The 72,089-nt window shown below is 44.8% G+C and overlaps 1 protein-coding gene across 1 annotated transcript; it reads left to right on the forward strand.

Moving 5' to 3' along the window:
• Positions 1 to 5,670: 5,670 nt before the first annotated feature.
• On the forward strand, positions 5,671 to 53,115 carry NFE2L3 (NFE2 like bZIP transcription factor 3). The gene is made up of 5 exons (XM_056519838.1): positions 5,671 to 6,513; positions 37,998 to 38,159; positions 39,509 to 39,589; positions 44,971 to 45,072; positions 46,989 to 53,115. Exons 1-5 carry the CDS (start codon positions 6,007 to 6,009, stop codon positions 48,222 to 48,224), a joined length of 2,088 nt encoding a protein of 695 aa, XP_056375813.1. The 5' UTR covers positions 5,671 to 6,006; the 3' UTR covers positions 48,225 to 53,115.
• The last annotated feature ends 18,974 nt before the right edge of the window (positions 53,116 to 72,089 follow it).

A 72,089-nucleotide genomic window follows, 5' to 3' on the forward strand; every position in this document is an offset into this window, starting at 1 on the left:
GTATGGTGTCCTCCTGTGTATGATGGAAGTAGTATTACAGTATGGTATCCTCCTGTGTATGATGGGAGTAGTAGTACAGTATGGTGTCCTCCTGTGTAGGATGGGAGTAATAATACAATATGGTGTCCTGTGTAGGATGGGAGTAATAATACAGTATGGTGTCCTCCTGTGTATGATGGAAGTAGTAGTACAGTATGGTATCCTCCTGTGTATGATGGAAGTAGTAGTACAATATGGTGTCCTCCTGTGTATGATGGGAGTTTTAGTGCAGTATGGTGTCCTCCTGTGTATGATGGGAGTAGTACCGTATGGTGTCCTCCTGTGTATGATGAGAGTAGTAGTACCGTATGGTGTCCTCCTGTGTATGATGGGAGTAATAATACAGTATGGTATCCTCCTGTGTATGATGGAAGTAGTAGTACAATATGGTGTCCTCCTGTGTATGATGGGAGTAGTAATACAGTATGGTGTCCTCCTGTGTAGGATGGGAGTAGTAATACAGTATGGTGTCCTCCTGTGTAGGATGGGAGTAGTAATACAGTATGGTGTCCTCCTGTGTATGATGGAAGTAGTAGTACAGTATGGTGTCCTCCTGTGTATGATGGGAGTAGTAGTACCGTATGGTGTCCTCCTGTGTAGGATGGGAGTAATACAGTATGGTGTCCTCCTGTGTATGATGGGAGTAATAATACAGTATGGTGTCCTCCTGTGTAGGATGGGAGTAATAATACAGTATGGTGTCCTTCTGTGTATGATGGGAGTAATAATACAGTATGGTGTCCTCCTGTGTATGATGGGAGTAGTAGTACAGTATGGTGTCCTCCTGTGTATGATGGGAGTAGTAATACAGTATGGTGTCCTCCTGTGTATGATGGGAGTAATAATACAGTATGGTGTCCTCCTGTGTATGATGGGAGTAATAATACAGTATGGTGTCCTCCTGTGTATGATGGGAGTAATAATACAGTATGGTGTCCTCCCTTGTATGATGGGAGTAATAGTGCAGTATGGTGTCCTCCCTTGTATGATGGGAGTAATACAGTATGGTGTCCTCCTGTGTAAGATGGGAGTTGTAGTGCAGTATGGTGTCCTCCTGAGTAGGATGGGAGTAGTACTGTATGGTGTCCTCCTGTGTATGATGGGAGTAGTAGTACAATATGGTGTCCTCCTGTGTATGATGGGAGTAGTAGTACAGTATGGTGTCCTCCTGTGTATGATGGGAGTAGTAGCACAGTATGGTGTCCTCCTGTGTATGATGGGAGTAGTAGTACAGTATGGTGTCCTCCTGTGTATGATGGGAGTAATAATACAGTATGGTGTCTTCCCTTGTATGATGGGAGTAGTAGTGCAGTATGGTGTCCTCCTGTGTATGATGGGAGTAGTAGTACAGTATGGTGTCCTCCTGTGTATGATGGGAGTAGTAGTACAGTATGGTGTCCTCCTGTGTATGATGGGAGTAATAATACAGTATGGTGTCCTCCCTTGTATGATGGGAGTGATAATACAGTATGGTGTCCTTCTGTGTATGATGGGAGTAATAATACAGTATGGTGTCCTCCCTTGTATGATGGGAGTAATAATACAGTATGGTGTCCTCCTGTGTATGATGGGAGTAATAATACAGTATGGTGTCCTCCCTTGTATGATGGGAGTAGTAGTACAGTATGGTGACCTCCTGTGTAGGATGGGAGTAATAATACAGTAAGGTGTCCTGTGTAGGATGGGAGTAATAATACAGTATGGTGTCCTCCTGTGTATGATGGAAGTAGTAGTACAGTATGGTATCCTCCTGTGTATGATGGAAGTAGTAGTACAATATGGTGTCCTCCTGTGTATGATGGGAGTTTTAGTGCAGTATGGTGTCCTCCTGTGTATGATGGGAGTAGTACCGTATGGTGTCCTCCTGTGTATGATGAGAGTAGTAGTACCGTATGGTGTCCTCCTGTGTATGATGGGAGTAATAATACAGTATGGTATCCTCCTGTGTATGATGGAAGTAGTAGTACAGTGTGGTGTCCTCCTGTGTATGATGGGAGTAGTAATACAGTATGGTGTCCTCCTGTGTATGATGGGAGTAGTAGTACAGTATGGTGTCCTCCTGTGTATGATGGGAGTAATAATACAGTATGGTGTCCTCCCTTGTATGATGGGAGTAATAATACAGTATGGTGTCCTCCTGTGTATGATGGGAGTAGTAGTACAGTATGGTGTCCTCCTGTGTATGATGGGAGTAATAATACAGTATGGTGTCCTCCCTTGTATGATGGGAGTAATAATACAGTATGGTGTCCTCCTGTGTATGATGGGAGTAATAATACAGTATGATGTCCTCCCGTGTATGATGGGAGTAATAATACAGTATGGTGTCCTCCTGTGTATGATGGGAGTAATAATACAGTATGGTGTCCTCCCTTGTATGATGGGAGTAATAGTGCAGTATGGTATCCTCCTGTGTAGGATGGGAGTAATAATACAGTATGGTGTCCTGTGTAGGATGGGAGTAATAATACAGTATGGTGTCCTCCTGTGTATGATGGAAGTAGTAGTACAGTATGGTATCCTCCTGTGTATGATGGGAGTAGTAGTACAGTATGGTGTCCTCCTGTGTAGGATGGGAGTAATAATACAATATGGTGTCCTGTGTAGGATGGGAGTAATAATACAGTATGGTGTCCTCCTGTGTATGATGGAAGTAGTAGTACAGTATGGTATCCTCCTGTGTATGATGGAAGTAGTAGTACAATATGGTGTCCTCCTGTGTATGATGGGAGTTTTAGTGCAGTATGGTGTCCTCCTGTGTATGATGGGAGTAGTACCGTATGGTGTCCTCCTGTGTATGATGAGAGTAGTAGTACCGTATGGTGTCCTCCTGTGTATGATGGGAGTAATAATACAGTATGGTATCCTCCTGTGTATGATGGAAGTAGTAGTACAATATGGTGTCCTCCTGTGTATTATGGGAGTAGTAATACAGTATGGTGTCCTCCTGTGTAGGATGGGAGTAGTAATACAGTATGGTGTCCTCCTGTGTAGGATGGGAGTAGTAATACAGTATGGTGTCCTCCTGTGTATGATGGAAGTAGTAGTACAGTATGGTGTCCTCCTGTGTATGATGGGAGTAGTAGTACCGTATGGTGTCCTCCTGTGTAGGATGGGAGTAATACAGTATGGTGTCCTCCTGTGTATGATGGGAGTAATAATACAGTATGGTGTCCTCCTGTGTAGGATGGGAGTAATAATACAGTATGGTGTCCTTCTGTGTATGATGGGAGTAATAATACAGTATGGTGTCCTCCTGTGTATGATGGGAGTAGTAGTACAGTATGGTGTCCTCCTGTGTATGATGGGAGTAGTAATACAGTATGGTGTCCTCCTGTGTATGATGGGAGTAATAATACAGTATGGTGTCCTCCTGTGTATGATGGGAGTAATAATACAGTATGGTGTCCTCCTGTGTATGATGGGAGTAATAATACAGTATGGTGTCCTCCCTTGTATGATGGGAGTAATAGTGCAGTATGGTGTCCTCCCTTGTATGATGGGAGTAATACAGTATGGTGTCCTCCTGTGTAAGATGGGAGTTGTAGTGCAGTATGGTGTCCTCCTGAGTAGGATGGGAGTAGTACTGTATGGTATCCTCCTGTGTATGATGGGAGTAGTAGTACAATATGGTGTCCTCCTGTGTATGATGGGAGTAGTAGTACAGTATGGTGTCCTCCTGTGTATGATGGGAGTAGTGGTACAGTATGGTGTCCTCCTGTGTATGATGGGAGTAGTAGTACAGTATGGTGTCCTCCTGTGTATGATGGGAGTAGTAGCACAGTATGGTGTCCTCCTGTGTATGATGGGAGTAGTAGTACAGTATGGTGTCCTCCTGTGTATGATGGGAGTAATAATACAGTATGGTGTCTTCCCTTGTATGATGGGAGTAGTAGTGCAGTATGGTGTCCTCCTGTGTATGATGGGAGTAGTAGTACAGTATGGTGTCCTCCTGTGTATGATGGGAGTAGTAGTACAGTATGGTGTCCTCCTGTGTATGATGGGAGTAATAATACAGTATGGTGTCCTCCCTTGTATGATGGGAGTGATAATACAGTATGGTGTCCTTCTGTGTATGATGGGAGTAATAATACAGTATGGTGTCCTCCCTTGTATGATGGGAGTAATAATACAGTATGGTGTCCTCCTGTGTATGATGGGAGTAATAATACAGTGAGGTGTCCTCCCTTGTATGATGGGAGTAATAGTGCAGTATGGTATCCTCCTGTGTAGGATGGGAGTAATAATACAGTATGGTGTCCTGTGTAGGATGGGAGTAATAATACAGTATGGTGTCCTCCTGTGTATGATGGAAGTAGTAGTACAGTATGGTATCCTCCTGTGTATGATGGGAGTAGTAGTACAGTATGGTGTCCTCCTGTGTAGGATGGGAGTAATAATACAGTATGGTGTCCTGTGTAGGATGGGAGTAATAATACAGTATGGTGTCCTCCTGTGTATGATGGAAGTAGTAGTACAGTATGGTATCCTCCTGTGTATGATGGAAGTAGTAGTACAATATGGTGTCCTCCTGTGTATGATGGGAGTTTTAGTGCAGTATGGTGTCCTCCTGTGTATGATGGGAGTAGTACCGTATGGTGTCCTCCTGTGTATGATGAGAGTAGTAGTACCGTATGGTGTCCTCCTGTGTATGATGGGAGTAATAATACAGTATGGTATCCTCCTGTGTATGATGGAAGTAGTAGTACAGTATGGTGTCCTCCTGTGTATGATGGGAGTAGTAATACAGTATGGTGTCCTCCTGTGTATGATGGGAGTAGTAGTACAGTATGGTGTCCTCCTGTGTATGATGGGAGTAATAATACAGTATGGTGTCCTCCCTTGTATGATGGGAGTAATAATACAGTATGGTGTCCTCCTGTGTATGATGGGAGTAGTAGTACAGTATGGTGTCCTCCTGTGTATGATGGGAGTAATAATACAGTATGGTGTCCTCCCTTGTATGATGGGAGTAATAATACAGTATGGTGTCCTCCTGTGTATGATGGGAGTAATAATACAGTATGATGTCCTCCCGTGTATGATGGGAGTAATAATACAGTATGGTGTCCTCCTGTGTATGATGGGAGTAATAATACAGTATGGTGTCCTCCCGTGTATGATGGGAGTAATAATACAGTATGGTATCCTCCTGTGTATGATGGGAGTAGTAGTACAGTATGGTGTCCTCCTGTGTATGATGGGAGTAATAATACAGTATGGTGTCCTCCTGTGTATGATGGGAGTAATAATACAGTATGGTGTCCTCCCGTGTATGATGGGAGTAATAGTGCAGTATGGTGTCCTCCTGTGTATGATGGGAGTAGTAGTACAGTATGGTGTCCTCCTGTGTATGATGGGAGTAATAATACAGTATGGTGTCCTCCCGTGTATGATGGGAGTAATAATACAGTATGGTGTCCTCCTGTGTATGATGGGAGTAGTAGTACAGTATGGTGTCCTCCTGTGTATGATGGGAGTAATAATACAGTATGGTGTCCTCCTGTGTATGATGGGAGTAATAATACAGTATGGTGTCCTCCCTTGTATGATGGGAGTAATAGTGCAGTACAGTAGGAGTAGTAGTGTGCTGCGTCCTCCCAGCACATGTGACAGCCTTCAGTCCATAGAGCAGTGTTCACACCTTCCTCATCCGCCGCCCTCTTCCTCAGCCCCTCCCCCGGGTCTGCCCACCGCCCTGCCGGCCTGCCTGTGGGGAGTGCAGCTATGCCCGGCATTGTCACAGGCTCCGTGCATTGATGCCTTTGTGTCTGGCAGCAGAGGGGCAGCCGGCGTGCTCTTTGTCTTCTTCCCGGTTTAGGGGCCACTCCGGCTGCTCCCCGCCGCCCATCTGATCCCCCGCCCGGTTATGCCCGCTGCCTGCCGCTTCCTGTGCCCACGGACCCTGGCAGCAGACTGATCGGTAGCCGGGAAGTTTCCTCGTCGTCTCGGCCCGGCGGGGATACAATGAAGGATCTGAAGAAGTATATGACAGAAGGTTTGCTGCAGTTCGCCATCCTACTGAGCCTGGCCGGGGTGCGGGTGGATCTGGACTCTTACCTGCCGCCCATCAGGGAGATCATCCTGGGCACCAGCTCTGCCTACTCTCAGATCCCCTTCCACAGTCTGAGGGACACTTGGGAGGGCTCCAGCCTGCACCCCAAGAGCCCGGACCTGGACTCCTTCTTCACTGCCCGGAGGCTGCTGGACGAGGTGAGGGCGCTGGGGGACACACGGGTGCCCAGGACGGAGGTCAGTGCCTGGCTGGTGCACACGGTGTCCGCGGATGATGCTGAGACTGGCACCAGTGTCCTGCTCACTGCGGGCTCCACTGAGGAGGATACCCCGAGCAACAATGAAGGCCCAGACCAACCACCTGCCGGGAGCAGCAGCCTACAGCCAAGCCATGCCACCCCCTCACAGCCACACATTGGCACAGGTGCCACCTCCACCCCTGGAGACTATACCAAAGAGGTAACTAAGGCAGGAGCCATTCATTTTATACCTTACATATCATAGCTGGGCGACATGTAGGATGGTCTGGTGCAACAGTAAAGGCTTTGTTCACACTCAGTAGTTTGGGCCTTGTTTGTCAACTGTAACGTCTATTTAAAAAAAAAAAAAAATCGTGAAAAATTGGGGGAACATAGCCTAAGGCCTGTTTCACCTAGGCAAAAGATGTGGCCATGTGACCACCCCGGCCCGACTACCTTTCTAATGACCTGACCTTTGGCTGTAATACGAATTCAAAAATGTATCCGTAATGTGCCGGTACGATGTACGTGGGACTGAGAGGAATTTTTTCACAGTTTTTCTGTTGTCTGAACAAGGTCATATCATGTGTCTCCTAATGACAGCGCCCCCCCCCCCCCAACCTGTTGCCCTCCAGCTGTCGGAAAAAGCTTGTGGTTGAGGACATGATGGGAGTTGTAGGTTTTTCAAATGCCGGAGAGCCACAGGTTGGGGGGAACACCGCCCTAAGTGAGTGATGCCATTTTTATATGGCTGGCATAGCCGGAGCGGGTAACCTGCCATAGCAGCCAATAATGTATTGTCACCTGAAGTTGTGACAAGTTGTTACATTGTATCAGTGCTCATCCTCGTTATTTAGTCACAGAACAAATATGGAGGCATCATGTGTGTTTCTGTAGCACCGAGCACCACGCCCTGCCCAGATTGTCCTGCGTTCTCTTTATTCTAATATATGGATGGCACACCACCCCACTCCTCCGACTCCTCAGACATCTCCCCTTTGTGTTCGGGGTTGTTGACCCAATAAGATCATAAGAAGAGGGTTTGTTTGTAAACAGGACCGGCCATTGTTACATTGTGGCTGGGCTGAGGGTGGATGCTGTTGGCTCATCCTGCCAGTCTGGGTGTAGATCTTTAGGTGAAGTAGAAGGTTCAGTTTTTCAAGGTGTTGCGTCACTTGCGAAACTTTAACATAACCTTACGAGAGATCTTTGGCACCACAATGAAGATTTCGGCTCTTAGCCTTCTGTTTCACAATAAGTCAGTTTCACTTCTTATGGGGGGGCAAACTCCAAGTACAGTAGAGGCATCTGCAGACTAAAGGCTTATGTGTCAGTGTTTTTTTAAAACAGTGTGCCTCCAGCTGTTGCAAAGCTACAACTCCCAGCATGCCCGGACAGCCAAAGGCTGTCCGGGCATGCTGGGAGTTGTAGTTTTGCAACAGCTGGAGGCACACTGTTTGGAAAACACTGCTGTAGGTGACACAGAGGTCAAAGTTGCACCAGGGCCCTGATGCCTGAGGGGGTCCAAGGCATCTCTGCCACCTACTAAACCACCTGTGTTATAAATGGAACAGGGTGAATTTGGCTCCTTGTTACTGATTTTGCACTTGTGCCCAGAAGATACAAATTACGCCCCTGGGGTTGACCATTGCCCACTCCAACCAACTACACAGGATGGTTTGATTGGCTGTTAAGCAGGATCGTATGTGCAAAGTTCTCCCCAAAGTTCATGAGGGGGCCCTACAGTGGGCCTTTTAGGGCCCATTAGATTAACAGTCTATGTACCGTATATACTCGAGTATTAGCCGTTCCAAATATAAGCCGAGGCCCCTAATTTCACCCCAAAAACCTAGGAAAAGTTATTGACTCAACTATAAGCCTAGGGTGGGAAATACATCATCCCCCCATGTCATCATCCCCCCCCCCCCCCTGTCATCATTCAGACCCCCGTCATTAACACCCGCGTCATCATCACCCCCTTCATCATCACCACCTGTCAATCCCTTCGTCATCATCCAGACCCCCCCTTTTGTTTTCTACTCACCTCCCCAGTTGTTGCTTTCTCGGTGGGAAGGAAGGGTGAGCTGGTCTGGGCCATCCATCTTTGGCCATCTATGCTGCAGGGACCGTCCGGTGGGGAGGGTTAGTCGTTCCGGGCTGTCCATCTTCACAGGGAGGCCCTCTTCTCCGCTTCAGGCCGGCCACGGACTAGTGCTGTTGCGTTGATGACAACGTGCAGGGACATCCGTGCGCAGCAGACGTCCGTGACGTCCCTGCAAATGAACGTCCCTGCGCGGTGGCGTCAATGCAGCGTCACTAGTTCGGGGCCGGCCCGGAGGGCCTCCCGGTGAAGATGGACAGCCCGGAACGACTGACCCTCCCCACCGAACGGTCCCTGCAGCATAGATGGGCGAAGATGGATGGCCTGGCCCATCCCCCACAGCTAAGCCAGAAGCGTTTTTTGTTCACTCGAGTATAAGCCGAGGGGGGGCATTTTCAGCACGAAAAATCATGCTGAAAAACTCGGCTTATACTTGAGTATATATGGTATATTTCATAAACATCCTTGTTTTTAAAGGCATGTTCACACAGGCAAAATCCACACTTAAAATTCCACCTTAAAATCCACATGGAGTTTTCATGTGGAACCTGGTACAATGCTGTTTTTCAAAAATTCACTTTTTTCCAAGATTTCCCAGAGATTTTTTTTTGCAAAACCGCATGGATGCTGATCAGGATATCGGCATACGGAAATCCATACGTGTTTCACCCATGTCAACATGGCCCTAAAAGTCATCTCTCTGCTGACCTTCAAAGGTGTCATCTGGGGACATTGGCTAAAATTCAGATATAAGGCCTCTATAGAGACCCTGTGGTTCTAGGTGGATTAGTAGGCACAGTCTGTGGGTGCCTCCCTACATACAAAGCATCTAGGGTAGAATAATGCCGTGGAACATGCCACCAGTTTTTCTCTGGAAGCATACAGAGGTAAAGTACGGCCCATATGTATGGCTGCTGTATTATGGAGCGTCTTGGTACCTTACTATCGATAAGAGAGGAGTACTACAAAAATGATCCATTCATATTATGGGGGATTTAGTTGACGTGCGATGCTTCTCCCCTACATCAGCAGGAGACAACCCTTGTAAATGGACTGCAACACAACGTATTCATATTTTCATTGAAATTCACCTTCTTATATGTGCCCACATAGTTATCAGGGAGAGTCGTATAGCATTGCATAACCAGGGTTTGAAGCATTTCTGTCATTTCAGGTGACTTTTTAGCTGCCAGGTGTGTGTACATGAGAAGTAGCGCTATTTCTGGCCATTATAGAACTTATATATGGCATTTTTTACCAGTTTTCCCTTTAGCAGGAGCATAGAGGACATTATAAAGCAGTGCTTAGCAGTGAATCAAGTCCTGGGTGAGATCTTATACTCACAGTAAGCTCATGTGTAGTCTCTGTGCAGTCGCTCTTCTTTTTGTCTCTCTTGACTCACTCCCCTTCCCATGTGCTTTTTTCCCCTCCTTCCATTGACTTGTATGGGCAGCCTGTAACCTGAAGTGTTTTTGGAAGATTTAAAGTCAGGCTATGTTTTTAACACATTTTTTTTTAGCATTTTAGGCTGGGTTCACACTACGATTGCACTGTAAGGCTGCCGGATCTGATTGGGGGGGAGCGAAAACCGGGCGCTCCCATATCCCAGCCGGACCCAGTCCGTATCTAATGCATTTCAATTAGCCAACCGGAGTGAAATGGTGACTCTGGTCGACACATTTTTGCCCCATATCCGGTTTTCTGACCGGACCTAAAACTGTGGTATGCCGCGCTTTTAGGTCCGGTCACAAAACCGGATATGGCGCAGAAATGTGCCGGCCGGAGTCACCGTTTCACTCCAGTCGGGTTATTGAAATGAATTAGATACGGGCTGGGTCCGGCTGGGATACGGGAGCGCCCGGGTTTTCGCTCCCACCCACCGGATCTGGCAGCCGTACAGTGCAATCGTAGTGTGAACCCACCATTACATGTGTTTTGGCCGTATGGTAAAATAATTTTGAAGTAAAATAGTGTCATTTTTATTAGATTTTGAAACAATTACTGCAAAAACACAATGGGGGAGATTTATCATAACCTGAACAGAGGAAAAGTTGCTGAGTTGCCCATAGCAACCAATCAGATAGCTTCTTTCATTTTTAACAAGGCCTCTGCAAAATGAAAGTAGAGATCTGATTGGTTGCTATGGGCAACTGGGCAACTTTTCCTTTGCACAGGTTTTGATAAATCTCCCCCAATGTGTAAACACAGCCGCAGGGGAGGTGAATAACTTTATATGCTGATCCTATAGAGCAGCAGTATAAAGATGGAGCCTGGTATATAGATGTGATTCTGGGTATATATGGGAGTTAACAGGAAGTCAGCTGACCAGGATAGACCATATCCTCTGACACATTTAAGGCCCCTTTCACACTACAGGTATCATCCTGCTTTTTTACTGCCGTTATTTTACAATAATGGATGGGAAAAAAAACTGATGGAATAACTGGTAATAACTGATGATAACTGATGACCACCATCCATTATTTTATTTTATTATTTTTTTTCTTACAAAACCCAATGTTATTCGTCCATTATTATCCGTTATCATCCGTTATTACCAGTTACATCCGTTTTTTTTTTTAAATCCGGTTTTTAACCCTTTTTTTTGTAAAGCTATACTGAGCATGCTCATTACACACGAGGCACCTTATTCCTCTTAAGTTACTTCTACAGAGAGTAGCTCTGTAATATAGCATGCGCTGTAGCATGCCACTCACTTTTTTCCAATTTTGTAAAATTGGAGGTACTAGATCAGTGTTAGCCAAGCAGGGTGCCTTCAGCTGTTGCAAAACTTCAACTCCCAGCATGCCCGGACAGCCTTTGGCTGTCCGGGCATGCTGGGAGTTGTAGTTTTGCAACAGCTGGAGGCACCCTGGTTGTGAACTACTATACTAGATGAACAAGATTATTTCTATGGGCATCATATTTGAAATCCTTGTGACATGGTCATATGCATGAGGCTTTAGGGCTCGTTCACAAGGACAGATCCGCAGCGTATTTTACGCTGCAGGTCCGCCGACGATGGATCCTACAGTGTGCCTTTAAAGAGGTACTCCGGTGGAAAACTTTTTTTTTTTTTTTTTTAAATCAACTGGTGCCAGAAAGTTAAACAGATTTGTGAATTACTATAAAAAAAATCTTAATCCTTCCAGTACTTATTAGCTGCTGAATACTACAGCGTAAATTCTTTTCTTTTTGAAACACAGAGCTCTCTGCTGACATCATGACCACAGTGCTCTCTGCTGACATCTCTGTCCATTTTAGGAACTGTCCAGAGCAGCATATGTTTGCTATGGGGATTTTCTCCTACTCTGGACAGTTCCTAAAATGGACAGAGATGTCAGCAGAGAGCACTGTGCTCATGATGTCAGCAGACAGCTCTGTGTTTCAAATGGAAAAGAATTTCCACTATAGTATTCAGCAGCTTATAAGTACTGGAAGGATTAAGATTTTTTAATAGAAATAATTTACAAATCTGTTTAACTTTCTGGCACCAGTTGATTTAAAAAAAAAAAAAAAAAAAAAAAGGTTTTCACTGGAGTATCCCATTAAGTGTGCCTGCTCAGAGTGGCAATCCGCCGCTACGAGCAGACACACTGCGATGTGCGATTCACCGCGAGCATGCGCAGTATACTAGCACAACTCGCGGCTGCTTGGCCTAGCTCAGGCAGCAGGGGGAGCATGTGTGCGAGTACACTGCACATGCGCGTGGCGGCTCGCACATCCCAGTGTGTGTCTGCTTGTAGCGGCAGAATGCCACAACGAGCAGGCACATCCATCGGGTCCATCGTTGGCGGATCCCCAGAGGTGCAACAGTTCCAGATACTCCAGAATGTTATTTTATGGGTAATGTAAGAACAGGAGAGCTGTTTATAGTCCCTTTAGTTTGGAAAGTTCACTAAATATTTGAAGTTCCAAGGTGTGAAAGAATTTTCTGTATCTTACTTCTCCGCTGACACTGAAGTCTAGGGAACTTCCACAAAAGGTAATCTGCTTTCCCTTTCAGTTCGTAAGGTGTGTAATAGTGAAAGTGATGGGAATCTCCTTTATACCTGTCATCACGTTTTACGCTTCCATCACCAGTATACATCACAATACGTTTTTAACAAGGTTTTCTAATATATACAGCGGCACAGCCATAGACCGCGCAGACCAGCCCCTACTCTGCTCCTAGACATCTTATCCCCTTTTCAAGAATAGAGGATAAGATGTCTAATCGCTGGGGGTCTGACCGCTAAGACCCCCCTGCAATCTCCGGCGCGGCACCCAGAAATCGGCTGCATGGAGTGAACTCAGTTCCGTGTCGGATGACGGGCGACCACAGCCATCATGCCCTCTCCATTGATGTCTATGGGAGGAGGCGTGACGGCTATGCACAAGCTGTCACGCCCCCTCCCATAGATATTAATGGAGGGGGGCGTTGTGTGATGTCATGAACACAGAAGCCCCAAGCTTTTGTGTTCAGAACGCTGCAATGCCGGCTCATAGATCATGGGGTGCCCAGCAGCTGGACCCCCGCGATCAGACATCTTATCCCCTATCCTGTAGATAGGGGATAAGATGTCTAGGGGCGGAGTACCCCTTTAACTAGTGAGTACTTTTGGTCTGTTTCATGAACATATAGGGTGAGGTTTATCAAAACCTGTCCAGAGGAAAAGTTGCCCAGTTGTCCATAGCAACCAATCAGATCGCTTCTTTCATTTTTAACAAGGCCTCTGCAGAATGAAAGAAGCGATCTGATTGGTTGCTATGGGCAACTGGGCAACTTTTCCTCTGCACAGGTTTTGATAAATCTACCCCATTGTTGTTTGTGGGACACAAAAGCGTACACTACTGTGGTAAAGGGTAGCAGGGAAAATATGTATAAAACATGTAATGCTAGACATTTTTAGTGTCACAATCACATAAATACATTTACCACATTTGAACCACCTTCCTTGTCTCAAAACATGACTGATTTTAGGAAAGGGTTGTATGAACAATCCTACGATCATTCGGATATCCCTTTTCACCCAACACTTAAGCTATTTAAAGCCTTTGTGAAAAGCGTCTATCTACAAGATCATTTACTATGGAGCAATAATAGGGTAATAAAGTCCTTATACTAACATGTTCTGACCTCTACAGGAGACAATTAGCAAGACCGCAGAATCAGACTACACACAGGGTTTCGTAGTCAGCAACTACTGCATTAAAGGGGTACTCTGGCCCTAAGACATCGTATCCCCTATCCAAAGGATAGGGGATAAGATGCCTGATTGCGGGGGTCCCGCCGCTGGGGACCCCCCAATCTTTCATGCAGCACCCCGCTATGACCAGCCTCCGGAGCGAACATCGCTCCGGGTCTGATGAATCACGATCAAGGGGCCAGAGTATTGTCACGTCACAGCTTTTTAGTTGGGTGTAAAAGTACCAAATACATGGACTTGGAGAATACATAGGGAAGAATTTAACAGCACCCAGTTTTTTGGCATATAAAAGTAGCAAATTTTTTAACAAGCCTCATTTTGCACAAAAATTAGCGACTTCCCGTTTTACGTCGCTACGCTGTCCTATCATCAAACTGATGTATAATGTACAATGTTCTTGCGGTAACATTAGCACAGCCTACCATGTCCTCCATATAGTCCCATTTATACGACATAATTTCTGACCGCTGCCCTACTGAATAATATGGATCTTCATCATGAGACAAATCATCGCGGAGCGGCCATTTTCATCAGCCTTGGTACCGTACACAATCAATAAAGCTACTGGAAACTGCTTTACAGAAAAGAGTTATTAATAACACAACTACGTATGGAAATATCCTGAACCTACTTTCAATGTGGCTGAGATACAGATTTACATCAAGTCACTAAATAATACAAGGGGAGTTGTTAGCTACCACTAGAGATGAGCGAATTTACAGTAAATTTGATTCGTCACAAACTTCTCGGCTCGGCAGTTGATGACTTTTCCTGCATAAATTAGTTCAGCTTTCCGGTGCTCCGGTGGGCTGGAAAAGGTGGATACATTCCTAGGAAAGAGTCTCCTAGGAATGTATCCACCTTTTCCAGCCAACGGGAGCACCTGAAAGCTGAACTAATTTATGCAGGATAAGCCATCAACTGCCGAGCCGAGAAGTTCGTGACGAATCGAATTTACTGTAAATTCGCTCATCTCTAGCTACCACTGTAAGGATAGGTTGCCACACAGTGTTTTTTGGGTGAAAAAAGTAGCATCTAAATTTCTGCTGTTTTGGGTTTAGGGTCAGATTTCCAAAATCGCTGCATGTAGAGACTATGGCGTTTTTCCTCATATAGAAGTCTATGGGAGGGGGGAAAAATGCCATCAAAAGTACCATGTGGGTTTAGCATTGGCTTTTTTTTTTTGTTTTGTTTTTTTCTCCCCAATTCTTCAATGGAAATCCTTAAATTACATGACGAAAGAATCACATGAGGAAATTGGAATGTTCAGGATAGTCATATGTCTATTCACCCCACCATGCTCATTCTACGGAGGCAGACAACAAATGGCAGGCGGCTACTTAACGTGTCGATACCAAGACCAGGAAGTGCTGCACAGCAGGACCGGGGTCTGTTGGAATTGCAGCTAAGAAGAGATCAAGGAAGGGGAGTACACTGTTTTTTTTCTTTTACACCTGCCTGAGCCCTTTTCATTGTAAAAAGTATTCCCACGACAACCCCTTTAAAGGGGTACTCCACTGGCCCAGGGTTCGGAACATTTAGTTGCGAATATTGCGTGTGGGCTGCGGGGGTCGTGACGTCATGACCCCGCCCTCTCAATGCAAGTCTATGGGAGGGGGCGTGGCGGCAGCCACGCCCCCTCCCATAGACTTGCATTGAGAGGGCACGGCGTGACCTCATGAGGGACATGGCAACCACGGCACGACCCCCGCAGCCCGCACCCAGCGTTCGGAACAAAATGTTCCTAACGCTGGGGCAGTGGAGTACCCCTTTAAGACTATACAGCATGTTATCCAATCTGCCAAACTGTATTTTCTCTAGTTCACCTGAGTTTAATGGCCCTGGGCTTTTTCTTTTTCTTTTTTCCATCTCATTTCTGAAAAATATTCTGCCAGAAATTCAAATAAACAGATCACTTTTAGACATGCAAATGTGTCCGAACCAGTTGTCTTCTTATATTTCAGCTGCCTTAGACCTTAGTCACTGCAGCCTTCCTATAAAGCCTGCCTGGTGCGCAGCAGTGTTGAAAAATAAATTGCAGAAAATAAGGCAAAAAGTCTTAAAGGAAAACTGTCAGCTTTCTTCCCCCACACTAACCAGTGGTACTGGCTGGTAGTGCGGGGGACGCTGATCAATTTGATGCCTACCTTGCCCGGATCCACCCCGCTGTTCGGCCGAAATAATCGAAATCTTCGATTTTCTGTATATGCTAATTAGGTGCTAACTGGCACTCTGACGTCAGCGTCGCTCATCCGCAGTGCCGCCCAGCTCATCAATATTCGGAGGAATATTGATGAGCTGGCCGGCACTGCGGACGAGCGACACTGACGTCAGAGTGCCAGTTAGCACCTAATTAGCATATACAGAAAATCGAAGATTTCGTCCAAACGGCGGGGTGGATCCGGGCATGGTAGGCATCAAACTGATCAGCGACCCCAAGTACTGCTGGTTAGTGCGGAGGGAGCAAGCTGACAGTTTTCTTAAATTAAAAATATCCTACCAGATTGTGTCTACAGCTCCAATGCATACTTGTGTTATGCCGTAATTGCAGTTAAGACTGATTCCATCTTCAGTTATAATCCATTGTTATACAGACTAACGTATAAAATAAGTACATTTAAAAAAACAAAAACGCTGTGGCTTTATATTTCATGGTATCTACTGGCACATTTTATTATTTTTTTTATATTTAGCATTTAAAGACAAAAATTTATATGAAAAATAGAGTGTGACCTTGACCAAATGTGGCCTTGGTGTGGCGCTGTGTCGTGGCCAATGATGCAGTTTCTGCGGGCTGGATTGCCTTTTAGGTTAGGGACCAACTTGAATGAGGAGCCCGTGAAGCTGGCAGGTGAGTTAGGTTGGGTTCACACCACGTTTTTGCAATACAGTTCCCGTATACGTTTTCAATTTGAAAACCGTACGTAACCGTATTTAAAACCGCACGGAACCGTATTTAAAACCGCACGGAACCGTATTGAAAACCGCATGCATTGACTCTCCATTGAAAACCGTATGCATTGACTCTCCATTGAAAACCGTATGCATTGACTCTCCATTGAAAACCGTATGCATTGACTCTCCATTGAAAACCGTATGCATTGACTCTCCATTGAAAACCGTATGTTGAACGGTGCATCCTGTACGATTGTCTGTTCCCCCCCCCCCCCCCCCCCCGTTTTTCCCCCCTTTTTTAACCCTGTAGCCTACCACAGTTTTTGGTCAGGGTAAAAAACCGTATTGAAACTGTATATGGTTTTTTAAACATGGGAGTCAATGGGAACCGTATGTGCGTACGGTTCCATATGGTTTTTACCATATGGCTTTTGACTTTGCTCGTTTTTTTTTCTCTTGGAATTTCAATCAAACATGTGAAGCTTTATTCATAATGGAGTGAAAAGTTAAAAACGTATATAGTTTTTTCTTAAAGAACGGATGCAACCGGACATCATTTTTCAAACCGTATATGGCTTAAAATTTGTACACACGTTTTGACACAGTTTGGTCCGGTTTTGAGGAATCTGCTTTCCATCAAAAACCTGTTACGGGAACTGTATTGGAAAAACGTGGTGTGCATGCTCCCTTATACGGTTCGATCAAAGTGTAAACTAACAACCTTGTGTCGGATGTGTAAATGTTGCTGAGAAGAAGTAGGTCAATGTATAACGTGTGAATTTGTATTTATGGTGGCATCAAATGTGGGTTTCATATTACACCCGGGCAACTGCTTGTTGGCGTTCTGCTTTGGCCCAAAAGGATCTTGAGCAGAGATGTCACCCATGATGCTTATAAGCCTTTCTAGAAACAACCCATTTCCCATAGTACTGACCCAAGTTAACGTGGGTAAATTCCCACACGGGACTAAGAATGTACTTTTGGGAAACATAAGTCGTAAACTCATTCCTGTGGTAAGACACACCAGTGAAATGACACAAGAGATCATAGCGCTTTCTTCTTGGGTATTACAGGTAACCTAATCTTTTAAAGGAGGGTTGAAATTTGCGAGACACAAGCCCCCATGATAAGCACACAGCAGATGTTGTGTTGCCTCCTAAGCCTATTGTTGTAAGTATCCTCTGGCAGCTGCTCCCCTGTCACCGAGACAGCTGTCCCTCTAGCATTTACAGAATCCCCGCTTCCCGTCTTATTAGGGGAGGGGAAGTTTCGTTAAAAGATTCTACAAAGAAATGTTTGTGTCTCATAGAAGAACACGCGCCCATCCCGAGACAGCGGGTCAGGTTACTTTTCAGTTACCACAGACAAAGCAGGTGTATCCTGTAGGAATAGTGACTGGTAACAGTCTGACCTGCAGATAATGGGGCTATAGGTGAAGAGATATGTGACACCTGACTAGCTGCACTGACTAAATGTAATCATCTATGAAACGTCTCAATGTAAAATGTATCAGATTTCTTTTAATATCTTTGTTATTCCAGGATTCCTAGTCTATTTTTATCTGTCCTCTCTGCACCACAAAACGGTTCCATTGATTTTCCTGGTTGTGCGGGGCCCATAATGCTGCCTCTGGTTCATGAATACAATCACAACTAGGGTTGCCACTTTTCTTGCAAAAAAAAACATACCGGCCATAGTAATTTGCGTACTTAATTATATATGCGTGACATCACAGGATACACATATGCTGGGGGGGGGGGGGGGGGGGGATTTTGACCTATTCTGACCCGTATAACTTTTTATTTCCCCTTATATGGGCCTGTATTTCTCCTTATACCGGCCATAGTAATTTGCATACTTAATTATATATGCGTGACATCACAGGATACACATATGCTGGGGCGGGATTTTGACATATTCCGACCCCTATAACTTTTTATTTTCCCTTATACGGGCCTGTATGAGGGCTCTTTTTTCTGCACCCCGATTTGCAGTTTTTTAACAGTACCATTTTTTTATGTGACTTTTTGCCGCTTTATTTATTTATTTTTTTTTTAATTAAATTCGTGAGTTGCAGTTGGTTACTAACTACAACACCCAGCATGCCATGATACAGCCTGTGGCTCAGCAGCTGCCCCCAAACGAAAACGAAAACTCCCAGCATGTTGGACTATATAGTAGTATATAGTAGGGATCGACCGATATCGATTTTTTTTTTTTAGGGCCGCTACATATAAACTGTGGACTTTAAGGCCGATAGCCGATAACTTACACCGGAATATTGGTATAAATTATCAGCTATTTCAGTCACTCGTCATTGCGCAGCGCAACGCAGGACGCCGCAGGAGCCAGAAGTATCGCAGACCCCGGGCCCTGGAACAGGTAATTATAAAACCGGGGATGGGGGAGGCAATGGGGCAGCGGCGGCGGTGGTCGTCTCTGGCCAGGGCGGTGCGGTGCGGGGGGCAGGGCATTATCGGATTATCGGCAAGGTAATACCGATAACGTCCAAAATCGTGAATATCGTCCGATAATATAATCGGTCGATCCCTAGTATATAGTATAGGTCAGTGTTTCCCAACCAGGGGTGCCTCCAGCTGTTGCAAAACTACAACTCACAGCATGCCCGGACAGCCAACGGCTGTCCGGGCATGCTGGGAGTTGTAGTTTTGCAAAAGCTGGAGGCGCTCCTGTTGGGAAACACTGGTTTAGTATATGGTGCAACATTCCGGGAGTTGGAGGATTGGTTGGATATATACCGGCCATTGCATGGACAGTATTTTTGATCAAACTATAGGCTATGTATACTTCTAATTTATATATTTTTCTTTTTATAATCGTTAAGGCCAAACTGATATGCAGCATGCATGCCTCCTCTGTCCCCCACTCCTTGCCCTACATAATGGATGTACAAATGCTGGAAGCCAAACCCTGCACATCACTCATGCAGTGCAGGGAGAGCGATAGGGAGGAGGCGTGGATGCCATGGCGAAGCTCGGCCTCTACCACTATTATGCTCGGAAGTAAAACCTGATTTTATAACTTTTCAAATAATCATCAGCTAAGAGACAGGTATCATGTTTTATCACCTATCTGCCTATGTCTGCAGCTCCAAGCATGATAAATAAGTGACAGGTCACCTTTGAAATATTAAGACGGGTAAGGGACACTCCATACCCAAGATTTATGCACAAATCTCAGAAGGGAGGTGCAGAAAAACAAAGCAAATTGTAGATGACAATAGGAAATGATGCAGCCGATAGGTGGGTAATTACAAGGCAGCGCCATCATAATTATCACCTCTTCATTATAAAATATACCGCCATCTGGGAGCAAATCCTCAGCATAGGGTAAAAATCATTAGAAAGGATCTGGGGTTTTTGTAAGATTTTAAATCTGCTGCTTTGCAATTTGGCCCAAGAGATCTGACCTAAAATCTTGAATATTAACCCCTTAAGGACCAAGCGTTTTTCTGTTTTTGCCCTTTTGTTTTTTCCTCCTTTCCTTTTAAAAATCATAACCCTTTCAATTTTGCACCTAAAAATCCATATGAGGGCTTATTTATTGCATTGCCAATTCTACTTTGCAGTTACATTAGTCATTTTACCCAAAAATCTATGGCGAAATGGGAAAAAAATTGAAGAAAAAACACCATTTTGTTAATTTTGGGGCCTTCCGTTTCTACGCAGTATATTTTTCGGTAAAAGTGACAATTTATCTTTATTCTGTAGGCCCATATGATTAAAATGATACCCAACTTATATACCATATATCCTCGAGTATTAGCCGTTCCAAATATAAGCCAAGGCCCCTAATTTCACCCCAATAATTTCACCTAGTATAAGCCTAGGGTGGGAAATACATCATCCCCCCCCCCCCCCCCCCGTCATCATCCATCATCCCCCCCCACCCCTGTAATCATCCAGACCCCCCTGTCATCATCCAGACCCCCTTTCGTTTTCTTCTCACCTCCCCAGTTGTTGCTCTAGTAGCTGCAGGGACCGTCCAGGGAGGGTGTGCCGGGCCGTCCATCTTCACTGCAGGGACCGTCCGCATTCCGGTGGGAGGGTTAGCCGGTAGGGGCCGGCCATCTTCACCGGAAGGCCTTCGTCTCTGCTCCGGGCCATCCTCAGATTAGTGACGCTGCATTAACGCCACCACGCAGGGACGTCCTGGTGCAGCAGACGTCTGTGTGCAGGGACGCCCCTGATGCCATATGTCTGCCCAGCATGGACATCCTTGCACGGCAGCGTCAATTCAGCATCAATAGTCCGGGGACGGAGCGGAGAAGAGTGCCTCCCAGCTAAGATGAACGGCCCGTACCTGCTCACCCTCCCACCGGAATGTGGATGGTCCCTGCAGTGAAGATGGATGATGGGGTTAATGTGTGTGTTTTTAAACTTTTTTTTTTTTTACACTTTTAGTCCCCTTAGGGGACTTTTAGGAGGAATCATTTGATTCCTCATGCAGATCAATGTGTTTCCATAGAACCACATTGATCTGTGTGCTCTGCGCTCAATTGATAAAGCCTGGTCCTGCCAGGCTTTATTATTCTGAGCGCCAGAGCTGGCACAGCAGGAGAGGTAAGCCATCAGGCTACCTCCACAGTGGATGGCCCCCCCCCGGATCGCGTGGTGGGGGGGGCGATCTACCCCACTGGACCACCAGGGACGGGATGAAGGAACCTTTAGACGCCGCTGTCAGCTTTGACAGTGGCGATCTAAAGGGTTAATAGCCAGCCGTGGTGACCGCCGCATGTTGGCTATTAACGCCAACGAATCAGCTGGGGGCCAGCCGGTATGACGCAGGCTCGAGTCGCGAGTCCGCGTCATACCCCGTTAACGGCGCATGGACGAGCATAGATGTCCATGGTTGTTAACAGGTAAAGAACAAAGAAAAATTACCTAAAACAGTAAAGTTGCAATTCCTGAGACTGTGCGTGTGGTTCTTTCCACATTGATGCTTAAAGGGGTACTCCACTACCCCAGCGTTTGGAACAGTTTGTTCCGAATGCTGGGTGCAGGCTGCGGGGGTCGTGATGTCACTGCCATGCCCCCTCGTGAAATCACGCCACATCCCCTCAATGCAAGTCCATGGGAGGGGGTGTGGCAGCCACCACGCCCCTTCCCATAGAATTGCATTGAGGGGGCGTGGTGTGATGTCACAAGGGGCGTGGCAGTGACGTCATGACCCACGCAGCCCGCACCCAAACAAAATGTTCCAAACGCTGGGGTAGTGGAGTACCCCTTTAAGGTGGGAAATCCACTTCAAAACATGAGCAGTAGCTAACCTCTCTGCTCTAGACGGCTCCTGGCATGGCTAGAGGAGATAGCATAGAGCACTGTGTCTGATTGGAAAGACTACATAACTTCCTCCAGGGCATACAGCAGCTGCTAAGTATCAGAAGGAGTTTTTCTGAATAGAGATAATTTATGTGTATAACTTTCTGGCACCAGAAGTAGGTATCAGCACCTGTCATCATTCTTGGAATTACATTTTATTAGCAATACTTGTATTCTTCATTAATGACAATTCTGTAGACTTTATTTTTTATTTTTTTTACATTCCAATTTGCATTGTACCTTTCCTCTTATATTCCTCCTGGAAATATACAAATACATTTAGGTTAGGGCTCAGTCAGTCCGTCAAATGGACTGGAGCTGAGTGGAGAAAATAATACTGCATGTCCTACTTTGTTTCTCCGCTTAACTCCTGTGAAACGCCAGACACCCGACGAACCCCATTCAAGTCAATGGGACCCATCGGGACTCGGTGACAGCTGTGCTCTGACCCGTTCAGGATCCGTTCAGCACAACAAACAAGAGCCAAAAGACCCTGAACGATTTGCGCACAATGGCAGTGTGAACATAGCCCTACCATTCCTCTTGTCTATCTGATACCCTCAGCACTGAACATCAGACTGTATAGGATCACACGGTCTATTCATACACGTCCAGGTTGAATAACAGAGGAATAGCAAACGACAGAATTAAAAATGATTTTATTGTGAATACAGCGATCCCTCAACTTACAATGGCCTCAACATACAATAATTTCAACATACAATCGTCTTTTCTGGACCATTGTAAGTTGAAACCAGATTCAACATACAATGTACAGACAGTCCAGATCTGTGAAACGTGTCAATGAACTGACCAATCAGAATGGACATTTTACTGGTAAAACCCCTGTATTACTGAAGTGCATGCACTGACTGGCTGGTTGCGCCCCCTACAGTACAGGGAAGTACTACATGTTCTGTACTCTTTACCTGTATTACTGAAGTGCATGCACTGACTGGCTGGTAGCGCCCCCTACAGTACAGGGAAGTACTACATGTTCTGTACTCTTTACCTGTATTACTGAAGTGCATGCACTGACTGGTGTCTGGTAGCGCCCCCTACAGTACAGGGAGGTATTGTATTTTCTGTACTACTCTTTACCTGTTTCAGGGTTACCTGCTCCCTTGGCACACTAGATGAGGGCGACTCCATGTAACTTTTTTAGGACACTGTGTGTACTGTACAGGACCCTGAAGAAGCTCCTATCCTCTACATAGACCAGTGTTTCCCAAGCAGGGTGCCCCCAGCTGTTGCAAAACTACAACTCCCAGGATGCCCGGACAGCCTTTGGCTGTCCGGGCATGCTGGGAGTTGTAGTTTTGCAACAGCTGGAGGCTCCCTGCTTGGGAAACCCTGACATAGACAATGATTACAGCTCCCAGCAGATCTTTCTTACTTTTATGTGTAAGGATTTGCTTTATCTATATTAGTTATCTACTTATTTTTCTTTAATCCTCACTTTTTCCTATTTTTGGATGACATTTTGGTGCCTTTAGAACCAATCACCAGGTTTCCATAGAGTTCTGGTCTCAACATACAATGATTTCAACATACAATGGTCGTCCTGGAACCGATTAATATTGTAACTTGAGGGACCACTGTACTTGTATTTTCTTAATCAGACATTCTATAAGAGCGGAATCATTTGAAAATGTCTTTTCCTACAAGTACCATACACAGATGTCATCTGCTGACCTACTTGCCAGGCTAAACACCAGTGAATAATCTCATTAAGCCTGGATATTAAATTATCAACACAGATCAATACTCATCATTACGATCTATGTCCGGGGAAATAATACATGGTGCAAGCAAAAACAGGTCACCCCAGATGAGGATATCCATCAGATAACATTGACTAAGCTGGGGACTGCACAAAACACTTCCAGCTCTGCTGGATGATGCTTTATACCAGTGTTTCCCAACCAGGGTGACGCTGGCTGTTGCAAAACTACAACTCTCAGCATTCCCGGCCTCGCCCTTCATTTTCTGATGGATGAACTGCAGTAGTTAGAGATGAGCGAACTTACAGTAAATTCAATTCGTCACAAACTTCTCGGCTCGGCAGTTGATGACTTTTCCTGCATAAATTAGTTCAGCTTTCCGGTGCTCCCGTGGGCTGGAAAAGGTGGATACAGTCCTAGGAGACTCTTTCCTAGGACTGTATCCACCTTTTCCAGCCCACCGGAGCACCAGAAAGCTGAACTAATTTATGCAGGATAAGTCATCAACTGCCGAGCCGAGAAGTTTGTGACGAATCGAATTTACTGTAAGTTCGCTCATCTCTAGCAGTAGTAGAAGAGGTCATGATCGCTAGGCCACATTTCAGTCCTGTGCAATCCGGAGTTACACCGTATGAAGAAACTGAAATTCCTCTCCAGAAACACTTATTTGTACAAACAAGCCGAGCTCTGCGTCTCACCTAGGGCTGCACAATTATGGGAAAATGTCATATTGCAATTATGGAGGTAAATATTTGGATATGTGATTGCAATATAATAAACAAATGCTTTAATGTCGTCCTATTTCATGCCCAATCCCTTCATTCCATGACCATTGCTCTTCATTTCATGTTCATTTCCATTTAGGAGAAATTAACTTAAAGGGGTATTCCAGGGAAAAACTTTTTTTTTTATAAATCAACTGGCTCCAGAAAGTTAAACAGATTTGTAAATTACTTCTATTAAAAAATCATAATCCTTTTCAATAATTGTCAGCTGCTGAAGTTGAGTTGTTCTTTTCTGTCTGGCAACAGTGCTCTCTGCTGACATCTCTGCTTGTCTCGGGAACTGCACAGAGTAGAAGAGGTTTGCGATGGGGATTTGCTTCTACTCTGGACAGTTCCCGAGACACGTGTCATCAGAGAGCACTTAGACAGAAAAGAACTCAACTTCAGACCGTGATTACAGCTCCCAGCAGATCTTTCTTACTTTTATATGTACCGTATATATCGAGTATAAGCCGAGTTTTTCAGCACGATTTTTCGTGCTGAAAACACCCCCCTCGGCTTATACTCGAGTGAACTCTCCAACCGCAGTGGTCTTCAACCTGCGGACCTCCAGAGGTTTCAAAACTACAACTCCCAGCAAGCCCGGGCAGCCATCAAGTCCGGGCTTGCTGGGAGTTGTAGTTTTGAAACCTCCGGAGGTCCGCAGGTTGAAGACCACTGCGGCCTTCGACATCATCTAGCCCCCTCTCACCCCCCTTTAGTTCTGTACAGTACTCGCCTCCGCTCGGCGCTGGTCCGGTGCTGCAGGACTGTCCGTGAGGAGGTCGTCCAGTGGGATAGTGGTTCCGGGCTGCTATCTTCACCGGGGAGGCCTCTTCTAAGCGCTTCGGGCCCGGCCCCAGAATAGTCACGTTGCCTTGACAACGACGCAGAGGTACGTTCATTGCCAACGTACTTCTGCGTCATTGTCAAGGCAACGCCTCTATTCTGGGCCCGAAGCGCGGAGAAGAGGCGCCCCCAGTGAAGATAGCAGCCCGGAACCACTATCCCACCGGACGACCTCCTCACCGGACAGCCCTGCAGCACCGGACCTGCGCCGAGCGGAGGCGAGTACTGTACAGAACTAAAGGGGGTGAGAGGGGGCTGGATGATGTCAAAGGCCGCAGTGGTCTTCAACCTGCGGACCTCCGGAGGTTTCAAAACTACAACTCCCAGCAAGCCCAGGCAGCCGATGGCTGCCCGGGCTTGCTGGGAGTTGTAGTTTTGAAACCTCTGGTGGTCCACAGGTTGAAGACCACTGAGGGCGGATGATGACAAGAGGATGATGAAGGGGGGGTGTGGGATGATGAAGGGGGGTGGGGATGATGAAAGGGGGGTGGGGATGATGACAAGGGGATGATGAAGGGGGGTGGGGATGATGACAAGGGGATGATGAAGGGGGGTGTGGGATGATGAAGGGGCGGGGGATGATGACAAGGGGATGATGACAGGTGATGATGATGAGGGTCTGGATGATGACAGGCGGTGATGATGATGAGGATGTTAATGATGGGTCTGGATGATGACAGGAGGGGATGATGTATTTCCCACCCTAGGCTTATACTCGAGTCAATAATTTTTTTTTATTTTTTATTTTATTTATTTTTTTTATTTTTTTCCCTGGGATTTTGGGTTGAAATTAGGGGTCTCGGCTTATACTCGGGTCGGCTTATACTCGAGTATATACGGTAAGGATTTGCTTTATCTATATTAGTTATCTACTTATTTTTCTTTAATCCTCACTTTTTCCTATTTTTGGATGACATTTTGGTGGCTTCAGAACCAATTACCAGGTTTCCATAGAGTTCTGGTCTCAACATACAATGGTTTCAACATACAGTGGTCGTCCTGGAACCAATTAATTTTGTAACTTGAGGGACCACTGTATATTCTGACTGAATAAGTCAGAATAGTGTTAGTAACAGATTTATGGATCCCTTGTTGCTTGTCTAGTTTTTGCCCACACACTAATCTCTTCAGTCAGTCCCCAGTGGCACATTCTAATTTTCCTATCACACACATACACTAGGGCCAGGGAGGACACATATTTGCCCTAATGAGGCACTTAAAGGAGTTGTCCAGCGAAAGAGACAACCTGTGTATAGTGTCAAAACGTATAATAAAGCAACTTACTAATATAATGTTATTAGCCAAATTGTACAGATTTCTCCATGTCTGCTGAGCTGTCTTTTTTGTAGCTGTGACATTATGTCAAGGCCCTGAATGCAGAGCTCAAGTCCCTGCTCCCTTCCTGTATGCTCAGAATAAGACCATTGATGTGAAGAGGGGAGCTTATATTATTGATCATTAGATTTTAAGGCAGCAGAAAGCCTTTCTCAGATAAAGCAGCAGTGAGTTTGTACTGACAGAAACTACTGTGATTCCTCCTGTATTAAAATCTAATGAACAGTGATGGTTCCCCCTTTTCACATTACTGGTCTCTCCCTGAACAAAAAGGAGAGGACAAGCCTTTGGCTGTCTGGACATGCTGGGAGTTGTAGTTTTGCAACAGCTGGAGGCACACTGGTTGGGAAACACTGCCCTATGAAAATACTATACAGTGGTCCCGTTCCAAATGAACGATCGTTTGTTGAAACCATCGTATGTTGAGGGATCTGTGCAATGTAAAGTATGCTGGGAGTTGTAGTTTTGCAAAATCTGGAGGTCTGCAGGTTGAAGACCACTAGTATTGGAGGTTATACTCACGTGTCCCCGCCGCTCCGGACCGTCACCGCTCATCACCACTGCCCTGGATGTTGCCTTCCATCGCTGTCGCCGCGTCCCCGGGGTGTCCCAGATGCTCCGGCAAGGCCTCTGCTTCCCTGGCATCCTCGCTCTCACGACGCTGCCATCACGTCGCTATGCACGCCGCTCCTATTGGATGATGGGACGGCGTGCGCAGCGACGTGATGACTATGGAGAGTGCCGACGATGCAGGGGATCCCGAAGAGGACGCGCCGGAGCCCCGAGGACAGGTGAGTGATCGTCAGCGAACCACACGGGGCACCGTAAACGGCTATCCGGTGGCAGCTGAAGCAGTCTGTGCTGCCGTATAGCAGTTTATGCGATGGCCCCGACATTAAAAAGCATTGTATGTTGATGCTGCTTTCAACATGCGATGGCCTCTGAGAGTGATCGTATTTCGGGGCCATCGTAGGTCAGGGGGTCACTACATCTTTCTGTGGGACTTGAATTATTTAAGCTAAGGCACCATAAAGACATTTAGTCAGCCAAGGTGAAGTAAAAGTGACATAGAACTATAGTGCTTCCACCTTGGGTGACATGTTTGCATGTGTTGGTGACAGAACATGCAAACGTTACGATAGAAATTCATGGGAATTGGGGTAAACAGGGACTGTACCATGGATTTTAGAATCTACAGCATGTTCATTATTGGCATAGATTCCAAGATGTGAAGCTAATCCACATGCCAATCTGTTGCAGAAATCTGGATTCTCCAAGACAACCCTACTCCATAATAAAGGTGGCTCGTTGATCAGCTGCTCTCTATAGCATTTTTAACCCCTGTGTGGTTCTGCTGCTCCCTATTATTCTTCTAACCCCTCAATGATCAGCTGACATTAAATGTGCACCTACTTGCAAAAACCTTTTTGATATAATGTAGATAATAACATTATACATATATTTTAATATACATTGGTTAAAAAATGTGTATATTTTTGGGTGAAAATGCTATCTTGTCACTGCAGTTATTGCCTGTGTGTCTATGTGCAAAGACAAAATACAGGAAGTGTGGGCAGGACAAGCAGGGCTCTGGGCAGGTTGCGGTTTGTCAATCATCCTGCTGTGTGAGCCAGGAGCGTATCACAGAGCTTAAGTGAATAGGGGAGCCAGTTATCCCCTCTGAGGAGTTAGGTAGAAAAATCCCACATAAGACATGAGGTCAAGAAAGGGAATACCCCCTCCTCCTCAGTGAACTGCATGCAGCAACATAAACAAGAGAATTAGGAGCCGTAAAAGGATGAAAACCAAGATTTAACACAGACAGGATCAGCACCTGAAGAATAAGCCATGAGCATTTTTCTTATCTTGTGACATGTACACTTTACTCATTTCCCTATATAGCACTGCATGGATATCCAGGTAGTCTGCTCTGTCACATTGAAGGGGGTTGCAGGCAAAGGGCCCCTCTATGATGCCCATATTCCCTTACAGAGCATGTAAACAGGGGATGTCATCATAAGATAACCCACGCTTCCTGCTTTCCAGGCCCGGAGCAGCGTCTACACGCTGTAAATATATTAAATAAATGACATTACAATTTAAATATTCTCCCAGACACATACTTAAATGTCTCTGTATACGCCTGAGGGTTGAATATCTGGATTCTGCCGATCTGACTCTACGTTGGTGAGGCATCCTTAACCCCTTAAGGACCAAGCGTTTTTCTGTTTTTGCACTTTCGTTTTTTTCTCCTTAGCTTTTAACCCTTTAAGGACCAAGCTCATTTTCACCTTAAAGGGGTACTCCGCACCCCTAGACATCTTAACCCCTATCCAAAGTATAGGGGATAAGATGTCAGATCGCCGGGGTCCCGCTGCTGGGGACCCCCGGGATCTCGGCTGCAGCACCCACCTGGACGGCTTCCACCTCACACAGGCAACGCTGGAGACTTCGGATCCCGACCACAATGGCGGACAAGCGTGACGTCACGACTCCGCCCCGTGTGACGTCACGCCCACCCCCTCAATGCAAGTCTATGGGAGGGGGTGTGACGGACCTCCAAGTAGGTCTGTAAGTAGGTCTTACCCTACTTATATAGGTTTGATTTTGTCGTACTTCTAGAAAAAATCATAACTACATGGAGGAAAATTCATACGTTTAAAATTGTCATCTTCTGACATCTGTAACTTTTGTATTTTTTCGTGTACGGGGCTGTATGAGCAGTGCTATGGAGTCGGAGTTGGACGAAATTTTGGGTACCTGGAGTCGGAGTCGGCAAACAATGCACCGACTCCTACAAAATTTAGATTGGAATTAAAAAAAAAAAGCAAGTTTAAACGTCCCAATTCAAAAAAAGTTATAATTACCGTATTTATCAGGGTATACCACGCACCGGCCTATAACACGCACCCTAATTTTACCAAGGATATTTGGGTAAAAAAAGTTTTTTACCCAAATATCCATCGTAAAATGAGGGTGCGTGTGTGCGCGTGTATACCCTGATACACCCCCAGGAAAGGCAGGGGGAGAGAGGCCGTCGCTGCCCGCTTCTCTCCCCCTGCCTTTCCTGGGGTCTAGAGCCCTGCTGCCGGCCCTTCTCTCCCCCTGGCTATCGGCGCCGCTTCTCTCCCCCTGGCTATCGGCGCCGACAATGGGGCGCCGGCACCGATAGTCAGGGGGACAGAACGGGCAGCGGCGCCGATAGCCAGGGGAGAGAAGGGCCGGCAGCAGGGCTCTAGACCCCAGGAAAGGCAGGGGGAGAGAAGCGGGCAGCGGCGGCTTCTCTCCCCCTGCCTTTCCTGGGGGTGTATCGGCATATAACACGCACATAAACTTTAGGCTAAAAATTTTAGCCTAAAAAGTGTGTGTTATACGCCGATAAATACGGTAATGACTTCTCTACTGTAAGAATAAAGACCAATGCAAGCATGCTTTTCATGTGCTTCACTATATGGCACGCAGCGCACAATTAGGAGCGGCAAAACTTACACTTTCCATAGTGTTGTGTTCTGCTGTTACAGGGAACCCATGGGTAACCTCACCTCTCACTGATAAGGGATTAAGTAAATATGTTTTTTGCAGGACTAGAGACACTTGTATAAGTGAAGGGAATGGAGGGTCAATAGTTCAAGACTGAAGCTGTAAACCATTGGAAAAACTGCTGTCATTCAGCTAAGGCTATAAAAACTTGTAAACTAGATTGTTAGCTTAAACTTTAAACAAGACTATGGGTTTCTACTAGGGAAATCATGTTTTATAATAAATGCCCCTTCCTGAATCCTCCCACTGCCCTATCTTCAGCAGCAGATCAGCACACAAACTCTTCAATACAGTAGACTGTTGGCTTCCCAGCCAGTAGTCCTGTGGTAATGACATATATTGCCTTTCTTTCCTTCAAGGAATGTATAAAAATACATTTGCATATTAATACAGAGGAGTCGGGGAGTCGGAAGTACAAAAAACTGCGGAGTCGGAACATTGATCTACCGACTCCACAGCCCTGTGTATGAGGGTTCTTGTTTTGCGTCGTGATCTGAAGTTTTTATCGGTAACATTTTTATTTTGATCAGACTTTTTGATCGCATTTTATTCATTATTTAATTAACTATATATTTTTATAGTTTGGACATTTACGCACGCGGCCATACCACATGTGTTTATTTTTATTACGTTTATATTTTTTTTATGTGGAATTTGGGAAAAAGGGGGGGTTGATTTTAACTTTTAATAAGGAAGGGGTTAATGTGTGTGTTTTTTAAGCTTTTAAAAAAAATAAAAAATAAAAAAATAAATAAAGTCTTAACACTTTTAGTCCCCTTAGGGGACTTTTAGGAGGAATCATTTGATTCCTCATACAGATCTATGTGGTTCCATAGAACCACATTGATCTGTGTGCTCTGCCCTCGATTGATAAAGCCTGGTCCTGCCAGGTTTTGTCATTCTGAGCGCAGGAGCAACTGTGGAAGGAGAGGTAAGCCCTCAGGCTACCTCAGCAGTGGTTCACCCCCCTCCCCCCCTGCGATTGCGCTGTGGGGGTTAGGGGCGATCCATTTTGAATTTCCTTTCTGTCTGACCACAGTGCTCTCTGCTGACACCTCTGTCCATTTTAGGAACTGTCCAGAGCAGGAGAGGTTTGCTAAGAAGATTAGCTCCTACTCTGGACAGTTCCTAAAATGGACTGAGGTGTCAGCAGAGAGCACTGTGGTCAGACAGAAAGGAAATTCGAAAAGAAAAGAATTTATCATTGCTTTTAGAGCTGGTTTTTTTTGTCTATGTTTTGGCGCAGTTCAGACGCAAGCAGCATATTTAGCGACTTTTATGGGTCTTTTGATATAGACAGTTATTTTTGCCTACCCATAGAACTTTTTCTTTTTGACCATGCAGTGGTCACGTATTTATTAATTACGACTTTTGTCAAAAGTCGCTATTTTGTGCGCAAAGGTACTTTTTTAGGCGCAAAGCTACACCACATACCTGTAGGCGTGAGAATCACTTCTACCTTCCGCAATTAAACCTTTAACCTTTTGTGGACGACAGCGTCCCACTCCCCTTCTATGACACGCGCTCTAATGCCAGACATAACCGATCACGGTGATGCCCGGCTTTAACCCCTTAGACACCACAATCAATTTTGATTGTAGCGTCTAAAATGCAAGTAAAAATGTCACGGCAGCTCTGTGAAATTAAGTAAAAACACCTAACCTGCCAAATTCAGGACCCGGGAAAGTGTCCACTTCCCTCCCTCACAAGCGTCTAGAAAAAGTGTATGTGGTAGAGCTTTTCCCACCACAGCAGAGCTGCGCAAAATTCATCATCCTGCTACACCTTCTTGATAAATTAGATGCCTGCTAGACAAACCCACCACCCAAATATGAATGTGGGAAAATAGCTCTACCGTAGACATTCTTTGATAAATCTGGGCCACAGTGTGTCAGAATTTTTTACATTATAAAATCTATAGAGATCCATCAAACACAGTTAATATATTATGGAGTAAAGCGAACTACATATTTGATTTTGTAGCCCAGGGATGATTTCATCTGCCAACTAGTTATTAGCCATGAAAATATGTTTTCTTAGCCTTGGCTTCAGTAAGAATGTAACACCAAGTGTCCTAAACTTGTCAATCCCATTTAATATCTGCAGCGTTTTGGCGCAACATATTCTGTGCAGTTTTTTTATTTAATTAGGATTTTTAATACTAAGACATACTAAGTCTCCAGTGTGACTCTCAGCTACGGGTGATGTGGTTGTCATTGCATGTATTGTACTTTAGGTAATTAGGTTGTGTTTGGCGAGAGAACAGATAAGGATGGAAAAGAGAACAAATGTTAAAATCTATAAGCTGCTGGGGGAAGGGATCCATCTGCTCAAGGTTTGACTTCTCAGACTGACCATCCCCCAATGCCACCACCCACTCTACATCCTGTTTATGGCTGCACTCCATATTAGACTGACAGGTTCTATTATATGATTATACTTGACCCAGTATGTGTAATACCCAGGAAAGCACAGGACGATAGCACTGATGTCTGCATTATACGGTACTGCCAGGGCCTTCTAATACATGCAAGTACAGTATCTACAGCGCTGGGAAAGAGGTTTAAATAAAAAATATCAACTGTACCATTATTATCATGAATTAATGTGTCTGTAGGAAGATACCTTGGTTTACATTTTCCTAATATGCTACAGAGACGCAAGTGCGGGCCTGATCGCCACAAGTGCCCACTGAGCGGTCCTGATCACTAAAAGGGCCCAGTGCATGAGCCTGATCCCCACAAGTTCTCACTGAGCGAACCTGATCACCACAAGTGCCCACTATGAAGACCTGATCACCACAAGTGTCCACTATAAAGACCTGATCATCACAAGTGCCCACTATGCAGACCTGATCACCACAGGTGCCCACTATGAAGACCTGATCACCACAAGTGCCCACTATGCAGACCTGATCACCACAAGTGCCCACTATGCAGACCTGATCACCACAAGTGCCCACTATGAAGACCTGATCACCACAAGTGCCCACTATGAAGACCTGATCACCACAAGTGCCCACTATGCAGACCTAATTAGCACAGGTGCCCACTATGCAGACCTGATCACCACAGGTGCCCACTATGAAGACCTGATCCCCACAAGTGCCCACTATGAAGACCTGATCCCCACAAGTGCCCACTATGAAGACCTGATCCCCACAAGTGCCCACTATGAAGACCTGATCCCCACAAGTGCCCACTATGAAGACCTGATCATCACAAGTGCCCACTATGCAGACCTGATTAGCACAAGTGCCCACTACGCAGACCTGATTAGCACAAGTGCCCACTATGCAGACCTGATCACCACAAGTGCCCACTACGCAGACCTGATCACCACAAGTGCCCACTATGCAGACCTGATCACCACAAGTGCCCACTATGAAGACCTGATCACCACAAGTGCCCACTATGCAGACCTAATTAGCACAGGTGCCCACTATGCAGACCTGATCACCACAGGTGCCCACTATGAAGACCTGATCCCCACAAGTGCCCACTATGAAGACCTGATCCCCACAAGTGCCCACTATGAAGACCTGATCCCCACAAGTGCCCACTATGAAGACCTGATCCCCACAAGTGCCCACTATGAAGACCTGATCATCACAAGTGCCCACTATGCAGACCTGATTAGCACAAGTGCCCACTACGCAGACCTCATTAGCACAAGTGCCCACTATGCAGACCTGATCACCACAAGTGCCCACTACGCAGACCTGATCACCACAAGTGCCCACTATGCAGACCTGATCACCACAAGTGCCCACTATGCAGACCTGATCACCACAAGTGCCCACTATGCAGACCTGATCACCACAGGTGCCCACTATGCAGACCTGATCACCACAAGTGCCCACTATGCAGACCTGATCACCACAGGTGCCCACTATGCAGACCTGATCACCACAAGTGCCCACTATGCAGACCTGATCACCACAAGTGCCCACTATGCAGACCTGATCACCACAAGTGCCCACTATGCAGACCTGATCACCACTAGTGCCCACTACGGAGACCTGATCACCACAGGTGCCCACAACCTCCCTGCCCTGTCACAGCTCAGCACTACCCCGTTGACTTGATTGACAGGCCCTGTCAAGGGGGGGGGGGGGGCATTTATGGAATTAGGGTTTTCTTCACCATATTATTTATATCATCATTGTATTTTTATTCTTTGGGGGTAAAAATTTTGCATCACATTTACCGTATATACTCGAGAATAAGCCGACCCGAATATAAGCCAAGGCCCCTAATTTTACCCCAAAAACCCAGGAAACGTTATTGACTCGACTATAAGCCTAGGGTGGGAAATGCATCATCCCCCCCCATGTCATCATCCAGACCCCCGTCATTAACACCCTCATCATCATCACCCTGTCATCATCCCCCCTTCATCATGCCCCTTCATCATCACCGCCTGTCATCATCCCCCCTTCATCATGCCCCCTTCATCATCACCGCCTGTCATCATCCCGCCCCCCCTCATCATCACCGCCTGTCATCATCCCCTTGTCGTCATCCCACACCCCCCCTTCATCATCCCACCCCCCCTTCATCATCACCACATGTCATCAGCCCACCCCCCCTTCATCATCACCGCTTGTCAATGTCTGATTTAACAGTGGTCTTCAACCTGCGAACCTCCAGATGTTTCAAAACTACAACTCCCAGCAAGCCCGGGCAGCCATCGGCTGTCCGGGCTTGCTGGGAGTTGTAGTTTTGAAACATCTGGAGGTCCACAGGTTGAAGACCACTGCGGCCTTCAACATCATCCAGCCCCCCCACCCTCTCACCCCCTTTAGTTTTGTACTCACCTCCGCTCGGTGGGACGTTAGGGTGCGCTGGTCCGGGCCATCTGTGTTGCAGGGACCGTCCGGTGGGGAGGGATAGTCGTTCTGGGCTGTCCATCTTCACCGGTGGGCCTCTTCTCTGCACTTCAGGCCCGGAATAGAGACGTTGCCTTGACAACGCACAGGGACGTTGCTCATGAACGTCCCTGTGCGTCGTCGTCAAGGCAACGTGACTATTCTGGGGCCGGGCCCGAAGCGCGTAGAAGAGGCCCCCCAGTGAAGATGGACAGCCCGGAATGACTATCCCTCCCCACCGGACGGTCCCTGCAGCACAGATGGCCCGGACCAGCGCACCCTAACGTCGCGCCGAGCGGAGGTGAGTACAAAACTAAAGGGGGTGAGAGGGTGGGGGGGCTGGATGATGTTGAAGGCCGCAGTGGTCTTCAACCTGCGGACCTCCAGATGTTTCAAAACACAACTCCCAGCAAGCCTGGACAGCTGATGGCTGCCCAGGCTTGCTGGGAGTTATAGTTTTGAAACATCTGGAGGTCCGCAGGTTGAAGACCACGGAGGGCGGAGAGTTCACTCGAGTATAAGCCGAGGGGGGTGTGTTCAGCACGAAAAATCGTGCTGAAAAACTCGGCTTATACTCGAGTATATACAGTAACATGTGTCTTCTCTCTCTACTGCTCTGAACTATATAAGTCAAAGTGATGGATGTTCATGAATATTGATGCATTATACTGTACAATGTCCTGTGTTTGAAACCTGGCTATTTAGCATTAAGTGCATTACACACATTATAAATATCTCTTCTTCTTCTGACACTTGCAACACTTTGGTAGGTGAGAGAAAAAATGGGATATAGCTTACAAGTAGTTCAGCAGCTGTAAAGTATATAGACTGTACTGTCCTGGGGAAAAATGGCGTACGTTATAATCTCATAATGGCATTGGCTACATTTTGCGCAAAAATGTGGCAACTTTTTTCAACATCACAACCCATTCAACAAGTGGGTGGAGTTTGCCATAAGGTGGGTGTGGCCAGAGGCATGGCCTTCTGCTTAGTCGGATTTATTACAAGTTCTTAATGAAATCTATGCGAGCTAGGACCTAGGGTCAATTTCAGAAGCACAGTGCACAAGGCCTTTACTGCCTGATTTTGGAGAGGCATGCACCTGGTAATAAATCAGGGAAGGGGAAAGCAGAACATTCATATTAAGACCGGTCTTGATTAATTCCCCCCCCCCCCCTTGCCTGTTCACTCTTAATCCTAGGCCAGTTTCATATGACGGTAATATGGACACACTATTGGCCTCATGTACTAAGCAGAAACCGACCAGTTTTTGTTGGGTTATTTTGGCGCAGAGTGTCTGCAACATGTCTGCGCCAGTGTACGCCAGGAAAATCCGACAAACCCGACATTTCACTGTGGAAGGGCGTGGTCTGTCACAAAGGGGGCGTGGTCGGCCCAAAAAGGGGTGTGGTTTCGTAACTCGACCTATTTACTATTGAATTCACAGAAAATCTTGTGAGTAAATGGCTGGAAATTTCCACCTAGATAAAGCTGGTCAGAAAATGTTCCCGACTTGTAAATCTGTTAATCCCCATAGTAAATAGAGAGGAATCCACAAGTCTGAAAAAACATTTCAAACTAGTAAGAACCCAACATTCTTAGTAAATGAGGCCCAATGCGGCTGCAAGTCCCAGCCCACCACAGGACTGATGACCCTGACAGATGTAAGTTTGGGTCATCAGACCTGTGGTTAGGCGAGGATTTGTGGCCCATACTACACATTCAAAAAATACATCTGTATTAGGCTGGGTTCACACCACGTTTTGTTAAATACGGTTCCTGTATACGGCTGGGAGGAGGGGGGCGGGGCTGTATACGGTTTCCCGACCGTAGGCAAATTCGCGGTCGACCACGTTTTTGCCTGCAGTCGGGAAACCGCATACGGCCGAAAACGAAGCTGACCGGAGGCTGCGGTTCACTCCGGTCGGCTCATAGACATGCAGTAAATACGGTTGCCGAATACGGCTGAGTGCGGGCGCCGCGATTAAGCCCCCCCCCCCCCCCCCTCCTCCCAGCCGTATACGGGAACCGTATTTAACAAAACGTGGTGTGAACCCAGCCTTACACTTATTTGAAACCGCCCTTATATTGTTTTATGCACAACCTGGCTCACATTCATAGTCTGAAATCATTGTAAAGCATAAGTGCCCCGAGTCCTGAATTGCTTTTGATCCGTGCCACGCCTGCAGTAACTATGAATCTCCAGCAGCCTGCGGTGGAACCATACAGTATGCGACATATGGAGCTCTTGACTGTGTATTCTTTATAAGTTGTTTTACATGTAGAATTCATTTATGTAAATAATAAAATGATTTGTTACGTATTCCTCAATACAGTGACCCCTCGACCTACGATGGTCCCGACATACGATAATTTCAACATGCGATGGTCTCTCAGAGGCCATCGCATGTTGAAGGCAGCATCAACATACGATGCTTTTGTATGTCGGGGCCATCGCATAAATGGCTATCCGGCAGCGCTGACTACTTCAGCTGCCACTGGATAGCCGTTTACGGTGTCCCGTGTGGTCCGCTGACGATCACTTACCTGTCCTCGGGGCTCCGGCGCGTCCTCTTCGGGATCCTCTGCATCGTCGGCGCTCTCCATCGATGTCATCACGTTGCTGCGCACGCCATCCCGTCATCCAATAGGAGCGACGTGATAACGACGACGGAGAGCGCGGATGTCGGGGAAGCAGAGGACCTACTGGAGCGTCGGGGACACCCCGGGGACGCAGCGACAGCGATGGACGGCGACATCCCGGGCAGCGGCGACGGTATGGAGCGGTGGGGACAGGTGAGTACAACTTCCTCTAACAACCAACGGCTGTCCGGGCATGCTGGGTGTTGTAGTTTTGCAACATCTGGAGGTCCGCAGGTTGTAGACCACTGTCCTATACTTTACATTGCACGGATCCCTCAACATGCGATGGTTTCAACAAACGATGGTCCGTTTGGAACGGATTCCCATCGTATGTTGAGGGACCACTGTATATAGATGTTGAGGTCCTTGCACACTAGAATATAATACCTGTCCTGTAGTAATTCTCTTACAAGATATGACTATTAAAAAATATATATTTCTTGATATTTCAGAAGCAGGAAGATAAGCTGGGATATAGCGAAGACTCCCTCAGCTACAGCTACCTTCACAATGACAATGGGAAGGAGGGACTGGATAAGGAGTTGACTCAACACAGCGAAGAAGGTGATCCTAGCAATACAAGCGCAAGTGACGGCAATGGCATAAGAGCAGAGGTAAGTCCGGTATATGAAGTCTTCCTGTAGTTAGAATGTGTTTATTAAACTTTCCTTTAAATACAGTAGAAATGCCCCAAGAGCATCCATGTTGTCCTGTTAACCAAATGTACTTCGGAAGAGTGTCATTTTGCTCCTACAAGAACAATGTTTGTGCTGTGTTGTACGATAGGACCTGCTTAGGTAGGTTTCTAGTTGGTAAAGGTGGTTCCAGCTGTGGCAAAATAGGCACAACTACAGTATATATCCCATGGTTTACTTTAAAGTGATTGTTTGCAATGCAATACAACATTCTGTAGGCAAAACGTGCAGGTGCAAGACCTATACCTGGTGACCACAGTTGATCATCAACCACCGATGGTCTGCTGACTATTGGGGAGCTACATTTTCGTAAAAGGGTACTCCCACCCTAGACATCTTATCCCCTATCCAAAGGATAGGGGATAAGATGTCTGACCGCGGGGGTCCCGCCGCTGGGGACCCCGGCAATGTTGCATGCGGCACCCACCTGTTTCTTGTCCGGAAGCGCTGGAGGGTCTCGGTCGCGACCACGGGAACGGAAGTTTGTGATATCAGGACTCCGCCCCCCGTGTGACGTCACGGCCCGTCCCCTCAATGCAAGTCTATGGGAGGGGGCGCTTCCGGACATGAAACAGGTGGGTGCCGCATGCAACATTGCGGGGGTCCCCAGCGGCAGGACCCACGCAGTCAGACATCTTATCCCCTATCCTTTTGGATAGGGGATAAAATGTCTAGGGGGGGAGTACCCCTTTAAAGGTTTGGTTCTGTTGGGATAACTGTTTTAATGTGAAGACCCCCATAAAAAAAATAGCAAAATGTTAGCTAAACCCACCATTTTTCGTCAAAAACTGCTATAAGTTAAATGTGTATGGGGGCCTTATGGCTCTTCCCAGACAGAGGATGTTAGGGAGAGAACCGTCGGATCGGGCATGTTGGATTTAAACTGCATAATCATTTTGTTCTTAGGGAGATAGGCTGCAGCAGCTTACTCCTCCTGTCTCCATTGAGAACACACAAACTGTCGGCCATGTTTATGTGTATGGATGAATTGGGAAAGGGGAGAGGCTTCTTTTGGTCAGCTATCCCATATGTAGGGAATCGACTTTATACAATAGGGAATCTCTTGCCCAATAATAAACTAGAAACACTGCCACAACATAGCTTTACTCTCAGAACCTACCAAATGCCTCTAGAAACAAATGAAATATCATTATTGTGCTGAATGGTAATCTCCAAGTTAGTTTTAGGTTAATCTACATTTCCCTTCCGATCCTCTCACAGGCCATGTCCCTATTTATAATAATATGTCTTCCTTTCCAACTTAACAGATTGACCGGAACACAACTGAGCCCTCTCTGTTCTTTGAAGAATTTATTCAGCTGCTGGCACAAACCGAAAATGCTCTTGAGGTAAATCCCTTCCACTAATGGGCTTGGAAAATTGTGATTACTGAATTATTAGCCAGACAGTAGATGGCAGTCGCTGTTATGTGTGTCTAGGTAATGCATTTATTGTAGAGCTACAAATGGATGCAAAGATGCTCTACATTTAGGGATGTTTCATTGTATACTGTTCCTGGATCCATGGGTATAAACCAGGGGTCTCAAACTCAAATGATCAGGGGGCCACTGGAGGTAGAGGCTGGGTCGCATGCACCCCTTACATATAATGCCCCCTTCACATATAATGCCCCCATCATGCAATGCCCCTCACATATAATGCCCCCCTCACATATAATGCCCCCCTCACATATAATGCCCTCATCATGCGCCCCTCACATATAATGCCCCATCATGCGCCCCTCACATAAAATGCCCCCAATCATGCGCCCCTCACATATAATGCCCCCAATCATGCGCCCTCCTCACATATAATGCCCCCAATCATGCGCCCCTCACATATAATGCCCCCAATCATGCGCCCCTCACATATAATGCCCCCATCATGCGCCCCTCACATATAATGCCCCCATCATGCACCCCTCACATATAATGCCCCATCATGCGCCCCTCACATATAATGCCCCCTGTGCTGCGCCCCTCGCATATAATGCCCCCTGTGCTGCGCCCCTCGCATATAATGCCCCCTGTGCTGCGCCCCTCACATATAATGCCCCCATCATGCGCCCCTCACATATAATGCCCCCATCATGCGCCCCTCACATATAATGCCCCCATCATGCGCCCCTCACATATAATGCCCCCATCATGCGCCCCTCACATATAATGCCCCCATCATGCGCCCCTCACATATAATGCCCCCATTATGCGCCCCTCACATATAATGCCCCCATCATGCGCCCCTCACATATAATGCCCCCATCATGCGCCCCTCACATATAATGCCCCCATCATGCGCCCCTCACATATAATGCCCCCATCATGCGCCCCTCACATATAATGCCCCCATCATGCGCCCCTCACATATAATGCCCCCATCATGCGCCCCTCACATACAATGCCCCCATCATGCCCCCAGATAGATATGACCCCCATCAGGTAGGGCTCCCAAGTAGGTATAGAGGCCCAGATAGATATGATCTCCATCACTGATGGGGGTAATATATATCTGGGGGCCTGGCTACCTTCTGGAGAGCCCTACCTGATGATCAGGTAGGGGTTCCCAATAGGTGTATAGGCCCCCAGATAGATATTACCCCCAGCAGGTAGGGCTCCTATTTAAACAATTAAGATAGGTTAGCCCCTGGTGATAAGCAGGTCCTCCCTTATTAGGCAAGCTAAGTTTCACAGCTACAGTACTTAGATCTCCCTGCTGCAGCCTAAAACGAGCCTTCTTTGCAGGGATGCGAGCGTTAGGTAACGTCATCACATGTGCCTTGCAGGACGTCAACGTCCTGCGCTGCGGATGCGATGATGTCACCAATCGCGCGCATCCCTCCAGGAAGGCTCATTATAGGCTGCAGCAGGGAGATATAGGTACAGTAGCAGTGTGTGCCGACGTGTGTGTAGTCTTCTGGCATTCAGCGCTGCTTGCCTGAAGAAATCACCTGCCCGGCGCCCGGGCCACAACATTTTGTTCGGCGGGCCGCAAATGGCCCGCAGGCCGGGAGTTTGAGACCCCTGGTATAAACATACAGGCCCAGATTTATCAAACTGTGTGAGAGAAAAAGTGGAGTGATTTTCCAACAGCAACCAATCACAGCTCAGCTAACAAGCTCTGGTAAAGTGAAAGCTGAGCTGTGATTGGTCGCTGTGGGAAAATCCCTCCACTTTTTCTCTCACACAGTTTGATAAATCTAGGCCACAGTATATGGGCATACATTTCACATGAACAATAGAAGCAAAAGTCTATCAATGTAAACTGTATCTCCAGTGCGCAAATGGCAATAGTAAAATTATATAGAGCAAGAAGCCTTTACTAAAGCATCTGTCCGGCATCACTATTGTCCCAGTGCTGCAGTTACATCGAGACGTCACTGTAGGAGCAGACGCGTGCTGTGCTCTGGGGCATTGTCGCACAGTCATTTGCTTGCTGCTGACCAGTAAATAGTAACTTTCCTTCAGTCCACAGTTGAGGAACCCAATGGATTTTTTTGGGACTCTTAATTTGTAAAGCTCACATTGTCACCAATACAGAACTATTAATGCTGCCTGAGAAGTAAGGACAATAATGTACTGAGGTAGAGGTGGAGCAGAAACGAAGCACTCCCTTTTGAAGCCACATGCTTTTTAAAGCTCTTTATAACTATGGAGGTGGGGGTAATTTATTAGGTATTTGTGCTGCTTACAGTACATTTCCATATAAATGATTCTTAGTGGGAAGGGCAGGGCCTACTCCAGGGACGGACAGATTTGCTATTATTTACTCAGAATGTAGAATGGCCCGCTAAATCACAATGCTTCCCCTATCTACAGGATAAGTGTCTGTCTGATCGTGGGGCATCTGACCTCTGGAATCCCCCCATCTCCAGAACAGTCTTGATTAAAAGCAACAAAGAAACTCTATTTTCATATCCCATCCTAATTTCCTTTCCTCATATCCCAACCTCATATTCATACCTCCTATGCCAACCTCTTATTCGTTCCTCATATCTCATCCCCCACACTATTTTTTGCACCTGCCTGGCACAAAGTTAAATCATATTTTACCATCACGTTGGTCTGGCAGCTCGAAAAAGTCCTGGACAATCTCTGCAGCCTGAGAGTAATGCAATCAGATGATGTGTCAGAAGTCCCACAAACTTACATGGGGCTTAAGAGTTTAAAAAAAACACCAAAAGGGAGTGTGTTAGGACTACTATATTTTTAGTTGTAACATTAAGTAACATGTGTACCAAGTTTAATCCAAATATCTCCAGCTGTTTGGTAGTTATGCTGGAACATACATACATACATGTGTTCATTTTATATACTGTATATAGATAACCATAATTACTACATACTGCCATAAACCTGTCATGTTAAACAAGCAGTCTGATCTGCCAACATTATAATTTAGAGCAGGAGGAGCTGAGTAGTTTTTGTGGAAAAAGCTTCACTATAAGTAATTATTTATTTAAATCTGGGCTTAGAAGTCCAGTAGGTGGTCCTACTTAGTAATTGACAGCTATTTCTATATAAATGCTCATACATTGAAGACTATCAGTCAGTGAGTAAGACAGCCCATGGACTCCTAAGCATAGAGGGGGAGATTTATCAAAACCTGTGCAAAGGAAAAGTTGCCCAGTTGCCCATAGCAACCAATCAGATTGCTTCTTTCATTTTGCAGAGGCCTTGTTAAAAATGAAAGAAGAGAGCTTATTGGTTGCTATGGGCAACTAGGCAACTTTTCCTCTGCACAGGTTTTGATAAATCTCCCCCAGAAAGACCAGAGATTTAACCCCTTAAGGACTCAGCCCATTTTGGCCTTAAGGACTCAGACAATTTAATTTTTACGTTTTCATTTTTTCCTCCTCGCCTTGTAAAAATCATAACTCTTTTATATTTTCATCCACAGACTAGTATGAGGGCTTGTTTTTTGCGCGACCAGTTGTCCTTTGTAATGACATCACTCATTATATCATTAAATGTATGGCGCAACCAAAAAACACTATTTTTGTGGGGAAATTAAAACGAAAAACGCAATTTTGCTAATTTTGGAAGGTTTCGTTTTCAGGCCGTACAATTTATGGTAAAAATGACGTGTGTTCTTTATTCTGAGGGTCAATACGATTAAAATGATACCCATTATTACATACTTTTATATTATTGTTGCGCTCAAAAAAAATCACAAACTTTTTAACCAAATTAGTACGTTTATAATCCCTTTATTTTGATGACCTCTAACTTTTTTATTTTTCCGTATAAGCGGCGGTATAGGGGCTCATTTTTTGCGCCATGATCTGTACTTTTTTTTGATACCACATTTGCATATAAAAACTTTTAATTGATTTTTTATAATTTTTTTTTAATAAAATGTATTAAAAAAGTAGGAATTTTGGACTTTTTTTTTTTTCGTTCACCGTATGGGATCATTAACATTTTATTTTAATAGTTCGGACATTTACGCATGCGGCGATACCAAATATGTCTATAAAAAAAACATTTTACGCTTTTTGGGGGTAAAATAGGAAAAAACGGACGTTTAACTTTTTTATTGGGGGAGGGGATTTTTCACTTTTTTTTTACTTTTACATTTTTTTACATTTTTTTTTACACTTGAATAGTCCCCATAGGGGACTATTCATAGCAATACCATGATTGCTAATACTGATCTGTTCTATGTATAGGACATAGAACAGATCAGTGTTATCGGTCATCTCCTGCTCTGGTCTGCTCGATCACAGACCAGAGCAGGAGACGCCGGGAGCCGGACAGAGGAAGGAGAGGGGAACTCCGTGCGGCGTTACGAATGATCGGTTTCCCCGCAGCAGCGCTGCGGGCGATCCGATCATTCATTCAAATCGCGCACTGCCGCAGATGTCGGGATCTGTATTGATCCCGGCACCTGAGGGGTTAATGGCGGACGCCCGCGAGATCGCGGGCGTCTGCCATTGCCGGCGGGTCCCTGGCTGCGATCAGCAGCCGGGATCAGCTGCGCATGACACGGGCATCGCTCCGATGCCCGCGGTTATGCACAGGACGTAAATGTACGTCCTGGTGCGTTAAGTACCACCTCACCAGGACGTACATTTACGTCCTGCGTCCTTAAGGGGTTAAAGGGGTATTCAGGACAAATACATCTTATCCCCTATCCAAAGGATAGGGGATAAGATGTCTGATCGCCGGGGGCCTGCCGCTGGGGACCACCCGCGATCTCCATGCAGCACACACATCCTATGCGGGGCTGCGTCTCCAGTCTTGGAAACCTCTTTGTTTCCTGGACTGGAGACGTGATGTCAAGCCATGCCCCCCTCCATTCATGTCTATGACAGCAGTCACGCCCCTTCCCATAGACAGGAATGGAGGGGGAGTAACGTGACATCACGTCTCTAGTCCCGGAAACAAAGAGGTTTCCGATACTGGAGACACAGGCCCGCATAGAGTGCGGGTGCTGCATGGAGATGATGGGGGGTTCCAGGGGTGGGCCCCCGGCTATCAGACATCTTATTCTCTATCATTTGGATAGGAGAAAAGATGTATTTGTCCTGAATACCCCATTAAATGACAAATATACAAGTTGTGCTAAAGCTTTTTATACAAAACTATATACCAGTTTGCTTGACGCTTCTTTCTCTATAACATGACGCTGGATGATTGGACTGCGTTTTCAGGGTGACTGATTCCCATTAATGTTGAAATGTAATTATTGATCTCCTGCTTTTTTTTTATTTATTTTTTTTTTCTTAAAGGGAACAAGTGAAAATTCTTTTCAGAGTGCACAACCCTCCTCCAGACCTGGAAACTCAGTAGGAGAATTGTGGCAGGATTTCCTATCTCTGCCTGACTTAAATGTAAGATGTATTTATGTATCGTTGACTTTACTACTGTACTTTCATCAGTCTATAGGGTTAGGATGAATAGGATTTAAAAGTAGCCGAAAGAGACAGGGCCCCCAGTTAAATCAAGTTTTTATGTAAAACATATTTTTAAATAATTTTTGGTGATGTTTTTTCAAGTTTTCAATTTTACTATTTATATTTTAAAATAATCCCGAATCCCTGCCGTTACCTTTCTGGCCACTAAGCCCAAAACTAAGCTGAGACTTCCTGTTCTGTACAGATCACTTTCCAGCAGTCTCCTGTTTATCATTACATGCAGGATTTCAGTCAAAGGTGACACTGGTAAATAGATAACAGAAGATCTACCACCATTCACAATACTAAATAACCTATCAAGAAGCACTAAACAATAATATAAATGCAAAAGTGTACAAACTTTATTAAGGTGTTTACAAAAAAAACACGAACAATCTTAAAAACCTTTAAAATGGGAACAGGTACAGGTGGACAAACAGGCATCTCAACTCGGCATATAGGAAAAGAAGACAGTGAGGGACAACCACAGTAAACCTGTCCTGCCAGGTATGAATCGTAGGCCAAAATGCTGTATAGATATACTAGCTAAAGGATAAATAGCACTGACACACCTGGATATGGACAGAACAATAGAGGGTACCACTACAACACTATTCAAGGGTCACACACAGACGGGAGAGGTATGTACTCACATGCTAGACACGGTGCTGCATCACCAAGCCAATATCAGTGGAGTGCAAGCCAGGGACAAAGTGCATCAGGCTAACTGTCAGCCAAAGCATAACGCCCATTTGCTGAAATCCCAAAGCACTGGTAGGTAAGATGCAGCACAGTGTCAGTGTGATCTGGGAGAACCCTTACCGAGAGAGACCGCCACCCCAACGTCGTTTCGCTTTACGCTTCCTGAGGAAGCCTGATGCACTTTGTCCCTGGCTTGCACTCCACTGATATTGGCTTGGTGATGCAGCACCGTGTCTAGCATGTGAGTACATACCTCTCCCGTCTGTGTGTGACCCTTGAATAGTGTTGTAGTGGTACCCTCTATTGTTCTGTCCATATCCAGGTGTGTCAGTGCTATTTATCCTTTAGCTAGTATATCTATACAGCATTTTGGCCTACAATTCATACCTGGCAGGACAGGTTTACTGTGGTTGTCCCTCACTGTCTTCTTTTCCTATATGCCGAGTTGAGATGCCTGTTTGTCCACCTGTACCTGTTCCCATTTTAAAGGTTTTTAAGATTGTTTGTGTTTTTTTGTAAACACCTTAATAAAGTTTATACACTTTTGCATTTATATTATTGTCTTAGCGCTTCTTGATAGGTTATTTAGTATTTTGGTATTCGCACCTAGACACTTGTATATGATTATACAATACAGCGCCCTTGTATTTTTGGTTCACCATTCACAATAGCTGAAATTTAGAGGTCAGACTCCCTCTTCCTGTGTAATGACCTCTGCACAGGTCACAGAGCATGCCCAGAAAATGATCCCATTTATGTTAATAGAATCTGGGCCAATCTACTGTGCCTATGTTAATGGTTCTTGTCAAAATATGTATGCGAAACATCCACTTTATCTGGTCACCATGTAATAATACATTTCCTCTGGCCAGGGATAACAGCTAATTGTAGAAAGTTCGAGAAGCCAACCCCACAGAGATCAGCTGATCACTGGCATTGTCATTTTAAAAGAAGTTTACTTTATGAGACATGCCCTTTAATCCTATCATGCAACTAAAAACAAGGCAGCTAGTCCATATCTAAGCTCATTGGTTGCATCATCCCAAAAATTCTGTACATTGTTAAGTTTAAAAAGTTGTATTTTATGTTACAAGTAGCTATAGGAGTAAGGAAAAATGTAAACATGTATCTTACTATTTTTTCTTGTTTAGATTACATTGGAAGACATTCAATCCATTTCTAATACTAACAATGCCATCAGCACTTCAGTTCCCTTCAACGGGCATCTAACAGAGGCAATAAGCCAAGATATAAGTCTACAGGAAGCCATGTTTGCATCAAGTCCCACCGCCAGCTCCAGTGAGGACCAGAGAGCAGAGAACTTACTGCAGTTAAATTCAAGTGCAATTCCTGGAGATCCCCTAAGTGCCACAAATCTGACCAATCTATTTCCAACCACTGACAATAATTCCAGAAACTCGACTAACCAAGACCTATTTTCTGGCCTTGATGAGAATGTATTTGATGAAATTAATTTGATGTCTCTAGCCCTGGAAGAAGGATTTGATCCCCTGGAGGTCTCGCAGTTATTTGAAGAACCAGACTCAGATTCTGGACTTTCCTTAAATTCAAGCCATAGTCCAACATCTGCAAGCATATCTGACACTTCGTCTATAACCTTTGGGGAGGAAGAAGGTGCAACTGGCTACAGCAGTGACTCTGAATCCGCTTCATATGATGGGTTGGAAGGAGCAGTAGGAGGCAGTGGTTCAGAAATCAACAAATTTTGTCAGATGGATGATTCACAATATTACAGTGAGATGTCTTTACATAATGTACATCATAACCATACATATAACCAGCTACCTAACCAGGTGGAGCCTAGTCCAGAACATCATTATAGCTGGTCAGTGAAATCCAACAAAATAAGGGGCCAGTGTGTCAATACAATGGACAAAAGCCTCAGTCGAGATGAACGAAGAGCAAAATCCTTAAGAATTCCATTCACAGTGGATGAAATTGTGAGTATGCCTGTAGAGATGTTTAATAGTATGTTGTCCAAGCACTATCTGACAGAGTCTCAAGTGTCTGTCATACGAGATATTCGGCGCCGGGGTAAGAACAAGGTGGCGGCTCAGAACTGTCGTAAGCGTAAGTTGGATGTCATTTTGAACTTGGAGGATGATGTTAACCAGCTGAAAGTTCAGAAGGAAAAACTACTAAAAGAACAAGCTCAGTGTAGTAAGTCTGTAAGCCACATGAAGCAGAAACTGAATGACCTGTACCGAGATGTATTCACACGACTACGAGACGAGCAGGGCAGACCTGTTAACCCAAATCAGTATGCCTTGCACTGTAATAGCGATGGCAGCATCATGGTTGTTCCAAGGAGACTGTTCAAATCAGAGCAAAAAAAAGACACACAGAAGGACAAGAAACAAAAATGAATGTTGGTTGGAAACAAATCTAAAATGGTGGTGGCATGAACTAAAAAAAATGCTGTAAATTGGGAGAGGTTAAACTTGGACCAGACTTTGGTGATATCACTTGTTCAGGTGGCAGCTGAACATTATTATTGGTCCGTACAAGAACACAAAAAACACCACAAAGAAGCTGCTTTCACCCTCCTAAACTGGCACTACACTTGTACAGACCTTCCAGTATGCCACAAATGAATATCTGCATGGTCGTACAATATTACCCGTTATATGCAGCTTTCTTTCCATCATAGGTATAGATTAAACAGTAAGACCTCTATTGAAAGAAATGATTATAGGTTAGAAAGGGGCCAATTTTCTGGTAAAATTGGATTTTTTTTTAATATATATAAATATATATAATATGGACATTTGGCATATTATCAAAAGACCTTGCCACCATATAAAAAAAAATATGTTAAAATACAAAGTGACCTTAGATTTAGTCTGTCGCACTGGAGCACATTGTTCATGTAAAGTTCTGGCTTAACATTTTTATTATGTTATGTATGTTTTTATTTATATGTATGGTGTGTCTAAGGAGCTGTATAAATTATGATTTGTACTTTTTTACACTTTGCTTCTTATTCTACTCTGTCAATTTCAAGAGGTCCTGGTGGCTGATCATGTTTATTTTATTTTTTTGTCGTGTTTGAGACTATCATTTCTAGCAAGCTGGAGTTGCTTCTTTTATATTATTTTGTGATCTCCAGTGGTATATGTTGGCTGACAGAGTATTTTTTTTACCATGGGAATATTTGCTAAAGAAATTTTAATTTACAATAATGTTATTTTGCATTTATACTACAGGGATATACACACAAAATTGTGTTCCAGAAATCCAGTTCGGAACTTCCTTCTCCTAATTCTCCTTCTTTCCCAGTTTGCCTTAGTTTTTCTCAATCTTAATAATTTTGTAAGCCTGAAGCAAGAAGCTCTTGGTTTCGAAAACCTAGGGTGAAAAGTGATGGGTTGGGGACAGTTAATTGCAGGGAGGATTGCTCATAAAAGGACACCTCCTTTAAGTTTGTTTGGCGGTGTCAGGAGTTCTTTCATAGGCAAGGTTAGAATTTTAAAAAGAGACATGTATCACTCAACATGTCAAATATACCTTAAGCTTATATTATATATATATATTTTTTTTTAAATAAGGTTTGCACCATTTAAATGTGATTTTTTTTTAACCAATACTAAGTGGTTATATATAAACGCAAAGCCTAGTGTATCCATTCAGAGTGTGTGTTTCACTAAAATTTGGTAGTCTTATATTGGAGTGAAATATAACAAGCACAGGTATTGTTCAGGATTTTATTTTTGGATTTCTGTTCTCATACTTCATGTAATATGCTCAGAAATCCCATAAATCTAAATGCTTCTCAAAGGGAATTGGTGAGTAGATAGGACAGGATTAAAGGGAAACTGCATCACCCACACTACCTTGCTCCTTATTGCACTGTTATGCCTGCCCGTCTACAAGCACGTTGCTGATACGTGCTATGACATCACCAGCAGGAACGGCCCGTACCAACAGCGCACATAGGGGGGAAGCAGTGTATGCATGCTGGTGATACAATTGCTTGTAAAATGGATAATGAATATTTATAAAGCAATACATTACTCATATTTTTTCATGCAGCAGGTTATCTCCTGCAACTTAGTTCGCTATTGATCCCTCTGCCCACTTGTCATTGATTGACAGCCATCAGCCTATGCTGTGCTTAGTCAGAAGGCAGGAGTGGCAGTGCACTTGGCGCTGTGTGCAGGAGATAAATGCTAATTTTATTAAATCTGCTTCATAGAAATATATACGTAATACAACATCAGAATCTGTGTCTCTGTCACTAGTCCATGCTGCCCGTTCATAGGACATCCTACTGTCAAATTCCTTTTCAGATGTAGTATTTGTTTAAGACATATATGATATGTATAATTAAAAGATGAGATCCCTTGCATGTCTGAAGCCGCCTTGTAGTCTAGGCCTAAATGGCATTTTAACAGTGCCCGTGAAAGAACTCTAGCTATTGGAACACCAAGAAGACATAGTCTTAGAAGTCCGCCATTGTTGTCTACTAAGAATTTGCCTTTTCTGTATTATTTTGGAAGTACACCCAAGCATTTTAGCCAAAGTATGACCTTTTCATGTCTGTGAAGCTGAAAGTGCCCTTGTATTTCAGTAGAAATGTCTGCCAGTATATCATATAACAGCACGAGATGGTTTTAGTTATTTATTTGTTATGGGTCAGAGACATGGTGCTCTATGTCAAAGCTCCAAAAGAAGACATCTGCCAGAGCTAACACATGTCCCTTTACTATTTTCTTGTGACCAATCCTAATTTGAGGACTATAACTAAGCGGTGTGGGGGTATTAATGGGCGCTTTAAACATTTGTCAGCACTGGCCATAAATGTGTTAAATTCAGGGTATTTGCTGATTTGTATACAGGCCCCCAAATACCTTGTTTCCATGGGAGATAAGTCACTGCCAGAGGCCCCTTGCTGCTAAAAGTGCATGTTTATGGTGGATTTGGAAGAAATAGCGGAGAGTTTCTGTCACTGAGTCCTCTAGCTATGTGGCCAGTTGGCTATACACAAGATAGGTGTCAGGAAAATTTTCATTTAGCCAACAGCTATGTTTCCCAATTCCCTCATACACATTCCCGCTTGGCTTGTCCAAGTGTGATTGAAATGAAAGCACGGAAAAATGACTGACCGATTCCTATGGCGGCTGCTTATCTCCCAGTGAAAAAAAGAATCAGGCAATCGAGACCAACATGCCCAATCCTTACTTGCTCCAGGGAAAGTCAGGAAGTCCCCATACACATGAATTGGTGGGTTTTGCTGACATATAGTTAATGGGTATGCTTTAGCCTTAAAAATGGTTTGGCCCCATCATTACTGTTGACCCATTTAATCCATTTGACTAAATTAGAAATATACTACACATGGAGCAGACATGTCCTAAAAACACTGCAGTATTGCTATATACATTACATTTGCTGTTGATTGAACCATAGTTCACCAGATACTAGAATTGGACTTGACTACCTGTAAGTATTCCAATGTACTATTCATCTTCTATCTGGAGGAAACGCAATAATCAGTACGAATAGAGTCTAAAACTAGACGTTATCTTTTCCTCTAAACAATGATATTTAGAAGTTACATTAATAGCATAGTCTGTATAGGATGGATATATATATATATATATATATATATATATATATATATATATATATATTACTCTGTGCTGAACTAGCCTTCTAGGCAAGCCTATATACCTAAGGATTTCCCATTGCATGCTTGTGTAAGGTGATGGATGTCTCTTTTATATACAATTATTATTCCCATCGCTATTAATGGAATGGACATAGCCTGTAAATCACCACGAATGTCACAGCTTCCTAGGTAGAACAGCAAAACAGATACGTTACTAACAGTAAACCGTTATAAAATAGATTTGTTATATGTGATAGAATATACAAATGAAAAAGAGCTGATCACTAAAGTGATAATACCAAAAATATCATGTAGAAAATGCTGGCTAGATGTTTTGGTAAAGTGCTCAGATAGTGCCTCTACAGTTCAGGTTGTCCTTGAGAAGATTTGGTAACCCTAAAAGTAAGATTTTTATTTACCCAATCATAAACACTGGCGAGCAGTTGCTAAAGACTGAAATAGGGTTGTACTGCAATTCCAGCAGCAACTATAGACCAGAAAGATGCTGCTTCTGTAATAAAAGAGTAATAACGGGTTGTCTGGGTAGTAGAAAATGTAGCACCTTTCCTCGCTTTCTGGCACCTTGCTTCTGCCCTGCGCTTGTTTTGGAAGTACATCTATCGAGGTAAGAGGTGGCAAGTACCATATTGTGATTTACTGGGCTGTGCTGGTTTGGTTTCCCTTGTATGTGCTGATGGCAAGATGGTGCCCACCCTGTCTCCACTTGAAATGTATACTTCAGAGATGAGCGCAGGAGTGGAGTACCAGGGAGTGAGAGATGACAATACATTCTCTGGCCTCAACCCCCCCCCCCTTTGATCCCAAAAGGATACATAGAATTGAGATGACCTGTAGCATTTCCCATCTCACTATTTTGGGGAGCATTTGCCCCATCCCATATCTGTTTTAGGAGACAAGACCGCCTTAACTCTTTTGTTTGCTAAGTTTGTTATACCCAAGAAGACCATGAGCCCTGTGTAGGCTCATACCACCCATTGGGAAGACATAAAAGGCCATCCCATACATGGGCCCTATGGTACAGACACCTGTGATAGTAAATGGATTATTATAATATTAGTTAAAAGCTATGAAACTTCTGGACATTTAATAAACAATTTTCTCCCACTAACCTACACTATTCCGAGAACTGGGATGCTGGGAATAGCTTAATGGAGATCTGACCTTCATTAATAGTGAGATATATACATTTGTTATTTTGAAGTTACTGTTGGCCTGAATTGATGCATTTTTGCATGGAAACTACCACTGGATGATGGACATTACTGTGCCACATGGATAAATATTCTACATAACTGCACTAAAAGTAGTAGAAACATTGGGGGAAACAGACTTGATGTCTGGGAAAACTTAACCTGATTTATTATTAATAATATAAAGATCAGGTATTAAATATCCAGTTCTGGATTTTGTTTGTCTGCACTAATGTCTCTGACACAACCCCCCAACACTCCCTAACACAAGATGGCTGGTGTCATATATTAGGAATGATACTTCAGTGTGTATATGCTATCTACAAGTTAGTGGAAGCCTATAGAGCTGTGTGTTTAGAGACATGGTTACTTGACTGCTACTGTAAACTCCTGGTGTACTACTTTAAGGGTATGTTTAAAAAAAAAAAAAAAAAAAAAAAAAAGTAACCAATAAACTGTTTCTTTTGAAATCCTGGATTCCGAGTTTTAATTTTCTAATCTAACAGTCAAAAAGTCTTGTTTTACTTAAAAAATAACCTGCCCACATCTAGGAATTGTCAGAGGGTCAGGTTCCTCCCAGTCTGCATACTGAGTCACACAGATTTAACATCCAGAAACGAGCTGTCCTCAGTACCTGTGCTGATTTGGGCCACACTGAAAACCTTTATAAACAAGGTGATACCCTAAATTTACCATCCACTATCGAAAATAATGAAAATACAAAATCATAACTCCCACCCCCGATGTTTTACCACTGCTTTTTAAAGGGTAAATTCCGTTTATGTTGGCCAGGCAAGGGGGTTATAAAACCTCCCACTGAAAACCTGGACTGGCTCCAAATTCAGGATGAAAAGCCCCAGTATTGAACCTGCTTTTCACAAAAAAAAAATTAATCCAGGCCCAGTAACTGGATTTATCAAAAGTCCCTACCAGGCTAAGTTGTGCTACAGATTTAAAGGGGTATTCCAGGAAAAAAAACTTTTTTTTATATATCAACTGGCTCCAGAAAGTTAAACAGATTTGTAAATTACTTTGATTAAAAAATCTTAATCCTTTCAGTACTTATGAGCTTCTGAAGTTAAGGTTGTTCTTTTCTGTCTAAATCCTCTCTGATGACACCTGTCTCGGGAAACGCCCAGTTTAGAAGCAAATCCCCATAGCAAACCTCTTCTAAACTGGGCGTTTCCCGAGACAGATGTCATCAGAGAGGATTTAGACAGAAAAGAACAATCTTAACTTCAGAAGCTCATAAGTACTTAAAGGATTAAGATTTTTTAATAGAAGTAATTAAAAAATCTGTTTTAACTTTCTGGAGCCAGTTGATATATATAAAAAAGTTTTTACCTGGAATACCCCTTTTATTCTCTCCTTGATTCCCCATATATCACCCAGCTTTCCTCAGTAAGATATCTGCTTCCTGGAACCTGGTGTACACATAAAACAGGTAGCTCAGAGAAATAAAGCGATCCCCAACCACCATTCTTATCACTGCCTCACAGTCTACATTAAAATGTCTAAACATTTTGGTGCACAATTCTGGTTTGAAGTACCGTATTTTTTGCCGTATAAGACGCACTTTTTCTTCCCCAAAACTGGGGGGGGGGGGAAAGTTGGTATGTCTTAAACGGCGAATACCTGGGGCCACAACGGCCTGGACCCGCGGCTAATACAGGACATCACCGATCGCGGTGATGCCCTGTATTAACCCTTCAGACGCGGCGATCAAAGCTGACCACCGCATCTGAAGGGAAAGTGACACTAACCTGGCTGCTCAGTCGGGCTGTTTGGGACCGCCGCGGTGAAATCGCGGCGTCCCGAACAGCTTACAGGACACCGGGAGGGACCTTACCTGCCTCCTCGGTGTCTGCTCAGTGCCAGGATCCCCTGCATGGCCGTCGCTCTCCTTCGATGTCATCACGTCGTCACGCACGCCGTCCCGTCATCCAATAGGAGCGGCGTGTTTAGCAACGTGATGACTGCGACGGAGAGTGTGGATCCCGGGGAAGAAGACGTCCTGAGCGTCTGGGACACCACGGGGACGCGGCGACAGCGATGGAGCGACATCCAGGGCAGCGGTGACGGGTCCGGAGCAGTGGGGACTCGTGAGTATTACCTCCTATCCAGTGGTCATGCTGGGAATTGTAGTTTTGCAACATCTGGAGGTCCGCAGGTTGAAGATCACTGTTGGGTTCAGAATTTTTTTTTTTTTTCTTCTAGATTTTGCCCCTTTAAAATAAGGTGCGTCTTATATGCCGATGCGTCCTATAGGGCAAAAAATACGGTAAGCCTAAACTAGACTTGATTTGATGGAATCATATCGGATGGTCCTTAGGTTTAGGGTCATGCCCCATTTCAGCCTATAGGGCACCAGCTAGAAAGCCAGATGTAACAAATCTAACTTGTTGCATTTGATTAAGGACCACTGCAGATAACTGGACTTGTCCAGGATTAGAATAAGCTATTTTTTTGTTTTGTTTTTACTTAAACAGCACTACTCTTGTCCACAGGTTGTGTGTAGTACTTCGACTCAGTCTTGTTCACTTCAATGGAGCTGAGCTGCAATACCACACACAACATGTGGACAGGAGTGGTGCTGTTTTTGCAAGAATGAAGCAACATTTTTCTAACCCTGAACAACTCCTTTGAATAGAAAATAGATTAACAGCACCACTCCTGTACTCTGGTAGCATGTGGTATTGGTAATAACACACACATAACCCTGAGGTAAATGGGTGTGCTGCTTCTGAAATAAAGCATCCATGTTTTTCAAATCCTGGTTAACCCCTTTAAGAGTATGTTCACACTAGGGAATCAGGAATTTCACTTGGAGATTTTGTCTGGCGGCCACCACTGAAATTAGTGGTAGGACTGCATGGACCTGCGACGCCCTATTAAAGGGGTTGTACGCTGCCCTGCCTTTTGGAGCTCCACATGCAGCGTCCGGAAGTTCATTACTCCGAACGTGTGTGCGGGCTTCCGTGTTCGCGGCCGCCGGGCGTGACGTCACGCCCGGCCCCCTCGTTCCGTCACGCCCGCCCCCTCTACCAAAGTCTATGGGAAGGGGGCGAGACAGCGGTCGCGCCCCCTTCCCATAGACTTTCGTTGAAGGGGCGGGTGTGACATCACGCCCGGCGGCCGCGAACACGGAAGCCCGCACACAGCGTTCGGAGTAATGAACTTCCGGACGCTGCATGCGGAGCTCCGAAAGGAAGGGCAGCGCACAACCCCTTTAACGGCAGCCTGTGCATAATTCTGCCGAAAGAATGGACACATTCATTCTTTCGTTTCGGCAAATCCATTTCAGCTGCTGAAATTCTGCAGTGGGTCCGCGGAAGGCCCAACCACACCAACATTAAGGTTCACACCTTAATGTTGAATTCCAAAGCGCAATTCTGAATGCAGAAGTTCCATAGTGTGAAAATACCTGGACAGTTACAAACCAAACCAAGAGGGAAGCTGCAGCAGGTTCTCTGCCAGAGGCTCTTTTCATTGTCTTCTGTTTAACATACCATATGTGTCATAAAAAGCTAATACTGTATCCATTAAACAGATGACTACATGGCATCCATCACTCTTAAGACCATTAGGTTTATATATAAAAAAGATGCAATGTAAAACCTAATTCCTAAAGGGGTACTCCGGTGAAAACCTTTTTTCTTTTAAATCAACTGGTGGCAGAAAGTTAAACATATTTGTAAATTACTTCTATTAAAAAATCTTAATCCTTCCAGTACTTATTAGCTGCTGAATGCTACAGAGGAAATTCCTTTCTTTTTGGAACACTGATGACCTCACGAGCACAGTGCTCTCTGCTGCTCTCTGTCCATTTTAGCAACCATGCATAGCAGATGTATGCTAAGGGCAGCATGGTGGCTCAGTGGTTAGCACTGCTGCCTTGCAGTGCTGGGGACTTGGGTTCAAATCCCACTAAAGACAACAATAAATAAAGCGTTAATATTATTATAATAACGTCAGCAGAGAGAACTGTGCTCGTGATGTCATCAGAGAGCATTCCAAAAAGAAAAGAATTTCCTTTGTAGTATTCAGCAGCTAATAAGTACAGGAAGGATTAAGATTTTTTAATAGAAGTAATTCACAAATATGTTTAACTTTCTGCCACCAGTTGATTTAAAAGAAAAAAGGTTTTCACCGGAGTACCCCTTTAACTGCATTTAAAATGGCACTACTGGCATCCATTTTGGTAATGGGGTCTATAAGTTTCATGTATACATCTGGAGCTTTCCTAGCACATACAGTAAACAGTGCTAACAGTGTGAAAAGAGGCTGAATCTTACTACAGATTTTCAGATTTATTGTGCAAGCATTATGACTTCAGCAACTGTTTACCTCCCAGGATACATTTTCAATACAGTGTAACATAAAGACCATGCAAGCACCCGACGGATCCATGTTAGGCTGGGTTCACACAACGTTTTTGCAATTCAATACCGTATGCATTGACTCTCCATTGAAAGCCATATGCCAAAAGATGCATCCCGTTGTGTCTGTTTTGCATCGTGTACGATTTTGTCAGATTTTTTTCCTGTACCCAAAACCGTAGCCTACCACAGATTTTGGTCCGGGTGAAAAACCGTATTGAAACGTATATATTTTTGTTTAACATGGGAGTCAATGGGACCCGTAGAGAATCGTATGTGCGTACAGTTTTATCCGATTTTCACCATACGGTTTTTGACTTTGCATAGTTTTTTTCTTGGAATTTCAATCAAACAAGAGAAACTTTATTCATAATGGAGTGAAAATTTAAAAACTTATGTTTTTTTTTCTTAAAAACGGATGCAACCAGAGACCATTTTTCAAACCGTATACGGATTAAAATTTGTATACACGTTTTGATACAGTTTAGTCCGGTTTGTAGGAATCTGTTTATCAAAAACCTCATATGGGAACTGTATTGCAAAAATGTGGTGTGAACCCAGCCTTAAAATACTTTAAAGACCATTACTAGGGTGCATTCACATCACAATTTTGCCAGACTGTTTTGCATCATTTTTTTTTTTCACAGAACATATGCCTAAAAACTGACAAAAACTGTATGTAAACGTGTGCTCTGAAATGAAACTGCATTCGGTTTTAAACCACATGCGGTTTGAATTTGGAGGTCCTGTTGCATCAGTTTTTGTAATAAAAAAATTAAAATTAAAATAAATTGAAATAAAGTTTCAATTGTTTTATTGAAATTCCAAGGAAAGTAGGTGTGGTTTATACCATGTACAAGAAAAAAAAACGTATCCCAAAAACCGTATGGCACTCTAGACACATCCGTTTTTCATTGGCTTTAATGTTAAAAAAATGTATATGGTTCATATACGGTTTTTAAACAGGACACAAACCGTAGTAGACTGCAGTTTTATGTACAGAAAAAAAAACGTACACGACCAAAAAGGTACACAACCGGATGCATCTTGTTGCATACGTTTTGGTATGGCAGGTCTATGTGTATGGTTTTCCATACGGTTGTATACGGATTTCCTATAAAAAACGTATACGGGAACTGTATGGCAAAGGTGTGATGTGAATGCACCCTTACAAATATTTTGACAAATTCTAAATTGAATAAGTCACACTTCCCCTATATGTGGACATCTGGGTATGTACTTACTTGGATGGTGCAATCCAGAGTCAGTGTAATGTTCTGGGCTATGCTCTATATATTTTTGAAAACCATGCACATCCCCCTTCAATGGCAGAATTATGTGACCGTGCCCACTTCCAGGGGGATCATACTGAAAAATTGCTCAGGAACAGTTCCATAAGGGGAGATTTATCAAAACCCGTCCAGAGGAAAAGTTGCTGAGCTGTCCATAGCAACCAATCAGATTGCTTCTTTAATTTTTCAGAGGCCTTTCAAAAATGAAAGAAGTGATCTGATTGGTTGCTATGGGCAACTCAGCAACTTTTTCTCTGGACAGGTTTTAATAAATCAGTCCCAAATTTTCCATTTACCTTCCACAAAAAACAGAATAAAAGGAGTGGACAGACCACTTTTCTATGACAATACCGCCAGTTATATCAGTGTAATGCTTCAAATGACTTACTTCACCGAGGGGAGCTCAGTCCTTATGCTCCCCCCCGTGCCAGCTTACTTTCAAAGTCACAGTGTATAAGCCGGCATGGAGGGAGCATAAGGACCGAGCTCCCCTCGGTGAAGTAAGTCATTTGAAGCATTACACTGATATAACCGGCAGCATTGTGAAAGGAAAGTGGGCTTTCCGCTCCTTTTATTCCGTTTTTTTTTTTGTTTCTTTTTTTGTTTTTTTTACACCGGAAGAGAGCAACTCCTATTCAGAAAGAAGTGTAGCGGACAGACCAGTTATTAACTGTTGATACGCATTGTGAAGTTAGTGAGTGGGCACTTCAGGGACCACTTACTAAGTGTAAGTTACATTGTTGTATATATGTGATTCACACTCGGAATATATTGAAAGACCGGAGGCCGCTCCCTTGATTTTTTCTCAGTCTCCATTTCATATTCCCCAGATCTACATCTGAGCACCTGCAGGATGAGCTGAAAAAACAAATCCAGTCCATAAAGGCCACCAATCACACTTTACAGTACGGAAAGTACCCCCTATCACAGAACACTGAGGTCTTGTGGAGCCTGTGCATCAATGGGCCGGGCTCTTTTGGTGGCATAAGGAGACACTACACAATATGAGGCCAGTGATAGCTGGTAAGTCTGATTGGGGAGAATATGTAAAAATGTAATTCTCTACATGGATTCATGAGCATTATTAAAAGACATTATACAAAGATTTTAAATGACATTTTAAAGTGGGTCCTGAAAGCTAAGGACATGAGGCTTAGGCTGCTCTATGAAGGTTCTGATAACATTTGTTGCTCTGCCATTAGGTGCAGCATCCTTTGAACTCAAATAATGTCCTCATAAAATGCACAAAACTACTAAGTCTACACCAGTGTGCCTCCAGCTGTTGCAAAACTACAACTTCCAGCATGCCTGGACAGTTGAAGGCAATAGCTGGAGGTATGCAGGTTGGAAAAGCCGGTAATTAGTCAACAGTAATTTTGTTTTCCTGAGCCATGACAGGACCGAGAGAGGGACTCCGCCCCTAAGGACAGGGAAGCTGTCCGAGACTAGAAGGGCCTACCATTGGTTAGTATACAAAAATAGGAGGAAAGAAGATAATAAGGGTGAACCCCATACCAGTGCAGAAAAACACTAAAATAATTCTTCCAAAACATAGGGTGGGAATGCCCCGATGCTGTCATGGCTCAGGAAACACATTTACCGGTAATTACCGGCTTTCCCTTTCGCCATGACAGCACCAACTGAGAGGAATAACAGAGATAACACCTAGGGTGGGACTATGGACTGGAGGACTTTCCGGCCAAAAGATACAGCAGAGGAAGAATTGCGCACATCCACCCTGTAGTGCTTGAAAAAGGTAAGTGGAGATGACCAGGTGGCCGCCATGCAAATCTGGTCTATGGAAGCTTCTCTTCTCTCGGACCAAGAGGAGGCCACTGATCTAGTGGAATGAGCCTTAAGACCTGAAGGAGGGGAAACTCCAGAAGCTACATAATATAAAGATATAGATTGTTTAATCCACCTAGCAATGGAGCTCTTGCTAGCTCACTTCCCTTCATTGGGGCCAGAAAACTGAATAAATAAGGATGAGGACTTCCTAAAGGACCTAGTTCTCTTTAGATATTCTAGGATGCACCTCCTCATGTCTAAGTTATGAAAACGTTTTTCTTTTTCATTAGAAGGGTCAGAACAGAAGAATGGCAAAACAATATTCTGTGAGAAATGGAATTTGGACACTACTTTTGGTATGTAAGCGGGATCAGGGTAGAAGATGATTCTGTCATCTAGTATTTTATTATAGGGCTCTACACTGGAAAGGGCCGACAGGTCTCCAACTCTCATGGCGGATGTTATTGCTACTAGCAAAGCAGATTTAAGCACTAGATTTTTGAGAGGTAAAGCATCTAGGGGCTCAAAGGGATTGGACATAAAGGCACTTAACACTAGGGAGAGATCCCAAGAAGGTGGCCTAGGAAAATCCCAAATGGTAAGTTTTTTAACTGCCTTAAAAAACCTAATGACCCGGAAATGATCTGCTATCTTTTGGTCAAAAAGAGCTCCTAAAGCCGAGACCTGGACTTTAAGGGTTGCCAGTTTAAGCCCCTTATCTAACCGCCTCTGCAAAAAAAACTCAAAATACTGGCCATGTCTAGGGAAAACAGATCTACAAGCGGCTTGTTTAAAAAATTTAAATAAGCCTTCTGGATTCTGAAGTAGATGTTACAGATTTCCAACTAGCCTGTAGAGTAGAGATCACTGCCTCTGAGAGACCCTTGTTTCTTAGGATCAACCTTTCAAGGGTCAGGTAGTCAAATGAAGGCTTTTTTACTTGAGGATGAACAATCGGCCCCTGAGATAGTAAATTCTCTATTTCTGGCAGCACCCATAGATCTGCCAGTGACATGGACCTCAGAGCCGAGAACCAGGCCAGAACGGGGCTATTAGGTTTACAAATATTTTTTTCCTCTTTGATTTTTCTTATCACCCTCGGTAAAAGCTGTATTGGGGGAAATGGATAGGGTATGTTCCAGTCCCACTTGTGAGCTAAGGCATCCACTGCCGAAGGCCTTTCTGTCTAGGGAGCAAAAAGTTATTACTTGGCGGTTTTGTCTTTTGGCAAATAAGTCTACCTGTGGAACTCCCCATAGCCGTGTAATCTTTTGGAAGATGTCAGGGTTCAGTCTCCATTCTCCCTGGTGTAGACTGTGACGGCTGAGAAAATCGGCTTTTACGTTCAGACTTCCCTGTAGGTGTATGGCTGTGAGAGACAAAAATGATCTTCTACGAAGGAAATAATTTGATTAGCAAAAGACATGAGATTTTTGCTTTTGGTGGTGCTCTGGCAATTTGTGTCCAAAATGTGAGCTCCCCAGCCATAAGGACTGGCATCTGTAGTCTGGAGAACTAGATCTTGTCTTCTCCACTCCAGACCCTTTGAGAGATTTGCGGTATCTAGCCACCAAAAGAGAGAGGCTAGGGCAGCGTCTGACAATTTTACCGGACTGTCCAGATATGAGGCGGACTCGTCCCAGGCTGCCAGAACTTCCCACTGAAGCTTTTTTTTATGGAATTGAGTGGAGTGTAGGTTTCTTTGTGGGTTTTAATTTCCTACAATTTATTTTCCACGGTATTTACTAAGGTTTCCGTACATTTTCCACTTTCCCTACACTTTGCTTTTTTTTTTTTTTTTTGGACACATGCTCTGATCTGTCTGGTTTTCCTCAGCTCAAATCCACCACACAAATCCACCACATTTTATGGGGAAACCTTAGTAAATATGTAGTTTTTTTGTGAAAATGTCGAGAGCACGCCCCTTTTCAGAGACAACGCCCCCTTTCCTCAGTGACCACGCCCTTTTTGGGTTTTCTTGGCAAAATGGAGAGTTAGTCAGGGTTTTTTCAATTCTGGCGCAAAATTTGGCTCAGACAGAATTTCTGGCGCAATGCGACCGACTCTGTTGCACAACCCAACAAAACATGTCAGGTTTGCAATAGTAAATGAGTGCCATTGCCTTTCTTATTGATACTTTTTGCAACCTCAACACCTCTCTGGTTAGTTCTTGTAATTTTGGGATCTTTTCTTGAGGAAGGAAACATTTTTGAGGACTGGAGTCTAACACAATTCCTATAAATACTTTCTCTCTTGCAGGAACTATTTAGGACTTTCCCCAATTTATGATCCATCCTAACTTTTTTAGAATAAGGGTATGTTCACACTACGGAATTCCCCGTGTGAACTTAACATTAGTGTGAATGGGTCTCCGCGAGAACATGTTCATTCTTTGCGCGGAAGTCTGCGAGCAAAGCATAGCAGTCAATGGTGATGGCGCAGTGCCGCGCGGTCCTACCGCCGCCGCCGGCTGCCAGTCTGAATCTCCGCTCGCTGAATTCAGCGAGCGGAGATTCCGTTCACACATTGTAGTGTGAACATACCCTTAGTAAGGTGTGATTTAGGAAGGAATTTACCTCTTCTACCGAACGACCAAGAAGTAGAAAATTGTGTAGATAGGGGGGCAAAAGTGTCTACCCCTTCTCTGATATGGGCCGCCAACTCTGAAATGATCTTTGTAAATACCCTTGGGGCAACAGAGATACCGAAGGACAGGGCCCGGAACTGGAGATGCATTTCTTCTGAATTTAATAATACTGCTATCCTCAGGTACTTCCGATAATCCTGGTGAATAGGGACATGTAAATAGGCATATTTTAGGTCTAGTGAGACCATATAACAATCTTTCGTTAACAGATTTACAGTAGACTTTATGGTTTCCATTTTGAATTTTTGATAAATCAGGAACTTGTTTAGAGGTTTCAGATTTATTATTCTTCGGTATGAACAGTCTGTTTTTTTTTTTTTTACTAGAAACAGGGAGGAGTAAAACCCCTGCCCTCTTTCTTCCCTTGGGACTGGAAACCAGCACTTCTTATTGTATTAAAGAAAAAACTTCCTGTTCTAAAGCTGACTGACCTCCTTGATTCAGGTTTTTGTGACTACCAGGCGGGGAGGAGGCAGCCTGGAGAATTCCAACCGAAGGCCCTCTTTGATGGTACTGAGGACCCAGTTGCTGTTTGAGATCTTCTCCCATTCCGGAAAGAAATTCCGCAGTCTTCCTCCTACCCGTCCCAAAACATCATTGTTGGTTAGGCATTTTGGGGTTACTTGGTGACTTGTTAAACATATTTCCTTTTGTTTTCTTGGGAAAACGCCACTTTGAGGACTCCCCTTTATCACCTTCCTGGCCCCTAGATTTCTTATTGGGACGGAAAGACTTATTAGGCCTGTAGGTGTGATAAAAAGGGAAGGCTTTTTTCCTTTCTCCCGCTTTTTCTAAAATATCTGATAATACGGAACCAAACAAAAAAACTGACCCTCACAAGGAATTGTACACAGCTTATCTATTTCTCCAGACCAGTTTTTTTTAGCCATAGTGCCCTACTGGCAGAATTGGCTAAAGCTGCAGACCTTGCAGACAACCTGAGGGCATCAGAGGAGGCATCTGCAAGGAACACCGCAGACTTCCTAATTGAAGGAAGATAACTAAGGCTCCTTTTACACTATATGTTGCTCCGTTTTAAAAACTCGTTAAGAAAACCCTTAAAACGGCCGTTACAAAATCCCATTCAAGTCTATGGGATTTTTTGATTATCCGTAATTACTCGTTATTTTTTATGGCACAAAAGACAGTGCATGACGGTGCATGAGCCATTCAGGGGTCTCGGTTCTCCTGCTGCCCAGTCATCTGTTTCACAGTACAGCGGGGACGGTATGTCGGTACTTGACAGAGATGAGAAGCCGGGAATGGAGGGACCTGTCCCCCCTGTGCGCTGATTAATTCACCACCACCAGTTCCCGACATGTCCCGCTCTAAGAGTAATCAGAGCGCACAGTGGGGACATGTCTGTCTATTCCCCACTGCTCATCCCCGTACTCGACAGAGATGAGGTTAGCCGCTAACTGATCAAACCAGAGTAGCATTGATCTAGACACACATGTTGCAGCAACATTTGGCTTGAAAGATGCTGTAGAAGCATCCCAGGATTAAAAAAAAAAAAAAAAAAAGACTTTTTGTCCATCGGGCCTTTAACCTCTTAAGGACGCAGGCCGTACCTGCCGTGACCCCGCGTCATAGCGGGTTGGTCCTGGCGGCTAATGAAACCGATCGTTGTGCAGCGCGACGCGGCAATCAAAGTTGAAAGCCGCATCTAAAGTTTCAAAAACTGTCCCGATCAGCTAGGACGCGAGCGGAGGGTCCGTTACCTGCCTCCGGCGCGTCCGATTGGTGATTGGCTTCTCCATGCCTGAGATCTAGGCAGGAGAAGTCAAGCCCCAATAACACTGATCATTCGCATGTAGTTCTATGATGATCAGTGTTAGAAATGAATGTACTGCATGTTATAGCCACTAGAGGGGGCTATAACATAGCAAAAAAGTGAAAATAAAAAGTTACTAATGATGAATTAACCCCTTTCCTAATAAAAGTAAGAATCACCACTTTTTTTTGGGGGGGGGGGGGGGGGGGGGATGGGAAAAACACAAAATATAAAGAAACCTATGTGGTATTGCCGAGTGCGGAAATGTCCAAACTATAAAAATATATTGTTTATTAAACTGCACGGTCAATGGCATACACGCAAAAAAATTCCAAATTCACAAAAAATGTATATAAAAGCGATCAAAAAGTCATATCAAAACAAAAATGGCACCGATAACTTCCGATCGCGGTGGAAAAAAAGATTTTTTTCCCCATTTCGCCGGAATTTTTTGGGTAAAATGACTAATGTCATTGCAAAGTAGAATTGGTGGCGCAAAAAATAAGCCATAATATGGAATTTTAGGTGCAAAATTGGAAGCGTTATGATTTTTAGAAGGTGATGAGGAAAAAATTCAAATGCAAAAACTGAAAAACCCTGCGTCCTTAAGGGCTTAAGAGAGCCGAGATCCTCAAAAGGAAGTGCACCCTTCTTGACACTTTTGCAATAGCTGCATCAATTTTAGTTTTTCTCCTATTATCCACATCCGTGTCATCAAACGGATACTTTCTCTTCAGTGCCTTAGGAAGGAACACTTGCCTATCCGGATTCTCCCACTCCTTTTTAATGAGTGCCGGAATGCTTCTGTGCACTTGAAAAATTCTACGCTTCTTACATTCAAGCCCCTCAAACATAATATCCTGTATGGATTTAGGCTGTTTTTTTCCCCCCAATACTCATGGCTAATTTAACATGTTTGATTAAATTGTCAGTCTCTTCAGCAGAAAAGGTGGATTACTTACCGGTAATCTGTTTTTCCCACCGTGGGACAGAAAACCTGGATAAATTTGGACCTCCTTCTCTCCACCCTCAGTTCAATTATAAAAAGTACTCCTACGGAGCATGAGGTAGAACAACATGCACAAAAATACAAGATATATAAAAAATAAAAAAGGGAGGGATATCCGAGGGGTGCTGTCATGGGTTCTCGAAAAACAGATTACTGGTAAGTAATCCACCTTTACCCTATCACCCATCACAGTATCCCTGAAGACTAGAATAGAAATAAATAGGGGGGAAAACAGCCTGAAGAACCTTGCGACCAAAACTTAGATTGGCAACTGGTTCCAGGTGCAACCTGTAGCGTTTCAGGAAAGTATGGCTAGATGACCAGGTGGCTGCCCTACAAATTTCATCTAAGGAAGCGTCGGCTTTCTCTCCCCAAGAGGCTTGTGGAGTGAGCTTTACTTTCCTCCATATTTGTGGTAATACGGATAGCCTTAATAAATTGTTCTGTATCCTCACGAGTAATCCAGGATTCAGAATCTTCAATTTCTTCCTCAGAAGATAAAACCTCCTCTTCTTCCCGTATAGTAGATTCATGAGAGGGGGATTGAGATAGGGGGGCAGGAAGGGTGGCCGTATCCTTCTGATTTGTTAGGCCTAAGCCCTGCAGAGAACTCTTAAGTTCATCCTTAATCATCTTTTTGATGGTTAGTGCTAAAGAAGATGATTCCTGGGCAACTAAGGCGTCTACACAGGACAGACAAATAGCTCTTTTATAAGAGGAATCTAGCGAGTTTCTACACTGCGCACATTCCTTATTATGAGCTTTAGGTGACGCTTTCCTAGGGGCCTCTGTAGAGCTTTTATCTACCTTCAATAAAGCACATGATAACCCCAATTAGCCATTAAAGAGGAAAAAACATGGAAAGGTCTCACCCAAGTAAGCTGTACTACCGGGCTCGAGCTCTTGGATTTAGCGTGTCCACCTTCTTTCCTAGGATCAGGCATACTGGATAAGGTCTTCGGTCTGGCAAGAACCGGAATTCAGGCACCAACTCAGGAACACTGCAGTATAGAATACCGCACGGGTGCAGGAGCTGGCTGATGCAGTCGGTGGGATCTCCGGATGCAGGAGATACAACAGACACCCAGGTCCGGAATACACATCTTTTAAATTTCCGCACGCACGCCGCCTGCGCATCCTCTGGAAGTGACGCGTCCCCCAGGGTTACTGGGCCTGACGTCATCACACTGTGCCACATCCCTTTCACACACGTGCGGAGGACACACAGAGCAGGGAGAGCTGACCACCCGACCCGCAGACTCCACGGTGTCTTCCGGAGGAAACACCACCGAACGCAAACCTTACTCTGCCCGACCCCACAGCAGTCGTGCCGCGCTGCTCCCATGGAGACTTACGCCGGCCGGGAAACCCCTCTCCACCAGAGGCAATGGGTGCCCCGCAGCGCAGGATACCGGAGAAAGAGGTCAGAAAATTCTTCCAGGCCTCCTCTCCGTAGGACAGGAACTGAGGGTGGAGAGGAGGAGGTCCAAATTTATCCAGGTTTCCTGTCCCACGGTGGGAGGTCCTCTCCAGGGGTGCAGTCATGAGTGATAGGGTAAATAAAGGTTTTCCCGAGTCATCATTCTCAGAAGAGGAGTTTTCTTCTGATTCAGAGGAAGGTTCTATGGCACCCTCTTCCTCGGAACCTAAATTTACCACTTGAGACGGTAAGTTCACAATCGCCAGACATAGACACAGATACCAGGGCTGTGACCGCAATTTTGAGAGCCTCACTGATCTCCTTTTTGATCATATCCTGCATGGATGCTAAGAAGGAGGATCTCTCTGCTGCCATGCTAAGAAGGAGGATCTTTCTGCTGCCATTATGTTCGCTATACAGGCTTGACAGAGACTTCTCATAATTAGGAGGCATCTTCCCCTTACAAGAGCTACACTCCTTATATATATATATTTTTTTTAGATGTTTGAGGCACATCTCCCTAAAAAACAGAAAAAACTGACTACAATTAGAAACCCCAAAACGGAAAGAGCACAATCAGGTATCCTGGAAATTTTGCAGGTACCGTGGACAGGATCTTTGCTGAGACCTCAGCTTGGGGTCCTCCTTGGAACTCATGATAATCTTCTCCTTAGGAACCGCTGCACACAGCCGGGAATAGGCTGGCTGACTCCTGCTGTAGAGGACGATGCAAGTGCAGAGGGCCAACTAAATACTAACAGGCTGCCCTCTGCACCAATCCCGGCGTCTGACCTAATTTCTGCTGTGGCATACGTCATCTCCGGGCTCCTTACTGGCCTGTGCGTGACATCACTTCCGGCGCGGCGTCCCTTGCGTCAAACATCACTTCCGGCCTCCTCCAGAGAGGCCGTAGCAACATGGAACGACACCGCATCTCGGGGGACATTCCGGATGACACCACTCGACCACCGGCAGCAGGACGACAGCACTAGCTTCTGCCCGCAGCCCGCCAGGGGAGCGCTCAAAGAGCTTAAGCCATCCAGGTAACAGGAGCCTTCAGGGAGGTCTTCCCCAGACTAGGGGAGCCTGCTAGGAAATAGAACTTTGAGACTACAGGGCCTAGCTCTATTCCCTCATTCTTCGGTTATCCAACTGGGACTAGTGTTGAGCGGCATAGGCCATATTCAAATTTGCGATATTTCGCGAATATATGGACGAATATTCGTCATATATTCGCTACATTCGCATATTCGTAATATTCGCGTTTTATTTTCGCATATGCGAAAATGCGCACATGCGAAAATTAGCATAGACAAAAATTAAGATAGACAAAAATTTGCATATGCTAATTTTCGCATGTGCGAAAATTCGCACGGCAGTCTCAAACAGTAGTATTAGAGCCTTCTTTACATCACACAAGCTGGAAGCAGAGAGGGATGATCACTGAGATGTGTACTGTTAAAAAAAAAACGAATATTCGTAATTACGAATATATAGCGCTATATTCGCGAATATGCGATATTCGCGAATAAAATTCGAATTGAGAATATTCGCGAGCAACACTAACTGGGACTAGAGGAGGGACCTGGCATTTATCCTCTAGGTTTCATGTCCTTAGGGGAAGAGTCCCTCTCGCAGTTGGTGCTGTCATGGTGAAAGGGAAACAGTGATCTACACAATCTGTACTAAATACAGCTGTGCACCATACACTTCAATGGGAAGTGCCTTGCACACGCTCCACTCTCCTTCACCAGGTTAAAACCCTCCCCATTGTTTTTGGAATTTCACATATAGGCAGCATACTTAGAACATCCTTTAGCTGGAACCAGAAATAATCCTTTGTTCTAATAATCTGGTTCCAGCAATAGGATGTTCTAGATTTTAGTGCAGACATTTGAGTGTCACATGTGACCTGAATAGGGTATTATTGGGTGTGGCAGAAACCCAATTAAAATGTAGAGTATATTTTCAGTCCCCAAGAAAGTAGGAATCTTTGTATTTTAAACAGATAATTCTAACTACACCTCTGCAGATCAAGTCACAGGTAAACACAAGAGGAACCTTGGCAAGGGACTGTGGCCCAGAGTTATCAGTCTGCGTGAGACATGTGTCTGCTTTGCCCATAGTGAACAGCCACAGCTCAGATTTCATGTTAGCAGAGCAATTTAAGAAATGAAAGCTGAGCTGTGACTGGTAGCTATGGACAAAGCAGACACTATTTGGTCTCATAAAGACCCAGACTTCAGTACACAGGTTTCTTGTGTAGCAACCAAGACTTGACTTGGTTACATAGGAGCTGTAACTACAACCAAAAGGGAATGATGCAGAGTATATCAACAAACAAAAATCCAAACAAAAACATATCAATGAGGCCACTTCAGATAAAACATAACATTTACTACTCCATTAAAATCAAAGTACAAAAATGTGCAATATATAAGTACAGTAAATAGGTGCATGAACAATAAATCTTCCAAAATGTATGACCTAAGTGTAGGGAATAGGGGTACAGGTGACCGTCCCTGTTAACCACCCATTGATTACTGTAGGGAGGGCTAATCTAGATTAGGTAGGGAAAGTAAAGTGTGGAGGGGTACAGGGTATTCGGTATATATGGTCTCCATGATAGCAATAGAAACTTAAAGGAGTAGTCCAGTGGTGATTCAGTGGTTTACAACTTATCCCCTATCTTAAGGATAGGGGATAAGTTGCAGATCGCGGGGGGTCCGACCCCTGGGGCCCCCCGCGATCTCCTGTACGGAGCCCCGACAACCCGCGGGAAGGGGGCGTGTCGACCTCCGCACGAAGCGGCGGCCGACACACCCCCTCAATACAACTCTATGGCAGAGCCGAAGCGCTGCCTTCGGCAATCTCCGGCTCTGCCATTGAGATGTATTGAGGGGGCGTGTCGGCCGCCGCCTCGTGCGGGGGTCGACACCCGCTATCTCGGCGGAGAGCCGGGGCCCCGTACAGAGAGATCGCAGGGGGCCCCAGAGGTCGGACCCCCCGCGATCTCAAACTTATCCCCTATCCTTAGGATAGGGGATACGTTTTTCACCACTGGACTACCCCTTTAACACTAAATCTGACTCATTCCAAAAATACAATCCTTAAAAAAAATATCAATCAAGAGAGTAGATCAACTGTAGATAACTAGTATAACCATGAATAGTACATAGTATAAATACAATCAACTATTTCCTTCATTTACTGTAGTTAAATAGAGGGCAACCCATTAAAAATTAAATAATAGATGTTAAAGATGACATTTGATCGCTTTACATAAGTCTCACAGGGGGTGTAGTTGGCAGCCAGATACAAGATGCTTTTAAGTGCTGGTAGTATGCAGTTACATAAAAAAATGACTCTATGTTGTCCTATATAGTATGGAATATATTTGCCAATATGTATTAAAACAAATGGAAAATAAATGGACCACAGAGGAGCTATTTTCTAGGACTCACATCACAATCCACATACCGGTGGGATACCTACCACCAGCCCCTTATTTCAGGGGGGGGCTGACTATACTACCATCGCTCATGCTGTACTCCCTTACTACCAGTATGGCGTATATATATATCTGGGTCCCCCCTATCCTGAGGGGTGTTCTTTGAATTTGCACGAATAGACATCAGGGATCTATTTTAGCATTTAAGAAAATACTGTATTTATCGGCATATAACACGCACCCCCATTTTAACAGGGAAATTTAAGTAAAAAAAATAAAATGCTAAATAAATGACTTGGACTAAATGCCACATCATCCCCCCAACTTTGTTTTCTTCTGCACCTCAGTTTGGTCCCATCCCCTCCAGTGCCCCATCATTCCTTCCCTTTTATTAGTCCCTGTGCCACATTTACCCCTCTCATCGCCACCCCCCATGTCTCATCATTTCCCCCTGCCATAGACCACCACTAGCCATACAGACATTAAGCATTTAGTGCCTCCCCCTCATCATTTCCCCCTGTCTCATCATCCCCCACCCTGTCTCACCATGTCCACCCACCATACCCCCCTCATCATCCCCCACCCTGTCTCATGTCCCCCATCATTATCCCCCCCACTCTGTCTCACCATGTCCACCCATCATACCCCCCTCATCATCCCCCACCCTGTCTCATCATGTCCCCCATCATTATCCCCCCACCCTGTCTCATCATGTCCTCCATCATCCCCCACCCTGTCTCATGTCCCCCATCATTATCCCCCCACCCTGTCTCATCATGTCCCCCATCTTTCCCCCCTCATCATCCCCCACCCTGTCTCATCATGTCCCCCATCATTATCCCCCCACCCTGTCTCATCATGTCCCCCCTCATTCCCCCTCATCATCCCCCCATCCTGTCTTATCATGTTACCCATCATTCCCCCTGTCTCATAATGTCCCTACCCTGTCTCATCATGTCCCCCATCATTCCCCCTGTCTCATCATGTCCCTACCCTGTCTCATCATGTCCCCCATCATTCCCCCCTCACTCATCATCCCCCACCATGTCTCATCATGTCCCCTATCATTATCCCCCACCCTGTCTCATCATGTCCCCCATCATTCCCCCCCTCATCATCCCCCACCCTGTCTCATCATGTCCCTCATCATGTCCCCCATCATTCCCCCCCTCATCATCCCCCACCCTGTCTCATCATGTCCCCCATCATTCCCCCTGTCTCATCATCCCCCCACCCTGTCTCATCATGTCCCCCCATCATTACCCCTGTCTCATCATGTCCCCCATCATTCCCCATCTAATCATCCCCCCACCCTGTCTCATCATGTCCCCCATCATTCCCCCCTCATCATACGCCCACCCTGTCTCATCATGTCCCCCATCATTCCCCCTCATCATCCCCCCACCCTGTCTCATCATGTCCCCCCATCATTGCCCATGTCTCATCATGTCCCCCATCATTCCCCGTCTAATCATCCCCCCACCCTGTCTCATCCTGTCCCCCATCATTCCCCCTCATCATCCCCCCACCCTGTCTCATCATATCCCCCCACCCTGTCTCATAATGTCCCCCATCATTCCCCCCTCACTCATCATCACCCAGTCTCATCATGCCCCCCATCATTCCCCCCTCACTCATTATCCCCCACC

The sequence above is a fragment of the Hyla sarda genome, chromosome 5, assembly GCF_029499605.1.
Source record: "Hyla sarda isolate aHylSar1 chromosome 5, aHylSar1.hap1, whole genome shotgun sequence".
Classification (NCBI taxonomy): domain Eukaryota; kingdom Metazoa; phylum Chordata; class Amphibia; order Anura; family Hylidae; genus Hyla; species Hyla sarda.

Coding starts and splice junctions, on each gene's coding strand:
- NFE2L3 (XM_056519838.1), top strand. CDS start 6,007: ATGAAGGATCTGAAGAAGTATATGACAGAAGGTTTGCTGCAGTTCGCC. Junction 38,160..39,508: donor GCAATGGCATAAGAGCAGAG/GTAAGTCCGGTA, acceptor CCAACTTAACAG/ATTGACCGGAACACAACTGA. Junction 45,073..46,988: donor TATCTCTGCCTGACTTAAAT/GTAAGATGTATT, acceptor TTTCTTGTTTAG/ATTACATTGGAAGACATTCA.